We start from the raw sequence: 62,787 nt of genomic DNA, 5'->3' as shown, positions 1-62,787 counted from the left end.
GCCGTTAATTTCAGTTTTAATCCTGTCCTCTTCCTTTACGGTACACAAGCTCATCACATACTCCTTCCACCACAAGACAGTGACCCAGCTACTCTTCAGCATTGGGGTTCTGATGCTCCTCTGGTGGAATTGAGAAGAGTGTGGACACTGTTTGGTTCCTCCTCATGTTTCAGCTGCTCTCTATCAGCACAGGGGTGTTGTACACCATCCTGGGGCTGGTAGTGTTTGGTGCATCTGCCCAGAATCAAGTGGAAGGGTTAGCTCCTGTATCCCTCTCCCGTATGGTTAAGAGCTTTGTTTTTTGGTGTCAGCGTACCCATGTTAGCCCTGCCCTGGCTGTTTCTGCTCATCATAATATTTTTGGTCCCACACACTGTCTTACTCTGCAATGTTATCATCACAGGGCAGGATCTGTATCCTTACTCCAAATAACTGATGCACTCTGCGGTCGCCAGTTTCCTCCAACACATTGGTGTGGCTGGCTTCTGTGTGAAGAAGCAGTGTGGCTTGGCAGGGTTGTGTTTCGGAGGATGGATGGCTCTCGACCTTTGCCTTTTCCAAGTCCGTAGGGGAGTTGCAGAGATGGGACAAGACTGTAACTACCAATTGGATATCACGAAAAATGTATCAAAGCACCAAAACATTTTTCTAATAATTCGTCATTGTGCACAGTGAAGAGAAGCCATAAATTACTACCTATTTTGCATAAACAACTGGATCAAGTGGTAAAAGTCATGTAACAGGTCATGATGGAACACGTTATTCGATATCAGTAATGCAAGAGAAAAAGTTCAAAGGCACACAAATGAACATGAACCCTGCCATATCACTACTGTCTTGTTTTGCATGCTTTGTACAAAATAATACAATGCAGTACTGCAGGATATTTATTAGCTAGCTACAACTTGCATGTTCACTTATCTCCAACCATGATCAATTGACCATGACCTAACCCTCTGGGTGGTCTTAACCAATCATAGCACAGTATGATACGGCGGTAAAATGCATCCAATTATAAGTCAGTATGTTTACACATATGAATATTCCAACTACAATAGTTTAGGGGTTTCTCTATTAAAATAAACACCAAATGGACTGCTGAACATCACCCTTATATCATCCACTTCATTCCATTTCATATAGTTAATGTTCAGCAGAACCTCAAGTTGAAGTAAATATTTTGTATTGGACCTCCAACCATCAGCATTGAAAGACACCTAGATAAAATACTTACTGAGTGGCATAGTAGTAGGTGCCAGGTGCATCGGGTTGACTGTCGAGAACTGCAACGCTACTGGGCTTTTCACGCTCAACAGTTTCCCGTGTGTATCAAGAATGGTCCACCACCCAAAGGACATCCAGACAACTTGACTACTGTGGGAAGCATTGGAGACAACATGGGCAAGCATCTCTGTGGAACACTTTCAACACCTTGTAGAGTCCATGCCTGATGAATTGAGGCTGTTCTTAATATTGGTGAGGTGTTCCTAATGTTTTGTATTCTACACACCAGAGGTAGTGATTATCAGAACACACATTACAGTTAATAGACGTTTTCATGTTGTACTGGAAGTGCACATACAACCAACACATATTGTATTGCCTATATGCTGTGGTAGTGTCCATCTAATCGTAACTAGTTGGAACTAAGCCTTAGTCTGAGAGCATGAGAAAAAAAACACCTGGACACTTTTACAGTTTACCACCACTTAATCTAAGACCTATTCTTTAATGAACCGATGAAAAACAAGGCTCAATTACTAAATAGTTTCTGCAATTTAAATGTACAAATTTAACAATACATGGTACAATATGAATGTGCTACAAGTATGTATATTTTACTCTAATCTTACTCTTCTCTCTGTATTTACACAACCTTCCTAGGGCATCTGAATAGGCAGCCATGTTGAATTTTGTAAATACATTTTCAGACTGCAAATAAGAATGCTTTCAATGCCTTACATTTGAAGACTTAATATACAAGATGAAATGCCTTGTGGGGATCTTCACAGCATTATACACGTCCTGATGACATATGTAATTCCATAATCGCCTCTGTTTTTGCCTAGTTTCACTTACAATTGTATAATCGAGTTTGCGAATGTACAATTAGCCCCATAATTCAGTTTGTGATGATGATCCGCTCAGCAAAGTCAGCCAAAACTTAAAACCAACTTTAATATGAAGAAGTCAACGTACAAGTGTAAGTAGAAACCAATGTAAATAAAAAAAACTCCTAATCCCCAAAATGGGAGAATGAAACAATATTTCTATTTTTGAGAATGTGGGAATGGTCCGTGGACACTGAAGGGACAGTCATGTCTAGCGTGTTTCATTTGGTGATCTCATGAAGGACAGGAAACACACATAACTGTATCTCTTAAAGTGTACATTTCCCAGCTGTCAGTTTTACAGCTGAATGTTGTATAAGATGAATGAATAAGTATCAGAATACTTTTGAAAAGATAATAATGTGATTTAGTCTTCTAAATCAGAATTGGTTGTTTTATGGTATTTATGCACAGTCAGTAGCCACGCCCAGGTGACCACAAACATGAGACGGCCCCTTTTCTACTCAAGTATAAAAGCCCCCGTGACGCTATTCACACCAGACCAGGCAAACCACGGTGTAAGCTAGGGTTGCAATTGTTTGAATTTCTAAGACCATACAGCGTGTAGCGTTGGCTACACGGCTAGAAATGGTTAAACTCTAAAACATTGCCATAGAAGGAGCAAATGTTATACGAGGGCTTTTCAGTCTGCAGCTGGAAATGTACGTAGCCTAGGACGAAGAATCCCGACAACCCCCGAAACATCTATTCTATGCGACAACATGGGTATGCCTGAAGTATCCACTAGGAACGCAACCAGAGACTTTTCTGTCGACTCCCTCCAGCAGATGGACCGGCGACAACAGAGAGAAACAACAACATGTTAAGTAACCCATGTATGAACTAATTGTGTGTGTTTTATGTAATTCTGTGATTGATTAAGTTAGTAAATACATCATTAAGCCAATTTGTATATTGCTGATTCATGATTCTATGCTAGGGTTCGTGCAGATATCCAAGGGTTTGCGACATTCAGTAATGACACTGAGGTAATAAAATTCATTAATAAGCGACTATTTTGATAAGATATGAAAATATCTGAGGAGTTATATTTGGGAAATTGACACTATAATTTTTCTGTGGTGCCCCGACTTCCTCGTTAAAGTTACATGATTAGTTTTATCGCGTAGTAAAATTACACATAGAGAATGGATTTGATAATATACAGTCTTCACATTTCATGATAGTCAACGACACGAAAGCATATAACTTTCCTTACATCACACTTATACATTGCAATTTTCGATTTACCTGATACAGTAGGTAGGCTAACATTCGATGTCTGCGAAGACGTTGTCTTCTAGCCAAGACATGAAATGCAATCATAATTGATTAGCGCATAAGGCACACACAACAGTTCCATGATGACTGAAAACAACCATGGGATGAACAGCTGACACATTTCCGGGCGGTCCATTTAGCATTGAATAATTCTTCCCTGCCCCTTGCCCTGCAAGTGTCAACTCATCAGCCGTCATGAAACGTCATCAGAAGTGTCCACTTTATGTGACGGCTGAGGGGAGAAGGTGTGTATTTTAAGTGTTTGGAATGCAGCCCTAGTGTGTTGTATTGGGATTGTGCCCCAGAGCATTATGGGGGTTCTATGTGGTGACAAATTTAGTGAAGTTGTTGGATAGAGATTAAAAGTGAAGAATGATAGTTGAGCATTTTTTTTTAATATTATTCAATTCAAATTCGTTTTTTCAAATTACAGGAGAGCGAGGAGGTATATTACAAATTATTTTCATGGTTTTAGAACTTTATTTTTGTGTGTTGTTAGCAAGGCAAATTTAAATAAATTACAGGAACTCCAGTAGCTAGCTCGCTAACGTTACCAGCGCGAGTGTGCAGTTATCTCCACCAGAATGGTAGAATGGCCAACGCTGCCGAAAATGTTGTGAATTGTTTTGGTTGAAGAACCCCTTCCATTCTCTGGGGTACACGGAAAAGGTGCGAATTAAAAGCGAGGGTCGACCTCTGATGAGATCAGTTTCATGAAGAAGGTGATGGCGTTCAATACTAACTGGTATCAAAAGTATTTCTGGTTAATAGGGAGCCTTTCATCAAGTCGCCCGTATTGCCTGCATACAGCCTATACACCCTGTCATCCGATCAGGGTAAACTAATTGGTAACATGTATTTATAGTCCATTTGTGTCAGGAGAAAATGTGATCAAATTTAGTATATATAATCAAAATTGGGCTGGCTAGGCTGCCTATACGTTTTTAATACAAAATGATTGATTAATTCCAGTTAATCAACATAATAGTGATGACAGATGTGAGTTCATTTTTTGTAAGGCCAACAGTTGCATAGGCCTGCATGATGCAAACATGCATAAATCAAGCTCAGCCCTGTGAGTTATATTGTCTATCAGTTCTTGTCTATGTGTCTGGGTAGAGGAAATCCCCCTCCTAATGTAGTCTAAATATAATTTAAATGAACAAATAGAAGGTAGCTGCAGTTTGACAGGGTTTGCATCCCCCCGGGCCAGGTGTTTTTGTTTCAGGAGTTTTTTAAAAACCTTTTGATCTGATTAGGAAAAACTGGTCCCATCATAGCCCATATAAAACCTTTTTACAAGTGATTAATCACTGTCATAGGAAAAACTCCAGGCCTCAGGGGGTAAACATTTCCCCACCTCTCTGGGACCTATTGCACCACCAGTCTACTTGCAGTTGTCAGTTATTGTCAGGTATGTGGATGATCAGGGCTTTATTCAGGAACGTTTCTTGGGATACTTTGATGTGTGAAGTGGGTGGGATGTGCAGTCTGTTTGACTTCATGAATTTTGAAATGTCTGAGTTTAACTTCATAGAGAAACTCTTTGTCCAAACCTACAATGGCGCAGCTGTAATGGAATGTATCTGCTATTTGTATTTACAGCTAAGTCCCCTCCTGTTCCCTGATTTTAAGAGGTTATGACTACTCCACTCCACTACCACTGTCAACTTTCTCCTGACATGAACTGAAGCCACGTCTCATGTGCCCGCTCATCCACTGGCACATTGAATGTTTCCCCTCCAAGCACTGAGTATCCCTATCAATTTTCTCTCATTACTGTATGTAGAGTCAATCACATACGCAATCACATTATTACACATCAATGATTTTACTCCTTGCTTGGACTAACTCATTCTTAGCTCTTTTGTCTAACTGTGTAGTGTGCTACTGTTTTGTCTTCCCAGTCAAACCCTGTCCTGCACTGGTAAAGCCTCTGAACACCTCAACTCATACCCTCAATCACTGCTGTGATCTTTTCCAACTCTGTGTAAGTAGCCCTCTTATTCCCCATAATATTGTACTATAAATGTCTTTATTAAATGCTTTAGGTTAAAATAATTCGTTTTTGACGATTTTGACACTTTGTCGTCTCCGTGTGTTCCGCGCCTATACCACTGGTCTCCCATCCTCCTCAGTTGTTCAAGTCAACAGCCTCCACTGATACATAGACTTACCGGTCAAAAGTTTTAGAACACCTACTCATTCAAGGGCTTTTCTTTATTCTTACAATTTTCTACATTGTAGAATAATAGTGAAGACATCAAAACTATGAAGTAAAACGTATGGAATCATGTAGTAACCAAAAAAGTGTTAAACAAATCAAAATGTATTTTATATTTGACATTCTTCAAAAGCCACCCTTTGCCTTGATGACAGCTTTGCACACTCTTGACATTCTCTCAACCAGCTTCATGAGGTTGTCACCTGGAATGCATTTCAATTAACAGGTGTGCCTTCATAAAAGTTAATTTGTGGAATTTCTTTCCTTCTTAATGCGTTTGAGCCAATCAGTTGTGTTGTGACAAGGTAGGGGGGTATACAGAAGATAGCCCTATTTGGTAAAAGACCAAGTCCATATTATGGCATGAACAGCTCAAATAAGCGAAGAGAAACGACAGTCCATCATTACTTTAAGACATGAAGGTCAGTCAATATGGAACATTTTAAGATCTTTAAAAGTTTCTTCAAGTGCAGTTGCAAGAACCATCAAGCCGTATGATGAAACTGCCTCTCATGAGGACCGCCACAGGAAAGGAAGACACAGAGTTACCTCTGCTGCAGAGGATAAGTTCATTAGAGTTACCAGCCTCAGAAATTGCAGCCCAAATAAATGCTTTACAGAGTTCAAGTAACAGACACACCTCAACATCAACTGTTAAAAGTAGACTGTATGAATCAGGCCTTCATGGTCTAATTGCTGCAAAGAAACCACTACTAAAGGACACCAATAATAAGAAGAGACTTGCTTGGGCCAAGAACCACGAGCAATGGACATTAGACTGGTGGAAACTTGTCCTTTGGTCTGATTAGTCCAAATTGAAGATTTCTTTTGTTCCAACCGCGGTGTCTTTGTGAGACGCGGTGTGGGTGAACGGATGATCTCCGCATGTGTCTTTCCCACCGTAAAGCATGGAGGAGGAGGTGTTATGGTGTGGCAGTGATTTGCTGGTGACGCTGTCTTTGATTTATTGAGAATTCAAGGCACACTTAACCAGCATGGCTACCACAGCATTCTGCAGCGATACGCCATTCCATCTGACTTGGGCTTAGTGGGACGATCATTTGTTTTTCACCAAGACAATGACCCAACACTTCCATGCTGTGTAAGGGCTATTTTACCAAGAAGAAGAGTGATGGAGTGCTGTATCAGATGACCTGGCCTCCACAATCCTTGACCTCAACCAAATTGAGATGGTTTGGGATGAGTCAAACTGCAAAGTGAAGGAAAAGCAGCCAACAAGTGCTCTTCATATGTGGGAACTCCTTCAAGATTGTTGTAAAAGCATTCCAGTTGATGCTGGTTGAGAGAATACCAAGATTGTGATAAGCTGTCATCAAAGCAAAGGGTGGCTATTTGAAGAATCTCAAATCTCAAATATATTTACATTTATTTAACACTTTTTATGGGGTTACTACATTATTCGATATGCGTTATTTCATAGTTTTGATGTCTTCACTATTATTCTACAATGTAGAAAATAGTAAAAATAAAGAAACACCCTTGAATGAGTAGCTGTTCTAAAACTTTTGACCGGTAGTGTATATACAGGGTATAGTGTGTGAATGTGTCAGGATGTGTTTTGTGTCAATCAAATTGATGGAAATGTTTCCCTCAGAAAGCAAGATGGATTGTATTGATGAGAGAATCAAAAGAGCTTTAAGATGCCACCCTTATGTTATAAATATCAAATATGTATTTGTTTTGTCCTTTTTTTGTTATATTATCTATCACCTTTTAAATTGAGTGTTGTGTTGACAGTTGAAACCAGTGAGGGTGAACACCCCTGATTCTGTGATGTGGCCAGCCGGCAAGGTGCACAGAAGGCCAAAGCCTGTAAGTCATATCCGACCTAAAAACAATAACAGATAAACATTAGTTATGCATTCTGCAATGAGTAAAGCAGTGTTTAATTCGTTCTTTACTGTTTACAGCCAATCATTGTGAGCTGTGGGCAGGACCAGGCATCTGGGAATGGATGGAACATCAATCCATAGCCTCTCAGCCAGGTCATCTCTGCTGTTCCCATAGAGACACAACAGATAGATCAATCTGTTGATTCATATGGCCATTTTGGGTGGCTTGGTTGCATTGACAATCATCCATTCGAGATGCTAAAGAATCCTATACTATGGAAGGTCCTTGAGTCAATGCCAGTGTATTCTATGGCTGCCATGAGTACATGCCTTTCTGTCTCCTCAGTCTGGAAGGGTGACTTGGCTGATAGAGAGAAAATATGATGAGGTGAACTCATCCTCCAATTCTGAATGGACTATGACCAGCTAGCTCTCTGACACACAGCTCAATGATGGCAATGATGCCTCTACTGAGGACAGTCCAGAGCCTCCAAAGGAACCACAAGGACCACTGAAAGACCATCGACTGGTAGGCATCTTTTAAATTTGTGTGTGTGTCACATCTCAATGGTTTGACCCTATGTCTGTAGAGATTATTGTGGCCAAGTTCAACATCCTCCTCCCTGCCTCTGTGAGTTCACTGAATAAGGTGTCACACCAGATTGAGGTTGTCCCCACTGTCCGGCCCTGCAGGCAGCAGCTGGACAAGAAGACACAGTGGACCAACACCAACAAGGAGAGCCTGAGGAGGATCAAAGAAAACCTGACCTCAATAGAACTCAACCTGGAGGAAGGCCTGGAGACGCACAATGACGGTCAGGACATCAACCAAGAGAGGCAGAAGAAGAATGAGGGATGCTGTAGAGGATGGATTGCGAAGTGGATGGGGAGGAGGAAGGAGAGACTGAGGGACGAAGACGTGGCTAGGGAGCTCAAGAGGATGGGCGAGGAAGTGAGGGCACTGATCCAAGAGATGAAGAGAAACTGCAGCGAAGGTGATCTTAAGGCAGTAGACCTGGACAGTTGGCTGAATGACTTGTAGGTTGAAAGTGGCATTCAAGAAATGCACTGGAGAGATTGGCGAAATTATAGACAGCATGGCAGAAATGCAGACCAGTATAGCCGAGAACAGTCTCCTCAAGCCTGAAAAAAATAACAATGTCCAGAGCTTTGTAAGTTACTCCTACTTATTGAGTGTAGTCATGTATCTGCAATGTGTATAGTTATAAAGTATATCTACAGATTGTTTTTAACATAGCACTTTCCTGATATTTGACTTGTTTCTGGTCCTACAGAGCCCAGGGAAGGTCTCTGGTCCTGGCTGAAGCCCTACGGGCCCTGCCCTCTGCTGTGGCCCCTCCCTCCCCAGAGAATGTCCCGAGGCCTCGGACTCCTCTCAGCCCTGTCATTATTGCTCTACCCACTACAGAGAAGTTCCCATACCGCCGTAGCTCTCGGCTGGCCCCCATAACCAACCTGAGTGAGACCGGCCCCACAGGTGAGAGGAAAAACAAGAAGGTTATATTGGCCATAAGTCCTTCTATAGTATAGCATAGCTCTAGATATAGTAGCTCAAGAGAAGAGAAAACCTATAAGCTTACATTACTTTATCTCCTTGTCCAAAATATTCAGGAAGGGAAGGTCAATAATAAAAACAAGGGCAAGGCCAAAAAAGTAGTGAAGCAAGAGAAGGCCAGTAAGATGCAACAGATGGGAAATGTTGGAGAAAGTAAGGAGGAGGACAAGAAAGAGGAAAAGAAAAGGTGAGGAAATAGAGGAGGAAGAAGTGGAACATAACCAGGGAATACTAGACTAGAGAATTAGAGAAATAGAATGAGGTAGCAGAGAAAGAGCAGCTATCTGATGTGTAAGTGCAAACTTAAGCAATAAGGCACGAGGAGGTGTGGTATATGGCCAATATATCATGGCCAAGGGCTGTTCTTACGCACGACGCAACACGGAGTACCTAGATACAGCCCTTAGCCGTGGTATATTGGCCAAACCCCCAAGGTGCTTTATTGCTATTAACTGGTTACCAATGTAATTAGAGCAGTAAAAATAAATGTTTCGTCATTCCCTCGTTTGTTAAGTCAAACGACACCGCTGGTCCTGCTCACATTGCCCTACCCTATGCTTTGACCTCTTTCTCCCCTCTCTCTCCAGATGAAACCTTGCGACTTGTGACGGCCGGCAGCCCAACAACCTGCCCGCTTGACCCTATCCCCTCCTCTCTTCTCCAGGCCATTTCCGGAGACCTTCTCCCTTACCTCACCTCGCTCATCAACTCATCCTTGACCGCTGGCTATGTCCCTTCCGTCTTGAAGAGAGCGAGAGTTGCACCCCTTCTCAAAAAACCTACACTCGATCCCTCCGATGTCAGCAACTACAGACCAGTATCCCTTCTTTCTTTTCTCTCAAACTCTTGAGCGTGCCGTCCTTGGCCAGCTCTCTTGCTATCTCTCTCAGAATGACCTTCATGATCCAAATCAGTCAGGTTTCAAGACTGGTCATTCAGCTGAGACTGCTCTTCTCTGTGTCACGGAGGCTCTCCGCACTGCTAAAGCTAACTCTCTCTCCTCTGCTCTCATCCTTCTAGACCTATCTGCTGCCTTTGATACTGTGAACCATCAGATCCTCCTCTCCACCCTCTCCGAGTTGGGCATCTCCGGCACGGCTCACTCTTGGATTGCGTCCTACCTGACAGGTCGCTCCTACCAGGTGGCGTGGCGAGAATCCGTCTCCGCACCACGTGCTCTCACCACTGGTGTCCCCCAGGGCTCAGTTCTAGGACCTCTCCTATTCTCGCTATACACCAAGTCACTTGGCTCTGTCATATCCTCACATGGTCTCTCCTACCATTGCTACGCAGACGACACACAATTCATCTTCTCCTTTCCCCCTTCTGATAACCAGGTGGCGAATCGCATCTCTGCATGTCTGGCAGACATATCAGTGTGGATGACGGATCACCACCTCAAGCTGAACCTCGGCAAGACGGAGCTGCTCTTCCTCCCGGGGAAGGACTGCCCGTTCCATGATCTCGCCATAACGGTTGACAACTCCATTGTGTCCTCCTCCCAGAGTGCTAAGAGCCTTGGCGTGACCCTATACAACACCCTGTCGTTCTCTGCTAACATCAAGGCGGTGACCCGATCCTGTAGGTTCATGTTCTACAACATTCGCAGAGTACGACCCTGCCTTACACAGGAAGCGGAGCGGGTCCTAATCCAGGCACTTGTCATCTCCCGTCTGGATTGCTGCAACTCGCTGTTGGCGGGTCTCCCTGCCTGTGCCATTAAACCCCTACAACTCATCCAGAACACCGCAGCCCGTCTGGTATTCAACCTTCCCAAGTTCTCTCATGTCACCCCGCTCCTCCGCACACTCCACTGGCTTCCAGTTGAAGCTCGCATCTGCTACAAGACCATGGTGCTTGCCTACGGAGCTGTGAGGGGAACGGCACCTCCGTACCTTCAGGCTCTGATCAGTCCCTACACCAAAAGAAGGGCACTGCGTTCATCCACCTCTGGCCTGCTCGCCTCCCTACCTCTGCCGAAGCACAGTTCCCGCTCAGCCCAGCCCTGAGCTGTAAGTAGTTAAGGAAAGAAAAACGGAATACATCAGTGTAATATAAATTGCCTGATTTATCAAGGTTGTATAAATCAAGAGTGCCAAAATAAATAAAGATTTGATTTGAAGAGATTTGTCTACCGTATGTGTAGAACAACACAAAGTACAAGCCAAAAGGAGTGGTCTTACAATCAACTGACAATCAAAACCTCCTTGTATTGATTTGACCTTGAACATTCAGTCTGATTGACACTTCAAACCAAAATCATCAGTGAAGAAACCGTGTACCTTTTTAAGTACTGCCTCAGTAACAAGTTCAGCTTGACAAGTTCAGCTTGACCAAAATCACCTAATGGGATTTTTTTTTAAAGACATTCCAAAATGTTTATTTAAATGTTCTTTTATTTTTCTGTCTTATTGGATCATGTTGTCAGGCATGGTTTGTATGACAGATGTTATTTCTATGTAAAATATTCTGTAACAAGTGTTTTTGTGCTCAATGGTGGATCTATTCATAATTATTTAAGAGATGTGTGCACAAAGACCAGCTCATTGGCCAGCTCCTGCATGAAGGGCAGGTGGGACGCTACGAGCTGGTGAAACCTCAGGCCTCACACTGACTGGATATGTCATAGCTCCAACAATACTTACCACAACAACAAAAAAATCACACCTGATCAACATTTCAACATATAACAAATGAGAGAGCTCTGTCATTCAATGAGTTTTCTATGTCATCAATCTGTCAATAAAGACACAGGTGCACCTGGGTGAACCATCACAGACTCGGGCATGTTTGCTGTGAAACTCTGGGGGGCACTGACTGACACAGACTGGAGAGAATGTTGAGAATGTAGATGTTGAGCCACTGGAGCCCAGTGACTGCTGGTTTGAGAGGCAGATGTCTGCCAATGACTGTGTTCGTGACTATGTCCATGACCTTGACTGTGGCTGCAGCTGTGTTCATGTTCGTGACTTTACCCCAAGCTATGCTTGAGGGCATATCCATGGTTGTGAACATAATGACCTGAGAACTGAACAGGGCTCCGCTGTGTATAGTGGGAGTGGGCCCAGCCTTCAAATGTCTTTGGTGTGGTATCGGTAGCCTGTAGGTTGGAGGAAACGGGAGCGTAGGCTTGGACTGGGTAGGAATGATTCTGTAACCAATGAGAATGTGGAGAGGTTACAGAGAGCTTATCTAACTAAACAATAATTCTCTATCTAATCATGGGGACCACTAGGTGCCTATTGTACAGTATTCAATTACAGCTGAGAATCATCTATTGAAACTGCTCCTCATTATACTGTAGTACATCATGTACTCTGGCTTGCACCCAGCAATCATGTTCATTTAATGACCTCTCGTCTTATAGGATAAATTATGCATCTAGTGCTTTCTCAGTACTCAGGGTGGGTGGACCGTCTTCCTTCTCTATTGATGCAGGGTCATACAGGACATCAATGTTCAGGGTCACAACTTTCACTGGGGACAGGGAGACATGCCCCCCCACCACCCACACACATTTTGAAATGTAAATTTTGTCCCCCCCAGATTTATCATTGAAAGGTGATACAAAACGAGGCAAAAGTGTGCTTTAGGGCCATGAGGACGCGGTTGGGAAGGCTGTTTGGAGTATTTGTCCAACGGGATGAAAAAAGAAAAACACTTCTAAAACCAAAGTTGTCCCTCAGCAGCCTGAAAGGCATCTTCTTGTCCAGCACTGATGCCCTAGCATCAGACATGTCTAGAAGTGGGTGCCAGCCCTTTCCATGTTTCCCCAGAGCAAGATAAGGAGAATGTGTGACACAGTGATGGTACATTTTCCTAACCAAACATCCCATTATGTACAGCATGATGACTCAACACAAATTTCAAGTGTATCATTTATTTTTATTGAACCTTTAACTAAGCAAGTCAGTTAAGAACAAATTCTTATTTACAATGACGGCCTACCCTGGCCAAACCCGGACAGCGCTGGGCCGATTGTGCACCGTCCTATGGGATTCCCAATGACGTCCGGAAGTGATACATGCCTGGATTCGAACCGGGGACTGTAGACAAAGATGCAGTGCCTTAGACCACAGCGCCGCACATAAACATATTACAACTTAACTACACTACTAAGCACACTTAAAGCTGTGCCATACTGCAGTGTATCATGGTTATTTTCAACCACAATAAGGTTGGAGTAAGGATAGAGATCCCCCCTGCGATGATGGGGATGCAGAGGAAGACAGTGTGTGTGGGACCAAAAGTGTTGCGATGACCAGAAACAGCCAGGGCTAACATGGGTACACTGACCCCAAAAAGAAAGCCCTCAACCATAACCACTGTAGCCATACCCATAAGGGAGAGAGATACAGGAACTAACCCCTCCACTTGATTCTGGGCAGATGCACCAAACAGTACCAGCCCCAGGAGGGTGTACAACACCCCTGTGCTGATAGAGAGCAGCTGAAACATGAGGAGGAACCAAACAGTGCCCACAATCTTCTCAGTCCCACCAGAGGAGCATCAGAACCCCAATGCTGAAGAGTAGCTGGGTCACTGTCTTGTGGTGGAAGGAGTATGTGATGAGCTTGTGTACCGTAAAGGAAGAGGAGAGGATTAAAATTAACGGGTTGACAGACATCAGCGGCATTGATGTGTTGTGCTCTAGTTTGCTGCTGTAGCCTACTGGCACCATATGTTACGTCATTAACGTTAGCTACAAGTTGTAGCAAGCTAGATAACGTTACAACATTCCCATACAAAGTAGCTAGCTAGCTACCGAGCATATGATTCTTAAATCACCCAGTCCCTCCTTGCTAACGTACCATGCCCATTGGCAAAAACTGTAGTTCCAAGACTTTAGACATCCTCTGATGAACCGGAATATGCAGTGACAGTAAACAAAACAAATGATACTATAATGACAGCAACAATGCCACTTTTTAGCCTGAACTCAGTAGTAAAACTCTTGAACCTCTGAACCACATCTTTCAAAACTATTCGGGTGATCATGTTGATGCTCAGTGCATACTTGTCAAACTACTAGAGGATATTCAAGCACAATACAACATGTCAGTTACGACACTTTTCCTCCAATATTGCACAACACTTTAGCCAAGACTTGAGTAGCTAGCTTGCTAAACCAAAACAAATGTACTGGACTTCCGCATTTGGATTAATCACATTCACAACCACAAAGTTACTGTTGCGGAGATCATGAAGTGCGCTAAGGCAGTGCTGCATTTAAAGACACTTCCACCTGCTGGCTTGTGCCTGAAATGTGATGACCAAAGAGTCCTCAACAGCTCATTTGAGTTAGATAGAAAGCTAGATAGATATATTTGATTTGACAGTTTAATAAAATAAAACCGTTTAATTAAATAAAACGTGTCAGGCCAGGGACAACACAATAAAGTAAACGGCTTCCATTGTGTTCCCTTAATGTTACTCAAAGTAAAACAATAATAAAAAAATATTTGGCAAGGAATGGTTTTTTCCTATTGATATCATGTTGGCCTATCTATGTAAAACGTCCAACCAACCATCGATACAACCATTACTCAGTCAGTAGGATATAATAAGCACATCACGTTCGTTATTGAGCTACAACCAGTGAGAAGATGCGACCACCAGTCCGGCTCCAAACAAGCCTTTTTCTTGTGACGTATTATGCGCGGTCATAAAGCTGTGATATAAAATGACGTAGCCATGCATTAATTCACTACATAAACTGTGTTCAGATTTGATTTAATCTACAATCGTTTTCTTCACTCAGGTTGTTGCAGGTATTCTTTGACCTTTTGGGGCACCTCCTTCCCAACATATATATATATATATATATATATATATAGGGAATAGGGTGCCATTTGGAATGCCATCTTTGTGCGTGTGTGTCTGTGTATGAGTCAGGATGTGTTTTGTGTCAATCAATTGATGGAAATGTTTCCCTCAGAAAGAAAGATGGACCGTAATGATGAGAGAATCAAAAGAGCTTTAAGACGCCGCCCTTATGTGGTAAATATCAAATATTTGTTTGTTTTGTCCTGTTTTTGTTATATTATCACATTCTAAATTGAGTGTTGTGTTGACAGTTGAAACCAGTGAGGGTGAACACCCCTGATTCCGTGTTGTGGCCAACCGGCAAGGTGCACAGAAGGCCAAAGCCTGTAAGTCATATCCGACCTGAAACAATAACACATACACATTAGTTATGCATTCTGCATGTACAAACTGCAGTTATCAGAATGAAAGCAAATGCAGAAATCCCTATCTAACCACATTGAATGCTGTCTTCACAGTCTACTTCAGTGCAGACCCCTCAGATCCACAAAAGGCCTGTAAGTCACATTCAAATTCAACCACATAACAGTACTTATATTATTTATTGATACACAATTCAAGGCCAAAATGAGCAAAGCAGTGTTGAATTCATTCTTTACTGTTAACAGCCAATCATTGTGAGCTATGGGCAGGACCAAACATCTGGGGATGGATGGAGCATCAATCCAGAGCCTCTCAGCCAGGTCATCTCTGCTGTTCCCATAGAGACATAACAGATAGATCAATCTGTTGATTCATATGGCCATTTTGGGTGGCTTGGTTGAATTGACAATCATCCATTCGAGATGCTAAAGAATCCTATACTATGGAAGGTCTTTAGACCCACCCCTAATGTTATGGGAGTTGCATTTATTGCATTTTCAGTTACCCATGTATTACTCACTACTTGTACAACCATGTTGGATTGTCTACATATTCTACATTTCCTTGAGGGTCAATGCCAGTGTATTCTATGGCTGCCATGAGTACATGTCTTTCTCTGTCTCCTCAGTCTGGAAGGGTGACTCGGCTGATGGAGAGAAAATATGATGTGACCTCATCTTCCAGTTCTGATGACTTTTCCATCTACTCCTTCACTGACTGTGAATCGGAGGTAAAAGAGTTGTACCCTACCGTCCATGTCTTTGTTGAGTGACATCACTGTGAGGAGGATGGTCTCTGACTAGTTGACTCTGATACACAGTGTGATGATGAGGATCATGAAAGGAGGACACCACCGCTGAAAGTTGAGGATGGAAAAGTGACCAAGCTTGACGTGAGGGTTATGGACGAGGATGATGATCTGTCTCTCCACTCCTTCGATGAGTCAGACTTCCTGGTAAGTTCTGCATATTAAAAAAAATTATATATATATATATATACATACATGGGGGATTGGAAATGATGCAGACAATTACTTATTGCGTGTAGTCATGTATCTGCAATATGTATAGAGTAGTTATAAAGTATTTCTACAGATTGTGTTGAACATAGCACTTTCCTGATATGTTACTTTACTTTCTGGTCCTACAGAGCCCAGGGAAGGACTCAAGTCCTGTATCTGTCAAGAATGGTCTCTCTCCTCTTGTGACCTCAGCACACCGGACCCTGGCTGAAGCCCTACGGGCCCTGCCCTCTGCTGTAGGCTCTCCCTACCCAGTAAATGTCCCAAGGCCTCTGACTCCTCTCAGCCCTGTCATTATCGCTCCGCCCCGAACAGAGAACTTCCCATACCGCCACAGCCCTCGCCTGGCTCCCATCACCAACCTGAGCGAGTCCGGCAGGAAGCTGCTCCAGGAAATGGCTGGAGTGGCCCCACAGGTGAGAGGAAATACAAGAAGGGAATATTGTCCGTAAGTCCTTCTATAGTATAGCATAAGTCCTTCTATAGTATAGCATAGCTCTAGGTATCGTAGCTCAAGAGAAGAGAAAACCTATAAGCTTACATTACTTTATCTCCTTGTCCAAAATATTCAGGAAGGGAAGGTCAATAAGAAAAACAAGGGCAAGGCCAAAAAAGTAGTGAAGCAAGAGAAGGCCAGTAAGATGCAACAGATGGGAAATGTTGGAGAAAGTAAGGAGGAGGACAAGAAAGAGGAAAAGAAGAGTCTGTGGAAGAGGTGAGGAAATAGAGGAGGGAGAAGTGGAACATAACCAAGGAATACTAGACTAGAGAATTAGAGAAATAGAATGAGGTAGCAGAGAAAGAGCAGCTATCTGATGTGTAAGTGCAAACTTACGCAATAAGGCACGAGGAGGTGTGGTATATGGCCAATATATCATGGCTAAGGGCTGTTCTTATGCACAACGCAACACGGAGTACCTGGATACAGCCCTTAGCCGTGGTATATTGGCCATATACCACAAACCCCCGAGGTGCCTTATTGCTATTATTAGCTGGTTACCAACGTAATTAGAGCAGTAAAAATAAATGTTTTTGTCACACCCGTGGTATATGGTCTGTTATAAACTGGGTGGTTCGAGCCCTGAATGCTGATTGGCTGACAGCCGTGGTGTATCAGACCGTATACCACAGGTATGACAAAGCATTTATTTTTACTGCTCTAATTACGTTGGTAACCAGTTCATAATAGCAAAAAGAAACCTTGGGGGTTTGTGGTATATGGCCATTATACCACGGCTAAGGGCTGTATCCAGGCACTCCGTGTCGTGTTGTGCCTAAGAACAGCCCTTAGGTGTGGTATATTGACCATATACCACACCCCCTCGTGCCTTATTGCTTAAATATACCACGGCTGTCAGCCAATCAGCATTCAGGGATCGAACCACCCAGTTTATAATACTATTTATTCTCCTGTGGTTTTTGATTGACAGGTTTCTTCAGTGGCTGCTGCCCAAACTGAGATGTTCAAAGAAATAATGGCCAACTATTACTTCTACCACACACACACACACACACACACACACACACACACACACACACACACACACACACACAGATTTTGAGTATTGGTTATTATTACAACACACACAAACGTAATTTCAGAGACAGGAACTATGATTAGCAAAATACATATATTGGTCTCATTCTTATATTTTGAGACATGCAGCATTATAAAAAAAAAAAAACGATATTGGTCTCCATCCAGCCTATGATAATGATTTGGATTTTCATGCTTAGGCTTGGAAATATATCCAGGAGAAGCAGGGTCAACACCTCTACTCATGTCATAAGTGCCATGACATCTTTAGTAACCACAGAGAGATAAGACCTCTGTCTCCACAGTCTCATCCAAAGGACAGCACCAACCTTAGGGCAGTGTCACTGGTATCCTTGGGCCAAAGTGAAGAGGTGAGGGCCCCTTACTGGTCTCCTTGCAATATCTGGTCTCCCACACAGAGATGGAAATCTACACCTGTTTAGACCCTGGAGGATATGGCTTCAGATGAAAGACAGCAGAGAGATGCAGAACGTAAAAGCTTCAAACACTGTGATATGTAAGTTCAGGACCATTGTACACTGAAGTGGAGCATGCATCTGGTCTGAAGCATGTCAAAAGAGTGCAAATGAACTGGGACTGGAGGACTACATCACATTTAAACTAAATTAGCATGTATCTGATTTAGCTACACTCATCTGTACTTGAATTGTGCTGTTTGAAACGTGTATTTCCAATAAAGCTTTTTAAATTGCAATTATTTGTGTCAGACAGATTTTTGTCTTAATTAATTACATCGGGGGTTCTTAAACATTTTACATCAAGGGAATATTATTGTACTGATATTACCTTACCTGTTATCAGTGGGGGGGTTTATTCTGCTGCTCTGGACTGGATCCCACGGTAGGTGGCGGTAGTGAACCAATAAATAGTTGGATTGCTCGCCAGAAACCCAACCAGGCAGGCAGACTGTTGTTACCATGCAACGAGCAGACGCTTGTGAAAAGTACTAGCTACAAAATTGTCTCAATTGCTTGCTGCGCGTGTGTGTGTGTGTATGTTGCTAATCTAGCTAGTTAGCAAGCCATCAATAAAGTTCCTAACGTTACAACTTGGTAGACGGCTGGAGCACCGACACCGGAGAAGTCTGCCTATCGTTCCCGAGATGCTGTCAAAAACCTTACAATTAAGTAAGTTGCAGTTGGCCTTTGTGTGGCTTTTATTCCTTGCATTGCCATAAAAGCAAGACACTGTCTTTAGCTAAGCGTTAGCTCTCAAAGCAGATGATGATAAACACCCAGTATATTGCTTGACCTGATCCCTGAGTTTGCCATGAAAACATGGCATTTAGCTAGCTAGAATCCTGTTTACCTTGTTTATATTTACAATGGTGTTTACAGGATCCATATTCAGAGATTCACCTCCACAGCAGCCCTCTCCCAACACCTTCAGCAGCAGGTTTTGACTCAACAGGAGAGGAGAGGCATTGAGCTGGACACCCTCAACTCACCGGCTCAATCAGGTATTAACACTGTTTTGAAACAGAAAGATGTTAGATGTTTTGAAACAGAAAGATGTTAGATGCTTCTTAGTTGAGTAGATGTTATTTTCGTGGTGGCTAGATATGGACCAGAACATCTTGGTTTTGTTTTCAGCCGGAGATGATGAGGAGGAGTTGGTGGTAGGCTGGCAGGAGAAGCTGTTCAGTCAGGTAGGTCCTCTACCAGTGTCCTTATAACAAATAAGACTTTACTGTTTAGGATAGTTTGATGTTGCATAGTAAGTTGTGTGTGTGTGTGTGTGTGTGTGTGTGTGTGCGTGCGGCAGTATGAAGTGGATTTGTTCCAGAGTGAGTCAGTATGCCAGACTCCACTGGAGAGACAATACCACACAGAGATCATGGCTCTGGAGCGGACCAGGGGCAGACGGAACCGCAGGATTTTCACCTACACCGATTTTGACCGTTTCACCAATTGGGAAGGGGTGGGTTTCTACAGAATCTCCATATCATTGATGTTTTTCAAAATAATCCATCCTGGACAGATGTAATTCCTCGAGAGAAGTGGGTTGTCCAGTATTGTAGTACCATTTACCTCGTTTCTGTCCCAAAGAAACATTAGTGTTTTAAAGCTGTTTTTGATATACTCATTACAGGATTCCCAGAGTATGGTGACGCAGGTCAAGTCCAACCCTACCTTCCTGGCACATAGGATGGCCAATGTCAGACACAGACGCCAGGACAGACGCCCAGTGTAGGTCCCTGTTACTCACCAAAGTTAATTATTATTAAAGTGAATGAAATTGAACCAACTTTGAAGCATGATGTGCTGCTTTGAAGACGGTGTACCGGTATGTTCACATTACACCATACCCTTGTTTGCAAAATGTGTTTGTGGTATTCTGTTGGTCTGCAGTGACAGCACAATCCCCAAGTCCAGGCTGATTACCTGGGAGCCCTCGGAGGACTTTGTGAAGACCAGCCACGTGGTCAACACACCTGTTCAGACCATGCACATCATGGGGGACATGGGACCACTGGGCAAGTGAGTAGCACAAGGGGAAAAACATTTACATTTACATTTAAGTCATTTAGCAGACGCTCTTATCCAGAGCGACTTACAAATTGGTGCATTCACCTTATAATATCCAGTGGAACAACCACTTTACAATAGTGCATCTAAATCTTTTAAGGGGGGGGGTTAGAAGGATTACTTTATCCTATCCCAGGTATTCCTTGAAGAGGTGGGGTTTCAGGTGTCTCCGGAAGGTGGTGATTGACTCCGCTGTCCTGGCGTCGTGAGGGAGCTTGTTCCACCATTGGGGTGCCAGAGCAGCGAACAGTTTTGACTGGGCTGAGCGGGAACTGTGCTTCCTCAGAGGTAGGGAGGCGAGCAGGCCAGAGGTGGATGAACGGAGTGCCCTTGTTTGGGTGTAGGGCCTGATCAGAGCCTGAAGGTACGGAGGTGCCGTTCCCCTCACAGCTCCGTAGGCAAGCACCATGGTCTCGTAGCGGATGCGAGCTTCGACTGGAAGCCAGTGGAGAGAGCGGAGGAGCGGGGTGACGTGAGAGAACTTGGGAAGGTTGAACACCAGACGGGCTGCGGCGTTCTGGATGAGTTGTAGGGGTTTAATGGCACAGGCAGGGAGCCCAGCCAACAGCGAGTTGCAATAATCCAGACGGGAGATGACAAGTGCCTGGATTAGGACCTGCGCCGCTTCCTGTGTGAGGCAGGGTCGTACTCTGCGAATGTTGTAGAGCATGAACCTACAGGATCGGGTCACCGCCTTGATGTTGGTGGAGAACGACAGGGTGTTGTCCAGGGTCACGCCAAGGCTCTTAGCACTCTGGGAGGAGGACACAAGGGAGTTGTCAACCGTGATGGCGAGATCATGGAACGGGCAGTCCTTCCCCGGGAGGAAGAGCAGCTCCGTCTTGCCGAGGTTCAGCTTGAGGTGGTGATCCGTCATCCACACTGATATGTCTGCCAGACATGCAGAGATGCGATTCGCCACCTGGTTGTCAGAAGGGGGAAAGGAGAAGATTAATTGTGTGTCATCTGCATAGCAATGATATGAGAGACCATGTGAGGATATGACAGAGCCAAGTGACTTGGTGTATAGCGAGAATAGGAGTGGGCCAAGAACAGAGCCCTGGGGGACACCAGTGGTGAGAGCACGTGGTGCGGAGACAGATTCTCGCCACGCCACCTGGTAGGAGCGACCTGTCAGGTAGGACGCAATCCAAGCGTGGGCGGCGCCGGAGATGCCCAGCTCGGAGAGGGTGGAGAGGAGGATCTGATGGTTCACGGTATCAAAGGCAGCAGATAGATCTAGAAGGATGAGAGCAGAGGAGAGAGGTCCTAATCCAGGCACTTTAGCAGTGCGGAGAGCCTCCGTGACACAGAGAAGAGCAGTCTCAGTTGAATGCCCAGTCTTGAAACCTGACTGATTAGGATCAAGAAGGTCATTCTGAGAGAGATAGCAAGAGAGCTGGCCAAGGACGGCACGCTCAAGAGTTTTGGAGAGAAAGGAAAGAAGGGATACTGGTCTGTAGTTGCTGACATCGGAGGGATCGAGTGTAGGTTTTTTCAGAAGGGGTGCAACTCTCGCTCTCTTGAAGACGGAAGGGACGTAGCCAGCGGTCAAGGATGAGTTGATGAGCGGGGTGAGGTAGGGGAGAAGGTCTCCGGAAATGGTCTGGAGAAGAGAGGAGGGGATAGGGTCAAGTGGGCAGGTTGTTGCCTATGTAGCCTATGCACTTATTACACTGCTTTGTATTTAATAACTTTGAAGTAGATTCCAATTCAGGAATTGAAAAGTGGCATTGTATTCTTGTATTCCTCAGACTTGGCCAAAAGGAGAAGGAATGCTTGTTGTGCACGATAAGAGCAGATGGAAATGGAGTGATTACCATCAAACCAGACTTCAACAAAGGCAAGGAGCCCTACAGGCAAGTGACCCGCACCCGCTGATGTCAAAATATTTTACCCCTAGCTCAAATAAGGGTCACTTACTTGGTAGCAGAATTCATACAGTACAAGCCATTTACTGTGTTATGATGCTGTGTGTTTGTGCCCAGAGTTGAGACGGAGGGGGAGAAGAGGGAGGTGTGGCGTTTAACCCTGGAGAACGTGTCAGAAGGCATAAGACCAGAGGAGAAGGAACGGGAACAGCGCATGTATAAAGACGTGAGTGACTGAGTGTGTAGTGTTATTCACTGTTGGTGCACTGTAATAATACTTTTATTGTAGTTCACCCCAAAATCCAAACTTGGCAGATGTTTTTGTAACCCAAAGTGGCCTAATGTCAGATTTGTCCTTATGCATGTACATAAAGTGAGGGAAAAAAGTATTTGATCCTCTGCTGATTTTGTACATTTGCCCACTGACAAAGAAATGATCAGTCTATAATTTTAATGGTAGGTTTATTTGAAAAGTGAGAGACAGAATAACAACAGAAAAATCCAGAAAAACGCATGTCAAAAATGTTTTAAATTGATTTGCATTTTAATGAGGGAAATAAGTATTTGACCCCTCTGCAAAACATGACTTCGTACTTGGTGGCAAAACCCTTGTTGGCAATCAGAGGTCAGACGTTTCTTGTAGTTGGCCACCAGGTTTGCACACATCTCAGGAGGGATTTTGTCCCACTCCTCTTTGCAGCTCTTCTCCAAGTCACTAAGGTTTCGAGGCTGACGTTTGGCAACTCGGACCTTCAGCTCCCTCCACAGATTTTCTATGGGATTAAGGTCTGGAGACTGGCTAGGCCACTCCAGGACCTTAATGTGCTTCTTCTTGAGCCACTCCTTTGTTGCCTTGGCTGTGTGTTTTGGGTCATTGTCATGCTGGAATACCCATCCATGACCCATTTTCAATGTCCTGGCTGAGGGAAGGAAGTTATCACCCAAGATTTGATGGTACATGGCCCCGTCCATCGTCCCTTTGATGCGGAGAAGTTGTCCCGCCCCTTAGCAGAAACCCCCCCCCCAAAAAAATGTATGAAATGTATGCATTCACTACTGTAAGTCGCTCTGGATAAGAGCGTCTGCTAAATTACTAAAATGTATAATGTTTCCACCTCCATGTTTGACGGTGGGGATGGTGTTCTTGGGGTCATAGGCAGCATTTTGGTCTCATCTGACCACAACACTTTCACCCAGTTGTCCTCTGAATCATTCAGATGTTCATTGGCAAACTTCAGATGGGCATGTATATGTGCTTTCTTGAGCAGGGGGACCTTGCGGGCGCTGCAGGATTTCAGTCCCTCACGGCGTAGTGTGTTACCAATTGTTTTCTTGGTGACTATGGTCCCAGCTGCCTTGTGATCATTGACAAGATCCTCCCGTGTAGTTCTGGGCTGAATGCTCACCGTTCTCATGATCATTGCAACTCCACGAGGTGAGATCTTGCATGGGGCCCCAGGCCGAGGGAGATTGACAGTTCTTTTGTGTTTCTTCCATTTGAGAATAATCGCACCAACTGTTGTCACCTTCTCACCAAGCTGCTTGGCGATGGTCTTGTAGCCCATTCCAGCCTTGTGTAGGTCTACAATCTTGTCCCTGACTTCCTTGGAGAGCTCTTTGGTCTTGGCCATGGTGGAGAGTTTGGAATCTGATTGATTGATTGCTTCTGTGGACTGGTGTCTTTTTATACAGGTAACAAGCTGAGATTAGGAGCACTCCCTTTAAGAGTGTGCTCCGAATCTCAGCTCGTTACCTGTATAAAAGTCACCTGGGAGCCAGAAATCTTTCTGATTGAGAGGGTGTCAAATACTTATTTCCCTCATTAAAATGCAAATCAATTTATAACATTTTTGACATGCGTTTTTCGTTTTTTGTTGTTGTTATTCTGTCTCTCACTGTTCAAATAAACCTACCATTAAAATTATAGACTGATAATTTCTTTGTCAGTGGGCAAACATACAAAATCAGCAGGGGATCAAATACTTTTTTCCCTCACTGTACAGTACACTGATGAAATATTATTATAGCCTTTCAGGCAGGTTAGAGTCTTTTCTATGATGATGACCTCTCCTCTCTTTTTCTCCTTTCAGCTTTATGTACGTCATAAAGACTACCTCAACAGCTTGGTTGGCCAGGACTTTGAAATGGTATGTATGTAGTTTGTGACAGATCCTTAACACAAGTTGTTTAATCAGCAAAGGTAATCTGCAGTATTAGCTCAGTATTTGGTCATTCAATTAACCACTAATGCTCAGAAACCCATACATTTCAGGGTTTTGGTGAAACGCCAGTCAATGTATGAAATGATGGGATGGATTAAATCTATGTGTTTGTGTCCTTCAGCCACCCCCTGGAATTCTGCGTCTGTTGGTGAATGGAGAAATAGGTAAGTCATGGGAGAGACAGTTATAATATGACTTTTCAATATACTGTATTTTAAAATAGTCACTTCCTTAGGTCTCCTGTAGTGACCATTTCTCTGCTCTCTCCAGACTCAGCCAAAGGCTTTGAATATGACAACTTATACGTCCACTTTTTCCTGGAGCTGCCCCACAGTGAGTCAAAATAAACTATCACCTTTATAGAGAAAAATATCCCACTTCTTACACATATTGTCAATATACTGTATGTCTTTTACATCTTTAACTTTAACTAAATTCCTGTCTCTTTAGAGAATATAGCTGGATGTTTTTAACAAGTTGTTTTCAGCTAACCCTACCTTCCCTGTTCTGCCTAGATTGGTCCACTCTGCCATTCCACTCTCTCTCTGGAGTGACTCAGACATGTCGCACAAAGACCATAGGAAAGGTGGGGACATACTTCCGGTCTTCACATTAATCTCTGTTCTTATTAGAGACATAGGCAAACATCCTGAACATGCTTTTATTGTGCTTGCAGGACGACGTGGCTTTCTTCAGCTACCCTTTCAGCTTTGAGGCATTCTTCAGGAGAGAGGATGAGACAGAGGGTGAATTTGCATTGTATTCCCTCTTTCCATATTTTGTTACATTACAGCCTTAATCTAAAATGGGTTAAATATTTTTTCCCCTAATCGATCTACACACAATTACCCCATAATGACAAAGTGAAAACCAATCCTATTCATATCATTTGCTATGAGACTCGTAATTGTGTTCAGGTGCATCTTGTTTCCATTGATCGTCCTTGAGCTGTTTCTACAACTTGATTGGAGTCCACCTGTGGTAAATTCAATTTATTGGACATGATTTGGAAAGGCACACATCTGTCTATATATGGTCCCACAGTTGACAGTGCATGTCAGAGCAAAAACCAAGCCATAAGGTCGACGGAATTGTCCGTAGAGCTCAGACACAGGATTGTGTCGAGGCACAGATCTGGGGAAGGGTACCAAAACATTTCTGCAGCATTTAAGGTCCCCAAAAACACAGTGGCATCCATCATTGTTAAATGGAAGAAGTTTGGAACCCCCAAACTCTTCCTAGAGCTGGCCGCCCGGCCAAACTGAGCAATCAGGGACGAAGAGCCTTGGTCAGGGAGGTGACCAAGAACCCTATGGTCACTGACAGAGCTCCAGAGTTCCTCTGTGGAGATGGGAGAAACTTCCAGAAAGACAACCATCTCTGCAGCACTCCCCCTATCGGACCTTTATGGTAGAGAGGCCAGACGGAAGCCACTCCTCAGTAAAAGGCACATGACAGCCCACTTAGAGTTTGCACCTAAAAGACTCTAAGAGCATGAGAAACAAGATCCTCTGGTCTGATGAGACCAAGATTCAACTCTTTGGCCTGAATGCCAAGCGTCACGCCTGGAGGAAACCAGGCACCGCTCATCACCTGGCCAAGCGTGGTGGTGGCAGCATCATGCTGTGGGGCTGTTTTTCAGCGTCAGGGACTGGGAGACTAATCAGGCTTGAGGGAAAGATGAACGGAGCAAAGTACAGAGATCCTTGATGCAAACCTGCTCCAGAGCACTCAGGACCTCAGACTGGGCAAAGGTTCACCTTCCAACAGGACAACGACCCTGAGCACACAGCCAAGACAACGCAGGAGTGGCTTTGGGACAAGTCTCTGAATGTCCTTGAGTGGCCCAGCCAGAGCCCGGACTTGAACCCAATCGAACATCTTTGGAGAGACCAGAAAATAGCTGTGCAGCAACGCTCCCCATCCAACCTGACAGAGCTTGAGAGGATCTGCAGAGAAGAATGGGAGAAACTCCCCAAATACAGGTGTGCCAAGCTTGTAGCATCATACCCAAAAAGACTCGGCTGTAATTGCTGCCAAAGGTGTTTAAACAAACTACTGAGTAAAGGGTCTGAATACTTATGTAAATGTGATATTTTTTATTTTATTTATTTAGAAACATTTCTAAAGCCCTGTTTTTACTTTGTAATTATGGGGTATCGTGTATAGATTGATGAGGGGAGAAACAAAATAAATATTTAGTTTATATTGTATTCCTAAACATAATTATCATAAAATTGTATTTGTACCATGCATTTTCAGGGCTCCATGCATTTTATCATAGCATAACTTCATATGGCATTTCTTTCATTTCCCTGCAAATTATTTTGTCATAGAATCCCTCCCCCAATGGCCAGTTCTATACTTCAAAGTCCTCTCCCTGGACTTCTGGCAGCGCTACAGAAATGAAGGCTATGGCTACCTGGTCATTCCTTCCACCCCTGGTAAGATGTGTATAGAGCATGGTGCTGTTCAATGACAGTCAGAATTGTTTTCTGAAAGTAGCGTAAATGATGATCTACTCTGGCTGTGTGTGTCTGTATCCCATAGGGAAGCATACAATAACATGTCATACTTGGAGACCGCTCCAGACGGGAACAGTGTCAGAACTGAGACGCTTCTTCATTGGTGGATCCCCTGAGCTGGAGGACTACAGTTACGTCAGAGTCCCAGGAACCTTCAAGGTACAAAGAACATACTGCAATTCTCTGAATAAAGTCCTCAAAACACTGACTTCGAAGAGAAGTATTTAAATACAAGTCTAGCTAACGCTATCTGTGTAGGGAGAGAGGCTGAGTCGCTTTGGCTTCCGCACTCAGACCACAGGCAGCGTCACCTTCAACCTCCATTGTATCCAGCACGCCAGGTGAGTCTGGTTCAAGTCAAGACTTTCTGTTGGTTGCACGGATGAAAATACCACAGTGAATATTTACAGATTATTTATGAGGGGTCCTCAGTATTATGTTCTTTTAGTATGGGGTAAAGCAGCAGAATGAAAAAGGTTCAGACTTTTAGAGATCTGGATTCTTTCCATTTGGGGCATATTTTCTCTGTTTGTTTGACATCCCTCTGCTTGTCTTTTGTGAAGGGCATTTGTTGATGCCAGCACCCTGAAGAAGAGGAGGCAGAGTGTTCTGGACCAGCTGGGAGGCTTCAGTCAGCAAGGTTCTGTCTACAATGTCCTGGGTAAGGAATGTAATGTCCAAATACAAATCATTGAGAAAGAATAACAAAATGTCAAGATGCTGGTACACAATATGCTGAGTGAAAGAAAGTACAGTAGTCTGGTAAACAATGGATTTGTGCTCTAATTGGCAGAGGCATTCCAGAGGGCCAGGAGACGGATGCAGGAGGCCAGAGAGAGTCTTCCCAGAGACCTCATAAACACTACAGCCCAACAAAACTCTGAGTCCATTGCATAGACACGTACATGGTTTACATACAGTAGGCAACACAGCGTTCACCTGTAAGAAAATGCTGAGGAAATTCCATCTCCCTGTTCAACAGTTCAATGTTTATGTTCTTTAATTTTGTAATTATTACTATGCATGTACACCTGTATACACTGAGTATATCAAACATTAGGAACACCTTCCTAATATTGAGTTGGACCACTCTCCCCCTTTTACTGAGAACAGCCTCAATTCGTCGAGGCATGGACTCTACAAGGTGTTGAAAGCGTTTCACAGAGATGCTGGCCCATGTTGACTCCAATGCTTCCCACAGTTGTGTCAAGATGGCTGGATGTCCTTTGGGTGGTGGACCATTCTTGATACACACGGGAAACTGTTGAGCGTGGAAAACCCAGCAGCGTTGCAGTTCTTGACACAAACCAGTGCGCCTGACACCATTCCCTGTTCAAAGGCACTTACATTTGTTTGTCTTGCCCGTTCACAATCTGAACGGCACACACATACAATCCATGGCTCAATTGTCTCCATGCTTAACTTCTTCTTTAACCTGTCTCCTCCCCTTCATCTACACTGATTTGAAGTGGATTTAAAAGTAACATCAATAAGGGATCATAGCATTCACCTGGTCAGTCTGTGTCATGGAAAGAGTAGGTGTTCTTAATGTTTTGTATACTAATTGTATATGTGCTTCTGATACAGTATTTTAAGAGTGACTTTATAGCACGGTGTCAGTCTTTTTCATGTTTTGTTGTCATAGTTTGTCAATTGATTTTATAATAAAACTAAGATATACCTATTTTAGATTCACATCTTCAAAAAGTAAAATGTCTTTGAGGCTTTCTATACCTTCTTTTCCCATGATTTGTATGAAACATTACTCTGCTATCATTTGGTCAATTACATGTTTACCTTTGGGAGAAATGAGATGAGCACAGGTCTACCTAGTAAAGTCCAGGTTGTATCAAGCCTGTACTGGCATAAGATGAGACTCGTCACTCTTCTCCTCTCATCTCCTCTTTTCCCCCTACGGTGTGTGCAGCTCACTGCTGAGCGTGTCTCAATCCCATGTGTAGCAAAGTGTCCGAGAGGAGTGAGGGTGCCAGGAAACTGTCAGTGCTGGCGCTCCCCTCTGCCCGTCTGGACGCCTGCTGCACCTGTCTCAGTTACCAGCCCTGCTGGCACCGCCACAGAGTGGCCTGGCGCTGGCCATGGTGTGAACACGGTCTGTCTCCCTCTCCTAAGTAAACTTTATACATTACAAACATCTATAGTTGGTTGTCCTGATGCATACTTGCTAGCAATATAATGCAGGCAGTGACATGTGTATATATGTATACATTACCAGTCAAAAGTTTGGACACACCTACTTATTTAAGGGTTTTTATTTTTTACTATTTTCTACATTGTAGAATAGTGAAGATATCAAAACTATGAAACAACACATATGGAATCATGTAGTAACCAGAACAGTGTTAAACAAATCAAAATATATTTGAGATGTGAGATTCTTCAAAGTAGCCACCCTTTGCCTTGATGACAGCTTTGCACACTCTTGGCATTCTCTCAACCAGCTTCATGAGGTAGTCACCTGGAATGCATTTCAATTAACAGGTGTGCCTTTTTAAAAGTGAATTTGTGGAATTTCTTTCCTTAATGCGTTTAAGCCAATCAGTTGTTGTGACAAGGTAGGAGTGGTATACAGAAGATAGCCCTATTTGGTAAAAGACCAGGTCCATATTATGGCAAGAACAGCTCAAATCACCAAAGAAAAACGACAGACCATCATTACTTTAAGACATGGTCAGTCAATCCAGAAAATGTTAAGAACTTTTAAAGTTTCTTCAAGTGCAGTCGCAAAAACCATCAATCGCTGTGAGGAAACTGGCTTTCATGTGGACCGCCACTGGAAAGGAAGACCCAGAGTTACCTCTGCTGCAGAGGACAAGTTCATTAGAATTGCAGCCCAAATACATGCTTCACAGAGTTCAAGTAACAGACGTATCTCAACATCAACTGTTCAGAGGAGACTGCGTGATTCAAACCTTCATGGTTGAATTGCTACAAAGAAACCACTACTAAAGGACACCAATAAGAAGAAGAGACTTGCTTGGGCCAAGAAACACGAACAATGGACATTAGACTGGTAGAAATCCGTCCTTGTTCTGATGAGTCCAAATTTGAGATTTTTGGTTCCAACCGCTGTGTCGTTGTGAGACGCAGAGTAGGTGAACGCATGCTCTCCGCATGTGTAGTTCCCACCGTGAAGCATGGAGGAGGAGGTGTGATTGTGTGGGGGAGCTTTTTTTTTTTTTTTCTCATTCTGGTGTTTTTTATGCTCAGAATTTGCTTAACTGCATCAAAACCTCAGGAAAGGCGGCAGGGTATTCATGCATTTCTTTCCATCGACTCAAATCCATAAAAATGTTTTTTAACTCATTGACGCATGGCCTTTTCTGAATCCAGTCACTGTTAATGGACAGGGTCAGCATAGGTGTCGCTGCTTTGCCTAGCTTTTGATGCATTGAGCCGATTTTCATATTTTGCGTATTGCCTAAATGTGTGTATTGCCTGGACACATTTGGGCGAGTCTACATCATTTGGCACTTGCATCTCTTGAACCAAGCTAGCTAGTAAAAACAACCTGACAAATGGACACTACTATACTGCACCTCTAAAAAAAAAATCCAAGTTGGAATAATGAAACGGACGTGCCATTTGGAGGGTTCGAAAGAGTGGATCCTCAAAGGTTATTACATTTATGACGAGACTGAGGCAGCATACAAGACGTGACTTTATTCATGACAGGCAAGGCAAGCACCATCTCCCTCACTGCTAGCTGTAGGGCATGCGAACAGTGAGTACTGGACTGTCCACTTGTCTGAAACATCATTACCAATTAATACTTACCCTGACTTTTACACATCTTGGTCATTTACTTTTGCTTTGTGGCCATATTGAGAATGGAGCTTCTCCTGCCACTCAGTGCGGGCCCGAACCTTGGCTTCAATAAGATGGATGCAACTAACTACAGTACACTACAACCATTGTACAGTGCCTTGCGAAAGTATTCGGCCCCCTTGAACTTTTAGACCTTTTGCCACATTTCAGGCTTCAAATATAAAGATATAAAACTGTAATTTTTGTGAAGAATCAACAACAAGTGGGACACAATTATGAAGTGGAACGAAATTTATTGGATATTTCAAACTTTTTTTAACAAATAAAAAAACGGAAAAATTGGCCGTGCAAAATTATTCAGCCCCTTTACTTTCAGTGCAGCAAACTCTCTCCAGAAGTTCAGTGAGGATCTCTGAATGATCCAATGTTGACCTAAATGACTAATGATGATAAATAGAATCCACCTGTGTGTAATCAAATCTCCGTATAAATGCACCTGCTCTGTGATAGTCTCAGAGGTCCGTTTAAAGCGCAGAGAGCATCATGAAGAACAAGGAACACACCAGGCAGGTCCGAGATACTGTTGTGGAGAAGTTTAAAGCCGGATTTGGATACAAAAAGATTTCCCAAGCTTTAAACATCCCAAGGAGCACTGTGCATGCGATAATATTGAAATGGAAGGAGTATCAGACCACTGCAAATCTACGAAGACCTGGCCGTCCCTCTAAACTTTCAGCTCATACAAGGAGAAGACTGATCAGAGATGCAGCCAAGAGGCCCATGATCACTCTGGATGAACTGCAGAGATCTACAGCTGAGGTGGGAGACTCTGTCCATAGGACAACAATCAGTCGTATACTGCACAAATCTGGCCTTTATGGAAGAGTGGCAAGAAGAAAGCCATTTCTTAAAGATATCCATAAAAAGTGTCGTTTAAAGTTTGCCACTAGCCACCTGGGAGACACACCAAACATGTGGAAGAAGGTGCTCTGGTCAGATGAAACCAAAATCGAACTTTTTGGCAACAATGCAAAACGTTATGTTTGGCGTAAAAGCAACACAGCTCATCACCCTGAACACACCATCCCCACTGTCAAACATGGTGGTGGCAGCATCATGGTTTGGGCCTGCTTTTCTTCAGCAGGGGCAGGGAAGATGGTTAAAATTGATGGGAAGATGGATGGAGCCAAATACAGGACCATTCTGGAAGAAAACCTGATGGAGTCTGCAAAAGACCTGAGACTGGGACGGAGATTTGTCTTCCAACAAGACAATGATCCAAAACATAAAGCAAAATCTACAATGGAATGGTTCACAAATAAACATATCCAGGTGTTAGAATGGCCAAGTCAAAGTCCAGACCTGAATCCAATCGAGAATCTGTGGAAAGAACTGAAAACTGCTGTTCACAAACGCTCTCCATCCAAACCACACTGAGCTCGAGCTGTTTTGCAAGGAGGAATGGGCAAAAATTTCAGTCTCTCGATGTGCAAAACTGATAGAGACATACCCCAAGCGACTTACAGCTGTAATCGCAGCAAAAGGTGGCGCTACAAAGTATTAACTTAAGGGGGCTGAATAATTTTGCACGCCCAATTTTTCAGTTTTTTATTTGTTATAAAAGTTTGAAATATCCAATAAATTTCGTTCCACTTCATGATTGTGTCCCACTTGTTGATTCTTCACAAAAAAATACAGTTTTATATCTTTATGTTTGAAGCCTGAAATGTGGCAAAAGGTCAAAGTTCAAGGGGGCCGAATACTTTTGCAAGGCACTGTATGTGCGTGGCTGCCCTGCTGTGTGCATGCAGAATAAAAATAATGGACATGGGGTCCTGCCTTGTCTTCTCCAACACTGTCACACAGAGGTTCAGCAGATGAATAGACCATGAGAAGAATAGACAACATCCCTTTGAATGCATTTGATTTATCAAGCTAGAATATAGTTTTGATGAGCCACTTTTTTTACGTTTTGAACTGCATTTTCAGACAAATTTCGTAAGAACCTTATTTACTATGTGTGTAATAATATTTCACATAATAATGTGTGAGTGAGTAATCACCCCGGTAATGCCCTGGACACCTGCCCAGTGTTCAACGACCCAGAGGTCAAGGTCAGTGCCACCTATCAGTTGTAACTGGATGCTACATCGTTCTATGGCTGAGCTGAGCAGTGTGTCATTTTGGCGGATGATATGAAATATGCCGCCATCGGAGGCTATCGCATGTGTATCTTGGCTACATTGGTATTTACATTTGGTGAAAATTGTTTGTCAATTTCGGTTAATGGCCTATGTCACACTGGGTGTTCGATCTACTGTATCTGTTGTATGGTGAACTTGGGCTTCATCAAGGTTTATTTTGGAGTATATCTGGCTTTGATAATAGCCAGTGCTTGTCCAGCCACCGACCTCACCGTCTGTCACTGAGCGCAAGGTCAAGTCAGAGTGAAATCTATTTTGGTTTTGTTCAGTGTAAATATTGAATGGCAACTACTATAGTTATGAAGTTGAACCGCTCTCTTTCCCTGCTAGACTTCTCAGTAACAATATTCTGTTGAGGCCTCTGGGGTGTCTTGTGTGACTGATGTAACCAATGAGCAGAGATGATAAAGTGACTACCAACGGGGGTGAGGGGAGTATTACTTTCCTGCACCTATGTTCTCAGCTAAGCGATGTGTATATGTGTGTTTTTTTTGTTTTCTACGGTGCTAATGTAACAGAGTGTGTGTGTGTGTGGGGGGGTCGGTGGGGACTCTGTAGAGAGCTGACAGGCAGACTGATGTAGACCAATCCACTTAGTCCACTGACCAGGTGCACTGCTAGGCTACTTACTGACACCAATCTGACCCCTTTCACACAAGTCCTACTACTGCACCAACGCTCCCTCACAATAGTCCAGTTCATTGGCCTCTTAGTCATGTAAAGCTTGGACTGGCTAACAAAAACATTGAGGGGTGGGGTGATTATTTAGAATAATCTAATATACACTGAGTGTAGAAAACATTGATATTGAATCTCTCCCCCCCCCCCCCCCCCCCCCCCCCATTTTTCCCAAATAACAACATCAATTTGTCGGGGCTGACGTTGACTACAATGCTCCCCACAGTTGTGTCAAGATGGCTGGATGTCCTTTGGGTGATGGACCATTCTTTTAACCCAGCTGGACACAAACCGGTGCACCTGGCACCTACTACCATACCCTGTTCAAAGTAAGTTAAATCTTTTGTATTGCCAATTCACCCTCTGAATGGCACACATACGCAATCCATGTCTCAATTGTCTCAAGGCTTAAACATCCCTTTTTAACCGGTCTCCTCCCCTTCATCTACACTGATTTGAAGTGGATTTAACAAGTGACATCAATAAGGGATCATAGCTTAGGGATCATAGCTTTCACCTGGATTCACCTGGTCAGTCTGTCATGGAAAGAGCAGGTGTTGTTAATGGTTTGTTCACTCAGTGTATGTTCAGTCTATACAATAGATTTACTGCCCACCAGTGGTGTGAAGTACTTAAGTAGTACTTTAAAGTATTTTTACTTAAGTAGATTTGTTGGGTATCTGTATTTTACTATTTATATTTTTTACTTCACTACATTCCTAAACAAACATGTTACTTTTACTCCATACATTTTCCCTGACACTCAAAAGTGCTCATTACATTTTGAATGCTTAACAGGACAGAAAATGGTCCAATTCACTTTTTAAGAGAACATCCCTGGTCATCCCTACCGCCTCTGATCTGGCAGACTCACTAAACACAAATGTTAATTTGTAAATTGTGTTTGTGTGCCCCTGGCTATCCGTAAATAAAAAAAGAACATTGCGCCGTCTGGTTTGCTTAATATAAGAACTTTCAAATGATTCATACTTTTGATACTTAAGTATATTTAAAACCAAATACTTTTGGACTTTAACTCTAGTAGTATTTTACTGGATGACTTTTACTTGAGTCATTTTCTATTAAGGTATCTTTATTTTTACTCAAGTATGACAATTGGGTACTTTTTCCAACACTGCTGCTCACTAACTTCACTGCTACCTCCAGCAGCATTATTTATTTCCTGACCAGTCATGTGAAAAGTCTGGGTTTTGGTGAATATCTTTTGCAATAGAACTCAGCTTTGCTAAACCATTGGAACTATTCATTTCCATTTTCTGATATAATCGGCTCCATATACACCACATGACCAAAAGTATGTGGACACCTGCTCGTCCAAAATCTCATTCCAAAAATCATGGGCATAAATATGGAGTTGGTCCCCCCTTTTCTGCTACAACAGCCCCCACTCTTCTGCGAAGGCTTTCCACTAGATGTTGGAACATTGCTGCGGGGACTTGCTTCCATTCAGCTACAAGCATTAGTGAGGTCAGGTACTGATGTTGGGCGATTAGGCCTGGCTCACAGTCGGAGTTCCAATTCATCCCAAAGGTGTTTGTTGGGGTTGAGGTCAGGGCTCTGTGCAGGCCAGTCAAGTTCTTTCACACGAATCTCGACAAATCAATTCTGTATGGACCTCGCTTTTCTGCACAGGGGCATTGACATGCTGAAACGGGAAAGGGCCTTCCCCAAACTGTTGCCACAAAGTTGGACGCACAGAATCGTCTAGAATGTCATTGTATGCTGTAGCGTTAAGATTTCCCTTCACTGGAACTAAGGGGCCTAGTCCGAACCATTTAAAAACAGCCCCAAACCATTATTCCTCCACCAAACCTTACAGTTCTCAGATCCGCCAGACCAAGAGTTCGCCTATCGGACTGCCAGATGGTGAAGCATGATTCATCACTCCAGAGAACGCGTTTCCACTTCTCCAGAGTCCAATGGCGGCGAGCTTTACACCACTCCAGCCGATGCTTGGTATTGCGCATGTTGATCTTAGGCTTGTGTGCGGCTGCTCGGTCATGGAAACACATTTCATGAAGCTCGCGACAAATATTTATTTTTTTATTACATGTTTTACTTTTTACCCCATTATTCTCCCCAATTTCATGATAGTCTTCTCCCATCGCTGCAACTCCCATACGGACTCGGGAGAGGCAAAGGTCGAGAACCATGCGTCCCCCCGAAACATGACCCTGCCAAGCCGCACTGCTTCTTGACACACTGCGCGCTTAACCCGGAAGCCAGCCACACCAATGAGTCGGAGGAAACACCGTACAACTGGCGACCAAAGGCAACGTGCATGCGCCCGGCCAGCCACGAGTCGCTAGAGCGCAATGGGACAAGGACATCCTGGCCGGCCAAACCCTCCCCTAACCCAGACGATGCTGGACCAATTGTGCATGGGTCTCCCTGTTGCCGTTAGGTTCGACATAGCCAGGGATCAAACCCGGGTCTCTAGTGACGCCTCAAGCACTGCAATATAGTGCCTTAGAACGCTGCACCACTCGAGAGGCCCCGACGAATAGTTATTGTCCTGACGTTGCTTCTAGAGGCAGTTTGGAATTCAGTAGTGAGTGTTGCAACCAAGGACAGACTATTTTTACGCACTTCTTCACTCAGCGGTCCTGTTCTGTGAGCTTTTGTGCCCTACCACTTCACGGCTGAGCCATTGTTGCTCCTAGACATTTCCACATCACAATAACAGCACTTACAGTTGACCGGGGAAGCTCTAGCAGGGCAGAAATTTGACGAACTGACTTGTTGGAAACATGGCATCCTATGACGGTGCCATGTTGAAAGTCATTGAGCTCTTCAGTAAGGCCATTCTACTGTCAATGTTTGTCTATGGAGATTGCATGGCGGTGTGCTCGATTTTATACACCTGTCAGAAATGGGTGTGGCTGAAATAGCCGAATCCACAAATTTGCAGGGGTGTCCACATACTTTTGTGTGTGTGTGTGGTGTGTGTATGTATATGTGTGTGTATGTATATGTGTGTGTATGTATGTATGTATGTATGTATGTATGTATGTATGTATGTATGTATGTATGTATGTATGTATGTATGTGTGTGTGTGTGTGTGTATATGTATGTATATATATAGTGTATGTATATGTATATATATGTATGTATGTATATACATATACACATACACATACATACATACATACATACATACATACATACTGCTCAAAAAAATAAATAAAGGGAACACTTAAACAACACAATGTAACTCCAAGTCAATCACACTTCTGTGAAATCAAACTGTCCACTTAGGAAGCAACACTGATTGACAATAAATTTCACATTCTGTTGTGCAAATGGAATAGACAACAGGTGGACATTATAGGCAATAAGCAAGACACCCCCAATAAAGGAGTGGTTCTGCAGGTGGAGACCACAGACCACTTCTCAGTTCCTTTGCTTCCTGGCTGATGTTTTGGTCATTTTTGAATGCTGGCGGTGCTTTCACTCTAGTGGTAGCATGAGACGGAGTCTACAACCCACACAAGTGGCTCAGGTAGTGCAGCTCATCCAGGATGGCACATCAATGCAAGCTGTGGCAAGAAGGTTTGCTGTGTCTGTCAGCGTAGTGTCCAGAGCATGGACGCGCTACCAGGAGACAGGCCAGTACATCAGGAGACGTGGAGGAGGCCGTAGGAGGGCAACAACCCAGCAGCAGGACCGCTACCTCCGCCTTTGTGCAAGGAGGAGCAGGAGGAGCACTGCCAGAGCCCTGCAAAATGACCTCCAGCAGGCCACAAATGTGCATGTGTCTGCTCAAACGGTCAGAAACAGACTCCATGAGGGTGGTATGAGGGCCCAACGTCCACAGGTGGGGGTTGTGCTTACAGCCCAACACCGTGCAGGACGTTTGGCATTTGCCAGAGAATACCAAGATTGGCAAATTCGCCATTGGTGCCCTGTGCTCTTCACAGATGAAAGCAGGTTCACACTGAGCACGTGACAGACGTGACAGAGTCTGGAGACGCCGTGGAGAACGTTCTGCTGCCTGCAACATCCTCCAGCATGACCGGTTTGGCGGTGGGTCAGTCATGGTGTGGGGTGGCATTTCTTTGGGGGGCCGCACAGTCCTCCATGTGCTCGCCAGAGGTAGCCTGACTGCCATTAGGTACCGAGATGAGATCCTCAGACCCCTTGTGAGACCATATGCTGGTGCGGTTGGCCCTGGGTTCCTCCTAATGCAAGACAATGCTAGACCTCATGTGGCTGGAGTGTGTCAGCAGTTCCTGCAAGAGGAAGGCATTGATGCTATGGACTGGCCCGCCCGTTCTCCAGACCTGAATCCAATTGAGCACATCTGGGACATCATGTCTCGCTCCATCCACCAACGCCACGTTGCACCAGACTGTCCAGGAGTTGGCGGATGCTTTAGTCCAGGTCTGGGAGGAGATCCCTCAGGAGACCATCCGCCACCTCATCAGGAGCATGCCCAGGCATTGTAGGGAGGTCATACAGGCACGTGGAGGCCACACACACTACTGAGCCTCATTTTGACTTGTTTTAAGGATATTACATCAAAGTTGGATCAGCCTGTAGTGTGGTTTTCCACTTTCATTTTGAGTGTGACTCCAAATCCAGACCTCCATGGGTTGATAAATTGGATTTCCATTGATTATTTTTGTGTGATTTTGTTGTCAGCACATTCAACTATGTAAAGAAAAAAGTATTTAATAAGATTATTTCTTTCATTCAGATCTAGGATGTGTTGTTCAGATCTAGGATGTGTTCCCTTTATTTTTTTTGAGCAGTGTGTATATGTATGTGTGTATATATATATATATATATATATATATGTATGTATATATATATGTTAGTGTACTCAAGGACTTGAGATGAATATCACACTTCATTCTCAGACAAGCATGCTATCAGAGGATGAACAGTATCATGATGTTGTGTTGTTTTTTTTCTTTCATATTATATCATTTAACAGCATTGAACGGTGTACTGGTGCCCACTCTGCCTCTGAAATGCATGGCACTTGCCATCTGCTTGCATCAGTTGTAACACTGAGAACAGTTTGCTACAGCAGCTACATTCTGTAAATTTGTGTCGCTTTGTTGTTCTCCGAAAGCCACAGCGGGAGCCAGGTGTAAACCGATCGTAGTTCCCTGGACAAATGAATATCCCAGGGTACTAAAAGTGGCACAAAAACTATTTACCATCCCATCAGAGACAATGTAGTGCTTGTGTCATGATATTTGGCATGGATTTAATGGTTGTGGCTTGGAGAGTGCTAAATACAAACTTACCCTATTGGAGGTATGTAGTCCAATAGCAGAAGAAGCCAGACAGTGCCTGCCTGTCTCCCTCTTTTTCAACAGGTGTGGAGGCACTTTTATCAGTCCATGGACTCTCACGCAGACCCTCTCGTTGACAGATCTGCCCCCCCCCCCCCCCCCCCCCCCCCACCCCCCCACCACCACCACCTCTCAACACGCATGCACACAGACTCCATCTCTGGGGTCAGCCTGTCAGATGTACAAAGGAATCTTCATTAGAGTCTCTGCTGAACTTTGTCTCCTGATTACCGGCTGACCCGTGGCCCGCGGGGAAGAGACGACCCAGCCCTGGCTCAGAGGGTCAGGCGACTGACTGACTGAACACAGAAATCAATATCATGTTTTTATATGTTCTGCAAAACACTATATAGACACTTACCAGGAAGAGAGGTTGAAACTGTTGGTCATAAGCAATAAATAAATAATGTCTACTCAATATTCAAATTGTCATTTCGAGGGTTCAGGAATAGAGGAGCGCAAAATTGAACGAATTCTGTACAACTTCCAGCGCACGTTTACTGTGAACACTGAGCCGCTTTAAGTTACAGTTTTAACAGTGGCCAAGTAGGCTACTGTGACTATTTGATCATAATGGGGGCCTACAAGCATTTCTTTGCTGTGTTCGTTGACAGTCTCTCTAGTCCTGGTTTTAAAAGTTTAGAAATATCACAGTATCAACTTCGCTGTAGCTTTCTTATACACCTGCTCCGTTACTGCAGACACGGTCATCTGAGCCATCTGATTGGCCAGCAGTAAACCTATGGTGCAACAGTTCGCCTACCGCTGAATCTATATTTTATTTAACCGTTATTTAACCAGGCCTAGCCCGGCCAAACCCTAACCCAGAGCCAATAGTGCACCGCCCTATGGGACTCGCAACCACAGCCGGTTGTGATACAGCCTGGAATTAAACCATGGTCTGTAGTGACGCCTGTAGCACTGAGATGCAGTGCCTTAGACCGCTGCGCCACTCGGGAGCCCTAATCGGGTGCACCTACCGTCAACAGCCCAATAATAAAAAGTAGGAACACAAGGCTTTGTCGTTGTTTTTTACAGAAATGTTTGGCGATCGACTAGGAATGCTCGGAGACCGGCCCGTCGATCGCGATTGAACGATAGGTGACCACTGCTCTAGAAAGTTGAGCGAAATTCAATCTCGTGCTTCTCTCAGTGGGGTGATATTTTTATTATGCACTGCTGTCGGGGGGACTCAGTTTAAAGGGGACATTGGTCCCCAGCTGTGAGGAGAATCCCTAAAAACCAGCCACATCGATACACTGCGACTTTTTTTGTAGCAGGTTAGGAGAATTTACGCAGCAGGTTAGGATAATTAACGTAGCAGGTTAAAAAAAAAATGGTTAAGGTTAGGAAAACGGTTAGTTAGCGAAAATGCTCTCCTAACCTGCTACGAAAAGTCACTTGTATCGAAGTGGTGTTTTCAGGGAGTCCCCAGCTGTGAGAGGAGACATTTCCCAGTAATGACAGATGGGATTGTGGGAAGGCTTTATTTTACAGTAACTCACTGCACAGTCAGCCCAGCTGTGGCTACTGCTGTCTTTGGAGAATGTGACAAGACTAACGCATCTGTCAATCCTCTCTTGTTCTTAATTTCCCTGCAACATGAGTGGCAAGAAAATGAAGCAAGTTGACGTTTGTCATGTATCTTGCCCTCGAGGCAGAACTGTGCGATTTCCGCTAGATGGGCCAGCTGCAAAGTCAACATTTTCAAGATTCATGAGAACAAAACTGCTTTTTGGTCTTAATTGAAGGTTATGGGTAGCAGGTTAGGTTTCAAATTAGATTTTATGACTTAATGGCTGAGCCAGCTGGGGACCACTGCAGAGCTTCCTCCAGAACAAGATTCATGACGGAAAACACTAACCTGCGAAAATGAATATAAGTAGATTTCATGAATCGTTTGTGGAACTGCAGATCAAGAGCATGGAAAACCATTAGAATACAATTCCCAGAGCATTATTCTAACTCGACGAACATTTTCAACACGCCATAAATGATCAGGTTTTAATATCGCTACAGTTCAGCTGTGCTACTCTTTGCAGCCAGGTGTAATACACGCATGAAGATGGCCAATGATTAATCTCCTCTCCGTAGATACGCTGATCAGTGCTCGCCTACCAGTAGATGTCACTCTTGGTTAGGGGGAATTTATACTGTACAAAGTAGGTTTGTGTATAGACTTGTTATGGGCATAGACTGCCTTTTAAAATAATCTATATCCAAGAGAATTATCATTCATTGAAAATCATTATTGCATGGGTTATTATAAAAAACAATTCATTTCAAAAAGCAACCCAAAAATGTAATTATGACTACAAAGGATATTTCCGGACTATATTTAGATAATCAAATGGCCAAAACAATAGTCAAAAAGTATGTCACAAATCATAGAAAAATAAGCCCTGTGTTTGCAATTAATGTTTGGTGAAAGTGAAACTTCTCAGTCAAATGTGACTTTCTACATAAATGGGCCTCAATGAGCAGCAGTGCAAGCCGAGGGAAAACACACCAGAGGTAGGTGTGTGTGTGTGTGTGTGTGTGTGTGTGTGTGGTGTGTGTGTGTGTGTGTGTGTGTGTGTGAGATCACCCCTGCTATGTCCTGGACACCTGCCCAGTGTTTAACGACCCAGAGGTCAAGGTCAGCTAGAACACAACCTCCACTTAATTAGTCCCCTCTCTGCAAAGAGCCAGCTGGCACCACTTCCATGCACGCGCACACACACACACAGACACGCACTCACAAGCACACACACACACAAACAGTCCTCTCTCCCCAGCTGCCTTGTGGTGGCCCCTCCCCCGATCCACTGCAGAAAGTTTTCTATGGTTATCTTCATGGATAACACATTTTCACCATAATGAAAATATTTTGGATCATTCTGATTATCGCTTTACAGTAGAAGAGGTATTGTTAACACTGTGCTGTATTTATTGAACTGAACACAGCCACTTGAAAACATCCAAAGAAGACTTTCAAAAGCACAAAACTTTCAGTCTGACAGTGTGAGAAAGGCTGCTTATAGTCAAATCTGGAGATTTATTGAAATTCAACTCAATTAGCAAAAATGGCATGCAAAAAAATTCAGTATTTTTTTTATTGATCAAGGTGCCCACATTCTTGTCATATGAAAGTTACAATTGTACCTCTCCATGCCACAACGCACCTACAGTATCTATATCACATACAATCAGGTAGTGCATTAGTCCCCTGTTTGGCCACCCTCCCTATCAGTAACCCCATTCTTCCTGTCTGTACTTCCACAGTTCTAGTGCCCCCTCTCCCCCAGCCGTTAGAAGTGTCGGCATCCCAAACATCCCCCCCCTGCTTATCAGGGGAACTTGCGTGCATCGAATGACTTCAACCAGGCCTCATCACCTCCAGAGATCCGGTGCTATAGCTAAATAACAGTGGAGCTGGCCCTGGAACATTCACACTAATAGACCGCCACAGGCTGACATAAAGACAGAGCGGTTCTGAATGTGTTATGTGTTCAGTATGTATAACGTTCTTTTGCAATATTTTCTTATTGGGAATGACGAGTGAGTAAATATGTATGGCTTTATTACTGATGTGGGGCTACGTTCGGGAGAGATAATGACAGCTTTTTGTGGTAAGAGTTCTTTGGGGCTGAGAGTGTTTCAGGGGCTTGGCGCCAGGCATGTAAGTGTGTGTGTGTGTGTGTGTTACATTAGTATCAGTGCTGGTGCCTCACTCCTCTCACATTCTGTGTGTGTCCGTCAGGTATCTGTGCGTGTGTGTTACATTAGTGTTAGGGCTGGTGCCTACCTCCTCTCTCTCAGTGACACCCCAGGGCCCCTGCCTTTATCTGGGCCCCCAAGGCCAGCCTTGATCCATGCTTTGTAAAACACTGGCTCACTCCATGCGACCCTGAGAGGGACTTACTGCTATTTTTGACAACACACACACACAATATTGAGTCCCAGAGGCCTACAAGCCTACTAATGTGTGTGATGGTGTGAGTGGGGCTGTATGTCTGCCAACATGGGGGGGATTAGATTAGTGGCGGCCCACTGCCAGGCAATGCCCTCATCCCATTGCCTGACTTCGACCCCCCCCAACACATCCCGCTCTATGTCTCTGTCTGAGAGGGCGCTAACTGGTTGCCATGCCTGAAACGTCATCCCTCCCTCCCCGGTGTGTATCTTCTCTATTTGTCTCTGAGGTCACCTATGTTCTTCACATGCCAACAGCCCACTCCAGACATCTCCTGGGTCAACTCGTCACATGTAATAGAGATTGAGGAGTTGTCAGTCAATCACATGGTGTGAGTGTGATGTGTGTGTGTGTGTGTGCTGTATGTGGGCAACTGTGTGGAAAGGAGTTTGATATTCTAACGATGTAGCCCGTATAACAAACCTAATCTGCAGATAATGCTGACAGTAAAGCCAAAAATTATGCATGTTGCTAAAGGTAGAAACTGATGTCTATAAACTGAAACATCTGTTTTTCCCCTGCTGCAAAATAAGATATTCAAATAAAACGGACCAAAAAATGACCTTTTGTCTTTATTTGTGCATAAGTGTTGCTACTCTTGCTAAAGGTAACCATACAAACTTTAATATTTCACAGTTTCATACATAAGAGTTTGTCATACAAGATGAACTGTTCATAAGTGAACTTGCTATGACATCCTATGACATGTTTTCACCATATAATATATATAAACAGTACTGGCAATATGGCAGCCCACATCACATTTAACATTTTAGTCATTTAGTAGACGCTCTTATCAAGAGCAACTTACAGTTAGTGCATTCATCTTAGATAGCTAGGGGGGACAACCACATATCACAGGCATAGAAAGAACATCTTTCCTCAATAACGTAGCTGTCAGTAGAGTCAGAGCTAGAAGGAGGGGGGGGGGGTCAAGTGCAAGTGCTGGTAAAAAAAATAAATGTGGGGTGATCACATACCCTCTATTTGTCTCCTGTTCTGATTTACTTGACTTCAAAACCCGTTTCTCCTGTCCTGTGGGCTGGGTAATGGCAGAGCATTAGCCAAACGGCCACAAGATGGCACTATTATTCATTTGACGTTGTTCACCATCTTACGCCCGAATTTAATGTGGCCAGTCGACAATACACTTGTGTCCCGTCCTGAATGGAAGATGTTTTATGTACAAGTCGACCATGGGAGACGGGAGTGTATTACCGGCTGGGCTGACTGCGTCGACACCTAAAGGCATTAAGACATCCGGACTAACTACGCCCTCTTGGGGTCTCGGTGTTAGCAGATAGTAGTGCAGCTGTCTGAGTGAGGGGCCATGTGGTGAGGAAGAAGGCAGAGTGAGACAGACCGAGCTTTCCCTTCCTGGTGACAACTGGGCCTGTCTGCTGAACAAGGCTGCTCTGTAAGAGATGGCACTGCCAGAAATGCCACCCACCCACCCTGGCCCCCAACCCCCCTCCAGGCAATGTCCTACAGCGACTGGCAGGGAACAGTCTACCTACTACGATATGGCCAGCTGATTAAATGTTCAACTGGTTTTGGGGTCTCCTGGGATGTGCTAAACCCATTCCAACCCCATTAGCTCCCCACGCTCTAGTCCCAAACAGCTGGTCTGAGCATTCCCAGCTATTCCCCGGGGAGGCCTAGAATCTGTTGCTGAGGTAGAGCCATGGGCTGCTGGTGCTTCTTACTCAGCACCCCTCAGCTGGCCGGGACAGTGTCGTGGCCTAACAGGCCTCCCTATCTCACCACCGCCACTTCCTGCGCTAGCTGCTTCCTGACTCTGGAGAGAACAGCATCAGCCTCTTGATTCCAGATTGCTTTATCACCATGGGACTGGCAATCGTCACAGTCTACTCCCCCCCCCCACCCCTTTTTGTGTGTGTGTGTTTTGCTGAAAATCTTGAAGGTTACAACAATGATAGTTGCTCTTATCTTATCTAACATCAAGTATAAGTGTTATAAATGGGATAGTAAAGAGGCAGTGCATCTCAAATGTTTTTTTGACATGTACTTCTCAAGAAGTACATTGTGAGACGAATGTCAAAACACACATCAAAAAGGTCACACAAGGTCAAACAGGAAGCTGGTCCCATTATGTGTGTGTCCCATTATGTGTGTGCACACCACGCAAAGTAGGCCTCTGCTCTCTCTCTCACACACACACACGCCATCCATTGTGGCGGATGAAGAGCGAAAAAGCTCCCGCAGTGACTGTAGGAGGCAAAAGAACATCCACTGAGAAAGGCAGTGCAGCTTGAATGACTGCTCTCTAAACAAACATGAATTATGTTCTGTTGTCATATTGATGATATGTGATGATGTAGCAGCTAACACGATTTTAAACCATGCCGAAAGTCCAGTACCCAAAACTTGATTTCCATGTTATCAACTTCGAGGACCGCAAAACAAATTTGGGATGGCCAAGTTTTAGAGGGGGTATTAAAACAGTTTCCTCCAAGCTATAAGTTGCCACTAAAATCGATATGGCTCACACAACTGTGGGCCAACAGCACCTCAGCGGATCAACCTAACATATCAATCAAGGCTTCATAAAGAGGTGATATTAAGACCTCAGGGCCTCCTCTGCCTCTACTTGGGGATTAATAGTTGCTTTAACAGTGACAGCTGACGGGGGGTTCATGACAGAGAAACAAAAAAGACATGGCCGCCTTAACCCCCCCAGCCCCGTCCCCTTAATCCAGCTCTGTTTCCTGCTGACAGATGCGATAACGTGAAACTGCAGGCCCCGGCTCTGGCGCCAACCCGTTTTATTGCCCGCTGGGTGTGCTTGTAATCTCCTTGGGGTCGGTGGCGGGGAGTGTGTGTTGAGGCAAGCGGCCGGGGGTCGGGCTACCACCACAAACCTCTTGACTGGTCCCCAAGGCCCCAGGGCCGCGCCTGCTGGGGCCCAACACATGCTCACACGTCATAAACAGTGAGGAACTCACGTTAGCATTAGCATATGTTCTAAACTTACATTGCATGGCACTTCCAATGAGACGGGGATGTGATCGTTTCTGGGTGCAAGTCTTTAGCAAAATTCCCGTTCTAGACATATTTTCTTCTTGAGCCAACTTGCCGTTCTTCATTAGCACAGAAACCAAAATCAGGCAAGAGATGTGAGATGTCCACCTCCCAGCCTAGACCAATGTCCCCCTCTTCCCTCAGCCGCCACCATCCGCAGTGGTGCTAAAAGAGCAGAATGCCAGAGGCGAGACTGCTGCCCTCCAAGGCTCTGTGTTCCACTGCCAAGAGACGTGCCATTTGCTCCCATCCTCTCACTGTTGGACAGAGGGGACCTCTGCGAGAGCCCGCCTTGTGTGCCAACTCTGGGGAAACTCAACTCTGAGTAGCCCTCGCCACAGTAGCGTGCGAGCGGGATTATGGGTAATGCAATAAAGCAGAGGGGGCTCAAGTGGAAACATTGTACTCTCTCCCACATTGTAAAGCTGAAGTTGTTGTGTGGAACTGATACAGGGTGGGGGGCAGAGGGTGAGGGTGGAGAGGTGGTGTGTGTATTGACATTGAGATGGTTGTTTTGTGTAGAAATGCGAGCGGGGATGCTTAGGGGTCTAGGGGGCCTACTGCAGTTGGATCATAGGCTGGAAAGAGTCCAAGCATGCAGGTTGAAGGTCAAATAGCAGCGGAGAGGGACATCTCGTATTAACGGAGTCTGGTCTATGGTCACCGACGGCATCAACAAACTGATACCTGACTTAATGAGGTCATCCGGGTCAAGGGTGAAACAATAGGGCTGTGAGCGGGGAGCACTACATTGACTGCAAAGTTACAAGCAGTTTGGCCAAAGAACTCATTTTAGAGTACGAAAAGTAAAGATTGGATCCGTTGTGTACGATAGCTTGTTTTGTACAACACCCCTCATTTTGACATCACCACAAACAACTTCAACGACGGCAGTCTCAGACTGAAGTATGTAGCGAACATAGAGCAGCCGAAGAATTCAGTTTGAGTCGTCAGGCAAGTTTAGATTCAAGCTCAGCTCATATTAAACCCCGGTTTTTATCATTATCAAAGATTCTTGCTGACACTTGACCACCTCAGTTTTCCTAATGCTTTGGCTTAAATGATTCAGGATTGTCAGCCATAACAAACAGCCGTAAAGTCGTGATAAACACAAGTTATAAACTGACTGCAGAACAGTATAAAGCGCCTGAAAGCAGCTTTACAGAATATGCTGAGACCATGTATGCCTAATTAAGCTGGTAAAACACTAAATATTGCTGCCCTGGTCGGTACGTGCTGTATCTTTTCCTTGTCCCGTTTTTCCCAATAACTCAGCATTCTTGGTGAGCCAGGCTGGAGTGGAGGGGAAACCACATCCTCTTGGCTGGTCTCTTCCTGGAGCCAACACCTGGGAGGGAGTCCTATCACCTCTCCCCCTTTGTCCCTCCACCGGCATGCACGGCTGCCAGCAAGGCTTGGACTAGACTGGTTACATACTTTTCCCTTCTGTCAGACATACTTACTCAATGATTAGAGCACACTCATACAAAAGCTTGTGTCAACTTACAGACATGCACGTTTACAGTATGTATGATTAACTGGCCTAGAAGTGGGTTTGGCGTTGTAATGGGATTGTATAAGCCGCATCATACCGTACCCTCTCATTTGAGGCAAAACAAGCCTCAGAGTGCAGGACACCAAATGTACCTCAGGCCAAAAGAGAGAATGAGACTATTCCTGACTGACTTCTCTGACAAACTACTAATCCCAACCGACAACGTCTCTCTCATAACATCGAGGTGACTGTTGGGCTTTCAGTACGATTCGATAACAGGAAACGGAGGGGAAAAAGTTCCCTCGCCGAAGTCACATCATAACACCCCACCGCCTTCAATCAACTCACCGTTGCAGTTTCTAGAAAAGAAAACATGCTATGTCAGTGGAGGTAAATGGAAGGCAGGTTTTTCGGGGAGGTGTGAGTCTGTAACTATGCAACAGAGAACCTCGATGGCAATGGAGATCTTAATGGGAAACAGTCTGAGAGGGAGCAGCTCGCAGTCACACAGATCCATATAGGCTCCTTTGAGTGGCGGGCAGAGCATCAGGCCTGGTAATGCAGCACAGATGGGAGAGAGGCATTGTAAGAATAGCTCCTGGGCTGAGCGAACGGCCTTCACAGGCCTGCCAGAGCAAGCAGGAGAAGCCACAAATTTTGGCGCATACCCCAGGTTTGGGATTGTTTGGGTTCCAGACAATGTGATTGGCTCTCGTGTCTGATATGGTCTCGTTGCGGTTTGTTTCTGCTGTACAGGCTGTATGTCAGACAGGTATGGATGTACGTGATGTGCAGACATGGTGAGGTGGTGGTCTATTTATGGGAACTGATATTGGGTCTGGGAGAATCAGAGCAGCACTGAATTCTTCCAGTTAAACTTGATGCTTCCAGATGGGCCATTTTGGTGCCTGTGAGGGCTGGTTTCCTTTGCACACAGTATATTAATACTTTAATGTGCGAATCCAGAGACTTTTTATACAAATAATTACAAAAGTGAGATGGCATGAAGTTATCCAAAGTCAGATGCTGATTATAGCACACCTGTCTGTGACCATACTGATTCATATGAACTGAAAACGACATTTGAATAAATAAACGTCACTTAGTTTTGTTTTGATTGCTAAGTCTATGATTTACAGTATGCTGTCATACCGTCTGGTTGAGCAAATCCAGGTCGATAACAGCACCATAAAGACTGATTTTAGGGGTTTCAGATCCAAACAAAGTTAAGATGCTGAGCTTGTCCATAGAAAGTTTCTCAATGTCTTGGGGAAGCAGAATGACGGACCACAGATGTCATGTGGGTTTGGCCAGTGTCGGAGCTGCTGTCTCCAGAAGCTGCGTTGTAATAGTGATGAGTGGACCGCGGTGAGCCAAGGGGTTGGGCAAGGAAAACAATAGCCACTTTCTATCACCCAAGGTGCTCCAGATGGAGGGAAGCGAGTGCTAGAAGTAAAAGAAACGCAAACAAAAACAAGGGAGAGTTTTTCACACCATCAGCATCTCTGGTGTGGCCCCTTATGTTAAGGCCCCGGGGCTCTCGTTTTCTGCCCACGACTCTACCCTCCGCTGCGGGGAAACAAAAACCCCTTTCTCATTCCCAGTCCCAGCCAGGCGGCGTCAATTTCATTCTGTCTTTTCATTTTCATCCCGTGTTTTCTCTGCCTGAGCATTATTGGTTTTATATTAACGCGGTGTTTGTAGAGAAAACGGAGGTGTATGTTACAATACACAAACGCAAGTGTAACTTCAGATTATGCGTTAAAGTAAAATACTTGACTCGAATGTGCAGACATCTTGTTTCTGTTCCAATTTTTGATGCATTTGTAAATGTTTAATAGAACGCTCTATTAACGGCTCTAGTCAATGTAATCCCCCTGTAACCTCCCTCCTTTCCCACAGTATCACAAGGGCAGGAAGCAAGAAACACAGGTCTGGATCTAATTAAACAGCCATAAAATGTGTTCTAAACTGTGTACAACAAATGATTGACTGAGAAAATACTACTACTTTAGTTTTGACTGTGGTCCCTATAAAGTACAGGGAACTTAAATAGGCAGTAGTAACAGGATTTTGTGAAACAGCACCACTGCTCGCCCCAGCGCCTTTGTTATTGTTGTTTTGTTGATGAAACGGATGAAAAGAGCGTCTGGCAGCATGAAAAAAATACTAATAATCGTAGGAAATATGCTGGTGTTCTATCATGTGAGCAATGATGTCAAAGGGGAAAAAACTGTGTTCGTTGATTGCAGTAACGTCTAAGTTGTTGTAATATCCCAAACAGACGTGGCAGTTTTACCAAGTACCAATTCCAGCTTTAAATGCACATTATTAACTGTTTTAGAAATGGTACTTGATAGTTTCGCTTACTTTTGTAAGGAAAAGGGGATATTTTTTCCCACAAACCAATTAGCTCGCTAGTTATAGAACGGTTAACTGGCACCTCACTGGAATTTATCCTCACTCAACATTAGACTGACTATGACCACTTTCACACTCAAGGACCTATTTTTCAGCCAGCACCCTGAAACTGTTACATTACAAAATATAGATAATGAGTACACCTCAACATCCTCCACAATTTAATCACCTGCCCCATTACTCTCTAACCGTGGAAAATCTCACCGCGGCGAACTCTCACAAAATGGCTTCCGCTCTAACGTTCAGACACCATAATTTCCCTTACGTGCCTCTTCCTGGAACCGATGCCAGCCAACCAGTTGTCTGGCCAAGCGGTGGGCAACTAAAACCACACGAGACATTGTTAGCACTTTAAACAATCATACCTCCGACTCATCATCTGGCCTGGCGCTCGAGGGGATGCCACGCTGGGTGCCAGCGGAACCGGTCCCACTTTTGCGTGAGCAGGGCTAATGGGCTACATATGGCCTAGCAGGATTTTACATTTTTTTACTACAACACCGGTGGGTCTGGACTCACTAATAAGAGTAACACTGACACAAGGTTCTGTGTTTTTGTGTACACAGGCCCAGACATAACACACCGAATAATATGGTCTCTAATGAGGTTGGAGATTTCCATGCTGTTGCTAGGGTCTATAATATATTGACAGAGGACCTTTTTTGGCTCCTGTTTAAAGTGGATGGGAAAGACCCATCTGAGGCTCACGGTTAGGTTATCAACTGCTGATAGGTTTCTGATACTTTCTTCTGTATTGTGATACTTCAACTCCAAATGGACAATAGCTCCTGGAAATTGTAACCCTGTTTTTACAAAGGTTGTGTATGCATTTCTGGGTGTGGTGTGTTGTGTGTACCAGAGCCAGATTCGTATGTGTAATAATCAGTGGCCTGTTGTCTGGCCTTTATAACATGTCACCCCTGCATTGACGTGCCCAGTAATTAAAGAGTGAAGTGGGGGCAGGGGCCAGACCTGGCAGCTTCAAGGTTTTCACTCCCCGGGTGGACCTCTTTCTCACTCTCCCTCTTTCTCCCTCTCAGTACAAAGCCCACTCTGTGCTACCCATCTCAGGCCAGGCCAGAGCAATGGCCCTTTGTTAAGGGCGGCCGATGTCTCTGGGGTTTGAGGGTTGCCTAAATTATACATGCCTCTCAACCACTGTCAACTTATCAGCGCAGCCTCAAGCCCAATGTTTGTCTCGGCCCCTACAGGATCTGAAATTGGTCGTAATTTGCACAAACAACATCCCAGTGGCTGCTGCCACGAGCACAAAGTACCTTTCTAAGAGGAGCAAGGCCACTGGACACAACCTTGGATATATCTGAACTCTATGGAAATTATATATGACATCCTCCTACGTCACTCAACAGGTGCAGAGCTAACTTGTATGGTATTTAATGGATCTACAGCCATCATTCCTAGACTTGGAGGGCCAGTGGCAGCAGGCTTTCTTGTCTAACAGACTCTCAACTGATCACTTCATGTCAGTGATCAGTCCACTCATTAGGTCTCCTAAGTCTATGCCTACACAGTGACCATTGTACATAGCACTGTACTATATAGTACAGTATAATACCTGAGTTAAACATTGCACAACTCGTTGGTGTAATCCAACTCTCCCTAAATCTAAAACATATCTTACAATGAGAATGTCATTTTGCACACCAAGAGGGGAGAATGCCAAGAGGGGCACGAATACAATAACTGTCTATTAATACGTAGGCCAACTCAGCAATGCAAGTGAGTCAAAAAAGACTGTTTGGGGCCGACCCAAAACAAACTCAGTGAGAATTCAGTCTTTATCCCAAATAAGTTTCAGTTTGTTGATTCCTTAAATACTGTATGTGTGCTCCTTGGTTAGCCCATTCCTGAATAAATTCTGTTTGTTTTATTTGGTCTGACTTCTGGGAGGACAAACAGAAAAATGGATACGAGGGTGTTATCTAGCGCTGTTGAAGGACAACAGTGTTTGCTCACAGGGTCGCCTATTTCAAAGGCTAAACATAGAAAGTGAGAAATGATACACTACATGAAGAGAACTGCATACATAAAAGCAGACATTGATATCAAATCAAATCAAATTTTATTTGACACATGCGACGAATACAACATGTGTAGACCTTACTGTGAAATGCTTACTTACAAGCCCTTTACCAACAAGACAGTTCAAGAAATAGAGTGAAGAAAATATTTACTACATAAACTAAAGTTAAAAAATAAATAAAAATTATAATCTAAAATGATATATACAGATTTGCCCCAAACATAACACTGTGTATTCAGGACAAAAGTAAATTGCTTAGCCAAATTTTTTGCAGTATTACTTTAGTGCCTTGTTGCAAAACGGATGCATGTTTTGGAATATTTTGATTCTGTACAGTCTTCCTTCTTTTAACTCTGTTAATTAGATGAGTATCTTGTAGTAACTACATTGTTGCTGATCATCCTCAGTTTTCTGATACTGCCACCCCGGCAGTATCATTTGTGGGGGGGCTTTGCTGCAGGAAGGACTGGTGCACTTCACAAAATAGATGGCATCACGAGGCAGGAAAATGATGTGGACATATTGAAGCAACACCTCAAGACATCAGTCAGGAAGTTAAAGCTTGGTCGCAAATGGGTCTTCCAAATGAACAATGACCCCAAGCATACTTCCAAAGTTGTGGCAAAATGGCTTAAGGACAACAAAGTCAAGGTATTGGAGTGGCCATCACAAAGCCCTGACCTCAATCCTGGGAATGTGATGAAAGAAATAAAAGCTGAAATAAATAATTCTCTCTACTATTATTCTGACATTTCACATTCTTAAAATAAAGTGGTGATCCTAACTGACCTAAGACAGGGAATGTTTACTAGGTTTGAATGTCAGGAATTGTGAAAAACTGAGTTTAAATGTATTTGGCTAAGGTGTATGTAAACTTCCAACTTCAACTTTACATGTACAGGTCCAATGACTCCACCTGTAGTGTGTGTGAGTGTATGTGATACAATCAATGTCAATCTGATCCACCTTCTGCTGGAGACAAAACACTTCAAACAGCAGGTAAAAATAAAACAGGCAAAATGTACACTGAACAAAAATATGAACGCAACATGCAACAATTTCAAAGATTTTACTGAGTGACAGTTCATATAAGGAAATCAGTCAATTGAAATACATTCATTTGACCCTAATCTATGGATTTTACATGACTGAGAATATAGATATGCATCTGTTGGTCACAGATACCTTAAAAAAAAGGTAGTTGTGGATCAGAAAACCAGTCTGTATCTGGTGTGACCACCATTTGCCTCATGCAGCGTGACACACCTTCGCATAGAGTTGATCAGGCTGTTTATTGTGGCCTGTGGACTGTTGTCCCACTCCTCTTCAATGTCTATGCGAAGTGTCTGGATATTGGCAGGTGCTGGAACATGCTGTCGTACATGTCAATCCAGAGCATCCCAAACATGCTCAATTGGTGATATGTCTGGTGAGTATGCAGGCCATGGAAAAATTGGAATATTTTCAGCTTCCAGGAATTATGTACAGATCCTTGCGACTTGGGGCCGTGCATTATCATGCTGAAACAGGAGGCGATGGTGGCGGATGAATGGCAGGACAATGGGCCTCAGGATCTCATCACGGTATCTTTGTGCATTCAAATTGCCATTGATAAAATGCAATTGTGTTTGTTGTCCAGGATGAGGGCTGCAGTAGGTATCTCAGATAGGGGGGAGTGAGCCCTAAGAGGGTTTTATAAATAAGCATTAACCAGTGGGTCTTGCGACAGGTATACAGAGATGACCAGTTTACAGAGGAGTGTAGAGTGCAGTAATGTTTCCTATAAGGAGCATTGGTGGCAAATCTGATGGCCAAATGGAAAAGAACATCTAGCAGCTTGAGAGCACCATTACCTGCCGATCTATAAATTACATCTCCGTAATCTAGCATAGGTAGGATGTCATCTGAATCAGGGTTTGGCAGCTGGGGGTGAAAGAGGAGCGATTACGATAGAGGAAACCAAGTCTAGATTTAACCTTAGCCTGCAGCTTTGATATGTGCTGAGAGAAGGACAGTGTACTGTCTAGCCATACTCCTAAGTACTTGTATGAGGTGACTACCTCAAGATCTAAACCCTCAGAGGTAGTAATCACACCGGTAGGGAAAGAGGCATTCTTCTTACCAAACCACATAACCTTTGTTTTGGAGGTGTTCAGAACAAGGCTAAGGGCAGTGAAAGCTTGTTGGACAATAAGAAAGCTTTGTTGTAGAGCGTTTAACACAAAATCCGGGGAGGGGCAAGCTGAGTATAAGACCGTATCATCTGCATATAAATGGATGACAGCGCTTCCTATTGCCTGAGCTATGTTGTTGGTGTAAATTGAGAAGAGCGTGGGGCCTAGGATCAAGCCTTGGGGTCTCCCTTAGTGACAGGCAGTGGCTGAGACAGCAGATGTTCTGACTATACACTGTACTCTTTGAGAGATGTAGAAAGCAAACCAGGCCAAAGACCCCTCAGAGACACCAATACTCCTTAGCCGGCCCACAAGAATGGAATGGTCTACCGTATGAAAAGCTTTGGCCAAGTCAATACAAATAGCAGCACAACATTGGTTAGAATCAAGGGCAATGGTGGCATCATTTCGGACCTTTAAGGTTGCAGTGACACATACATAACCTGAGCGGAAACCAGATTGCATACCAGAGAGAATACTATAGCCATCAAGAAAACCAGGCAGTTGAATATTGACAAGTTTTTCCAACACTTTTGATAAACAGGGCAAATTAAAAATTGGCCTATAACAGTTAGGATCAGCTTGATCTCCCCCTTTAAATGAAGGACGCACCGTGGCTGCCTTCCAAGCAATGGGAACCTCCCCAGAGAGGAGAGACAGGTTAAAAAGGTCAGCGATAGGCTTGGCAATGATAGGGGGTGCAAGGGTCTAAACCATCTGACCCAGATTGTTTTATTGGGGTCAAGTTTAAGGAGCTCCTTTAGCACCTAGGACTTACTGACTGCCCGCAGGGAGAAACTTTGTAGCGGTGCAGTGGAAAAAGAGGGAGGAGCATCGGGGCTAGTCGCATTAGAAGGGGTGGGAGATGAGGAAATGTTGGATGGGCAAGGAGGCATGGCTGAGTCAAATAGGAATCCTGACTTAATGAAGTGGTGATTAAAGAGCTCAGCCATGTGCTCCTTGTCAGTAACAACCACATCATCAACATTAAGGGACATGGGCAGCTGTGAGGAGGAGGGTTTATTCTCCAGGTCTTTAACCTTATTCCAGAACCTCTTGGGGTTAGACCTACAGAGAGAGAACTGCTCCTTATAGTAACTAACTTTGGCCTTCTGGATAGCCTGAGTGCACTTATTTCTCATTTGCCTGAACGAGAGCCAGTCAGCCTGAGTATGCATGTGCCAAGCCTTTCGCCAAATGGAATTCTTGAGGTGGAGTAAGGCTTGCTCATTAAAGCTTTTTAGCAAGCGTCTTTGACAAATCAGGACAGGTCGCTTCACTGAGCAGCCATTACAAACACAGTAATCACTAAGGCCATTACAGAAAACACCAGACTGATACCTATCAGGATTATTTGTGAGGATAACATCAAGGAAAGTAGCCTTTTCTGGGTGTTTGGAGTCATACCTTGTGGGATTGGTAATAATCTGAGAAGGATTTAGGGAGTCCCATTGCTTTAGGACTTGGTCAGGTGGTTTAAGCATGTCCCAGTTTAGGTCACCTAGCAGGACAAATTCAGACTTAGTGTAAGGGGCCAGGAGAAGAGCTTAGGGTAGTTAGGGTACAGGCTGGAGCTGATGGTGGAGAGACTTGGTGGAGATAACCGAGCACTGAAGGTGTTCCTTGGTGAAGATTGCCATTCCACTCACCTTTGAAAGATCTGTCTTGCCGAAAAAAGTTAGAACCAGAAAGGTTAACAGCAGTGATCAAAACACTCTCTTAACCACGTCTCAGTAATGACCAACACGTCTGGATTGGAGCTGTAAACCCACACTTTGAATTTAATAAGCTTCTAGTGTTAACGTGCAGAAAACCCAGGCTTTTACAAGAGCAGGAATCAGTGAAGCAGATATCAGAGTACCAGTCAGAATTGGGGCTAGCAACAGTAGATGGGCCTGGGTGTACAGGCACATGTCCAGATATCATCAGCAGTAATACAATCAGGGCCCGGCAGAGGACAGGGAGAGCTCTGCAGTGTTGATTTTTTTATGACATTTGAATGTGCATCAGATGGCAACATCATTTTGTACAGCAATTTCATCAGGTAACATGAATACAAAGCCAGCGAAAGGTGGTTAGAATAGGATGGGAAAGTCTGTGTAACCAGAGAGTCAGAGTCCAGAGTGTGGGAACAAACATAGTCTGCCCCACGGTCGGGTAAACAAGCATGTTCATAGTCAACAAAGCATGCAGTAGTCATGAGTCAAATAGCATAATGCACAAGAAAAAAATATAATGACTTGGGGCTAGCCATTGTAAGTTCAGAGTCACCTGCCCCAACAGTGCATGTGTTCCCCAACAGTTTGATTGCCAGGTGGAATCCAAGCAGCAGTGCAGCAGGCAACAGGAGTAGGTTGAACAACCACTTGGGAGAAGCTTTTTTTGGGAGGCAGATTCCTTGTAGAAAATCCCAGCTATCTAGCTAACGTAGCTAGCAAGTCTCTGTCCACCGTTTTTTTTTTCACATGAAAAAGGAGGTCGTTAGCTAGCTATATTTCTTCAGTTTCGGTGAATGGTCCTTTACGACATCCAAACAAAGTTGTTCTGTGGCTGTTTTACTTTGGAGATTGCGAGGAGGATATCTTCTGAAAATGATCATGCTGGATAATCAATCAGCTTCTTGATATGCCACACCTGTCAGGTGGCTGGATTATCTTGGCAAAGAAAAAATGCTTACTATCAGGGATGTAAACAAATTTGTGCACACAATTTGAGAGAATTAAGCTTTTTGTGTGTATGGAACATTTCTGGGATCTTTTATTTCAGCTCATGAAACATGGGACCAACACTTTACATGTTGCGTTTATTTTGTTGTTCAGTGTAAATGAGGATTAGATACACCAGTGAAATAAACACAGAAGTCTGACATCAAATACTCTGCGACATTAGAGTATAAAAGACAGTTGTTGGCTTGAATGTAGCCTCGACGAGAACCAGGCTTCCCTAAGGCGTGACAATGATGTGATTTTGGAGAGACTAGCCCGAATGTGATATCTAATAACAATAAGGGGTGGCATAGGAAATCAGAATGTCCAAGCCACAGCAACAGTCTATTACACTAACAAGATTAATGATGAAGGTAGTAACTGTTTTGTTTGAAAGGTGGGTTACAATGATTCAGTAATCAGTCCGTAGAGGAACTATAGTCTATGCTTCACTACACCACTCACCTAATCTAAGTTTAAAGAGATGTTCAATGTTACAGCATACTTCAAAAACCTGAGTCTTGGTGCATTGTGTGTTGGCGGATACAAGTAACACAAGGGGTGCTCAGCTCAGCAGGTGGAACATGGCTGAGCCAGTGGCACAGAAGGCTCAGGGGGACACATTTCGAGGGGACACCCTTTCTGAGGGGCTGCAGCTTTTCAATAGACTCATTTCCACATCAAAACCAGCGCAGGAAAGGGATACTGCCTGGGGGTGGGGGGTAATGAGGAGCTCTTTTTACCTCCCTTTCTCTATTCTTCTAGTGGGTTTTTTAAGAGAGGGGAGAAGCCCTGATGCTTTAATTATCTCCTTTAATCAAATGTATGAGCTAACATAGCCGTTTCCTTTCAGAGTGCACACAATTACACAGATACTCTCTATATTGTCCGCTCTCCTACAATGCCATTAGGAATCTCTATTACAGTGGTGTCTCCCAAAGGGTTTCTGTCTTTGTGAAACATTTGGCTAAGATATGCCTAAAACGTAGTGAATGTGGCACATTTCAGTAGTTTTGATTGGTTGAATAAAGACTGCTGTTAAGAACCACCCACGTTTGACTTGACAAATCCTCGGAAAGAGCAATTCCACATTCATGGTCTGAGAATTTGACTTTATGTCTGGGGAGGTAGTTTAAACATTACCAAATGCCATTTCTCAAATGTCTTATTTAACATTTGAAAGACTCCACGTAGAGTATGTGAATTACAATGTCATTGTCAATTCTTGTTAGCAATTTGCTGTGAATTTGAATCACATGAATTCTTACATAATTCAGATCTTTTGCTTTCCCCTTTTATTTCAATTCAAATAAAGGCTTAAAAACCAGTTTACCATCTTACCAGGAGCAGGGGGCTTTAGCAAGGGGATTTATCAGTTGCAATGGCTGATGCAGAGCAGACTGTTACTGTTATGAGAACCAAGTGTTTATGCATGTCGCCCATATATAAACTTGAAAGCTGGAGCACATTAATTGCGCTTTATTGTGACTGGTACATGTGGTTTACGCACCACAGCGGGGTCCCAGCGCGCAGCTCCAAGACAAACACAGCTTTTTTATGGAGAAATGTAACAGTGGTTTCAGCTCCAGGGGGAGATGTGCTGCCAAGCTATGGACAATGTCTGCACAGGCAGGAGGCAGGCACCAGCAACTGGGAATAGGGGATAAGAAAATTGAAGGATAGGCTGGTGGGCAGGACCAGCCCAAAATCTAAATATCAGCATTGTTAAAGGCCTAATATGAAATGGTGTAAAATAGGTCTACAACACAGTAGCAGAAATACGATAGACCTATTCAAAAGGGATAAAGTCATGTAGGCATTAGCTTTGGAGAGACTGAACTTATGAAAAGCCTGACATTTTGATTGCCTGTGTTATATTTGGGAAACACAGAGAATTTTTTCTTAAAGGCAGTGTCATGACTCATTATTAAAACTCTGTCTCTCTCTTTCTCTCACCATGGAATGCTGTCACCCCATGTAAGTTATTATTGCTGGAGCTGATGTTTGAATGGAAAACAGAAAGTTCAGCATAGCTTCACAAACATGGGCAGGCAGCGGCCTGGAGGCCCTGACCGTTTTCCACCTCAACTGAGGCTGCAGTTTAGAAAAATATTAACACTTTTGTCAACCAACCAGAAATTTGGCGCGAGGCTCAACTGCGTGGAACAAGCAGCTTTTTGTTTGCAGTTTACTCAAGCAGTTTGAATTCCTCAAATGTGACAGAACACTGATGCAATGCGATTACAGTTATACTTGAAAGGGCATATACAACTAACAGCTGATGTCACTTGGGAAAATATGACTAGTTTTGCCAGTGAGAGCTTCATACTGTAGGTGGGTCCACAAGGTAATCAGTCTAATGAAAAAGAAACTAAAATGAATACTTTCAAAAATGTCACCGAAACTAATGATGTCTATTTAATTTATACAATATATTCTTGCATCAAGTTAATGACCACTGTCAATTTGAAGAGGCGCTGTAGCAAAATGTTTCAGATACAAATGAATATTTTCTTAAACCAAAACATAGTTAAGGCTATTGTAGGATGTCTCTGCTTTGCTTATGTTAATAACCACTACACTTAATTTGACATGCATTGTAAAGTAATGAAGAGTAAAGTCATCAGTGAAAATATATAAATATGTTTTATTAATGTCCATTGTTTTGAAAAATATGCATTTGCAAAGGCACTTATATATCTCAACAGGCCCTATATTTATAACTCATAAGTACATGTGCTTTTATATACAATATACAAAACCTTCGGAAAAACCATGAAGAACTTGCAATTAAATATACAACACAATAAATACATTTACAGGGACAGAACACTAAACCAAATGTTGATACATCCATGCAAGGTCTATTTTGCATTCATGTTCAGTTGGTTAACCAGAAACAACGAACTAACCCTATGGCATACAATACAAGAAATGTTTCCTTTAGAAGCATATCTGATTCTGCATGTGCTCCGAACTGTGTGGTTTAACTGAAAGCAATGTGGATCATCTGTCACCAAACGAAAACACAACCACTGTTACGTTCAGGTATTGCTACTAATCGAGCATTAGATGCAATCCAACCTGAGCTTTTCAAATGATCGTATAACAAAATAACATCCTTTGGCATTGTCAATACAAGACACTGTGAGAGGTGTCACTTGAAATGTCAGATGTGTGTTGGGCTCTCCAGGTAAGAGTCTGTTTTGGCCATGTGGAGCACCACGGCTGGGGACTTGTAGTGACAGTGGGAGGTGCTGCAGCTGACGCTGCCACAAGGCTTCCTGCTAGTCCGCACCGACAGCTTCCTGTTGCACAGGCCCTGCCAGGTCTGCAGGGTCTTGGAGCTCCAAACCCACACACCGCTGGTGATGCCCACCACCAGAGACATGAAGATCTTCAGCATGAACACTGCCACGGTGGGCACCGACTCCTCCAGGGAGCAGTCCTCATGCCGGCGCCCGGGGAACGACACACACTTGTTCTCCAGCGCCTGGAACTTCCAGTACCCCATGTTGAGCCTCTCGTAGAAGTAGCAGATGATGACGCAGGTGGCGGGCACCGTGTACAGGATGGAGAACACACCGATCTTCACCATGAGTTTCTCCAGCTTCTCTGTGTTGGTGCCGCCCGTCTTCATTATCTTCCGGATGTGGAAGAGCGCCACGAAGCCCGTGAGGATGAAAGAAGTGCCAATGACCAGGTAGCAGGACAGAGGGATGAGCACGAAGCCGGTCAGTGCGTTAACGTCCATGCTGCCCACATAACACAGCCCCGTCAGCTCGTCCCCTGCCACCTTCCTCATAGTTAGGATGACGATGGTCTTCATGGCTGGGATGCCCCAGGCGGCCATGTGGAAGTAGCTGCTGTGGGCCTCGATGGCCTCATGGCCCCACTTCTTGCCAGCGGCCAGGAACCAGGTGAGTGTGAGGATGACCCACCAGATAGATGAAGCCATACCAAAGTAGTAGAGGATGAGGAAGACGATGGTGCAGCCCGTAGACTCCAGCCCCTCCTGGATGATGTAGAGCTCGCCATTCTCCCGGTCACAGGCGATGTTCTCGGCCCCGGCCACCGAGCGGATGACGAAGGCCACCGAGTAGACGTTGTAACACATGGAGAGGAAGATGATGGGCCGCTCCGGGTACTGAAAGCGCTGCGGGTCCAGCAGGAAGGTGAGGACAGTGAAGGCGGTGGAGATGAAGCAGAGTGTGGACCACACCGCCATCCAGATGAAGGCAAAGTCCTTGTCCTGCCGTGACCAGAACACGTCCACCACCGAGGAGCAGCGCGGGGCACACGACTGGCTCTTCTCCACGTACTGGAACTTCTCTGGGTTCTCGCAGGAGCCCAGGCTGTTGCCCGAACGCCCGCTGGTACCCGAGCCAGGCTCCCTGGGTCTGGGGGGCACCGGTAGCATGCCCTCCCCCTTCTTGGTCTCCTGCTTGGTGTCATTCTCAGGCGCCTCCATGCACAGCGAGTTGGGGTTGTTTTTAGTGGGCAGCTTGGAGCAGTCCAGTGAGTCAGGCCAGCCGAAGCTGAATTTCTCCATGATGGGAGAGCACTTCTGCCTGGCCTGCTCACACATCGGTCGGCAGGCAGGGATGGTGGTGGACACTTTGTCAGTGCACATGGGGACGTAGAGGGAGCAGAGGAAAAAGCGCAGGTGCACGTCACAGCCGTATTCCACTAGAGGGGCAAACTCATTCAGTTTGATGCTGGCCTCTGCTTGGCTTTCGTATTTCATGAAGTTGGGCATTCTTGTCATATTGTAGCCAATGCCCTGGCACATGGGAATAGTGATGGGTTCACATTTTGCAGGTCTGCCCCTCTCTATATCATATGCTCCGATATCCAAACTGGATGCAGCAATAACAAGTTGGCACCAGAGTAAAATGGCAATCCTCAAGTGAAAAATATACATGTTGATATCAGGAAAGTTAATATAGCACAAAGTACTTATTGTTTTAGAATAGAAAAGTAAAATAGAAAGGAACAGTGGTTGTAACAATTCCAGACTGATGAGTTGGTGCCCAAAATGTGTACATTTCCCCACTGTCAATTCTGATGAAGCATATGTTAGTTCCAAGGTGAGTTCACTTAAAACCCGACCATATGGATCTCCTATGGTCAAAATTGCACACCTCCACAAAACGTCTTGTTTGCCCTGAAAACAGTATCTGAATTACAGTTCCAAATCCAGTCGGATATGTTAAAGCACGATACGCTTCACATGTTTAGCAAAGTGACGGAAACATGCTGTGGACGTTCGAATTGTAAACAATTAGTCTCTATACCATCGGTATTACGCATATTACAATCTCAAGCAAGGCAGTTGCGTTGAACCGTAATAAGCCTAGGTAAAGTGCTTATTTTCCGAAATTATTTTAAGTTGATATGGTGTTCAAAATCACATTTTAGTAGGCTCCTGTTTGTAACCACACCAGCGCACCACACGCGGATATACTGGGTCGTTTAAAAATACTCAAGTCGTCCAGCTCTGTCCGTCTTCTTCTCCCTCCATCGCTTGAGTGCATTAACATTCTCTGTGCTCTGCTCTCTGCCTCTTCAATAAAGGGGCGGGAGTTGGGTGACGAACTTGTTTCGCCCCGCCTTAACTCATTCTCAAATGTATTTTTCTTAGAGGTAAAACGTATTTTATATTGGATATTCTGTTCTCTAGTCAATAGCTAAGCATGCCAACCATGACTGTGAAGATTGTATATTTTGAATCAGGGGAATATGGAGAACAATCCACACTTTTGTTTGTCAAGTCACATAGTATTTTTGGAAAAAAATATATTTAACCTTTATTTAACTAAGCAAGTCAGTTAACTTAAGAAGAAATTCTTATTTACAATGACGGCCTAACCCGGGCCAAACCCGGACGACGCTTGCCCAATTGTGCACTGCCCTATGGGACTTACAATCACGGACGGATGTGATACAGCCTGGAATCGAACCAGGGACTGTAGTGACGCCTCTTGCATTAAGAT

At 44.1% G+C, this 62,787-nt stretch overlaps 3 protein-coding genes and 1 long non-coding RNA gene across 4 annotated transcripts; 2 read left to right on the top strand and 2 right to left on the bottom strand.

The window, feature by feature from the left end:
- Positions 1-12,909: 12,909 nt before the first annotated feature.
- On the bottom strand, positions 12,910-14,251 carry LOC145860060 (uncharacterized). The gene is made up of 2 exons (XR_014380148.1): positions 13,857-14,251; positions 12,910-13,618 (listed from the first exon to the last, which is right to left on the bottom strand). It is a non-coding gene; the product is annotated as an uncharacterized LOC145860060 (long non-coding RNA).
- Positions 14,252-14,288: 37 nt separating this feature from the next.
- On the top strand, positions 14,289-18,507 carry LOC106567701 (uncharacterized). Its single transcript, XM_014137298.3, has 10 exons — positions 14,289-14,816; positions 14,984-15,045; positions 15,123-15,197; positions 15,330-15,368; positions 15,480-15,554; positions 15,863-15,964; positions 16,055-16,189; positions 16,384-16,671; positions 16,828-16,970; positions 17,686-18,507. The coding sequence occupies exons 2-10, from the start codon at positions 14,992-14,994 to the stop codon at positions 17,729-17,731; spliced, it is 957 nt and encodes a 318-aa protein (XP_013992773.3). The 5' UTR covers positions 14,289-14,816; positions 14,984-14,991; the 3' UTR covers positions 17,732-18,507.
- A 130-nt stretch (positions 18,508-18,637) lies between these two features.
- mks1 (MKS transition zone complex subunit 1) lies at positions 18,638-28,643 on the top strand. The gene is made up of 18 exons (XM_014137324.3): positions 18,638-18,940; positions 19,151-19,272; positions 19,406-19,461; positions 19,578-19,733; positions 19,905-20,002; positions 20,165-20,293; positions 22,096-22,200; positions 22,330-22,438; positions 24,303-24,359; positions 24,556-24,598; positions 24,705-24,767; positions 24,950-25,020; positions 25,111-25,180; positions 26,771-26,878; positions 26,985-27,118; positions 27,218-27,300; positions 27,523-27,620; positions 27,753-28,643. The coding sequence occupies exons 4-18, from the start codon at positions 19,650-19,652 to the stop codon at positions 27,854-27,856; spliced, it is 1,356 nt and encodes a 451-aa protein (XP_013992799.2). The 5' UTR covers positions 18,638-18,940; positions 19,151-19,272; positions 19,406-19,461; positions 19,578-19,649; the 3' UTR covers positions 27,857-28,643.
- Positions 28,644-59,418: 30,775 nt separating this feature from the next.
- Positions 59,419-62,337, bottom strand: LOC106567714 (frizzled-9). Its single transcript, XM_014137325.3, has one exon. The coding sequence runs from the start codon at positions 61,713-61,715 to the stop codon at positions 59,961-59,963; it is 1,755 nt and encodes a 584-aa protein (XP_013992800.3). The 5' UTR covers positions 61,716-62,337; the 3' UTR covers positions 59,419-59,960.
- Positions 62,338-62,787: the final 450 nt, after the last annotated feature.

Source organism: Salmo salar, chromosome 13, assembly GCF_965601325.2.
Source record: "Salmo salar chromosome 13, fSalSal1, whole genome shotgun sequence".
Lineage (NCBI taxonomy): Eukaryota > Metazoa > Chordata > Actinopteri > Salmoniformes > Salmonidae > Salmo > Salmo salar.
The sequence above is the reverse complement of the archived record's forward strand: the minus strand, read 5'-3'. Positions and strand labels throughout refer to the sequence as shown.

Excerpts from the sequence above, each read along its gene's own strand:
- LOC106567701 (XM_014137298.3), top strand. The coding sequence starts at position 14,992 with ATGGACCGTAATGATGAGAGAATCAAAAGAGCTTTAAGACGCCGCCCT. Across the intron at positions 15,369-15,479 it reads CTCAGATCCACAAAAGGCCT|CCAATCATTGTGAGCTATGG; the intron begins GTAAGTCACATT and ends TACTGTTAACAG. Across the intron at positions 16,190-16,383 it reads TCGATGAGTCAGACTTCCTG|AGCCCAGGGAAGGACTCAAG; the intron begins GTAAGTTCTGCA and ends CTGGTCCTACAG.
- mks1 (XM_014137324.3), top strand. The coding sequence starts at position 19,650 with ATGGCTCTGGAGCGGACCAGGGGCAGACGGAACCGCAGGATTTTCACC. Across the intron at positions 22,201-22,329 it reads AAAGGCAAGGAGCCCTACAG|AGTTGAGACGGAGGGGGAGA; the intron begins GCAAGTGACCCG and ends GTTTGTGCCCAG. Across the intron at positions 27,621-27,752 it reads TTCTGTCTACAATGTCCTGG|AGGCATTCCAGAGGGCCAGG; the intron begins GTAAGGAATGTA and ends TCTAATTGGCAG.
- LOC106567714 (XM_014137325.3), bottom strand. The coding sequence starts at position 61,715 with ATGTATATTTTTCACTTGAGGATTGCCATTTTACTCTGGTGCCAACTT.